This window comes from Cibotium barometz, chromosome 22 (genome assembly GCF_041138505.1).
Source record: "Cibotium barometz isolate CiBa-2024 chromosome 22, ASM4113850v1, whole genome shotgun sequence".
Lineage (NCBI taxonomy): Eukaryota > Viridiplantae > Streptophyta > Polypodiopsida > Cyatheales > Cibotiaceae > Cibotium > Cibotium barometz.
In genome coordinates this window covers 48,701,340-48,773,428 of record NC_141067.1, presented here as the reverse complement: position 1 = coordinate 48,773,428, position 72,089 = coordinate 48,701,340, and positions in this window count along the sequence as shown.

Genomic DNA, 72,089 nt, shown 5'->3' with positions numbered 1-72,089 from the left:
GACCTAGATTGAGTCTTTGTTCTCCATGTTACTGCACCTCGGCCTTAAGGCTCGAACTTGAGTTTGAGCTTTTGCTCTCCATGCTAGTGCACCCCGGCCTTAAGGCTCGAACTTGAGTTTGAGCCTTTGCTCCTTTGCTCTCCATGCTAGTGCACCCCGGCCTTAATGCTCGAACTTCAGATTGAGCCTTCGTTCTTCATGCTAGTGCACCCCGGCCTTAAGGCTCGAACTTGAGTTTGAGCCTTTGCTCTCCATGCTAGTGCACCCCGGCCTTAAGGCTCGAACCTCAGATTGAGCCTTCGTTCTCCATGCTAGTATACTCCGGCCTTAAGGCTTGACCTAGATTGAGTCTTTGTTCTCCATGTTAGTGCACCCCGGCCTTAAGGCTCGAGCTTGAGTTTGAGCCTTTGCTCTCCATGCTAGTGCACCCCGGTCTTAAGGCTCAAAATTGAGTTTGAGCCTTTGCTCTCCATGCTAGTGCATAAGGCTCGAACTTGAGATTGAGCCTTCGTTCTCCATGCTAGTGTACCCCGGCCTTAAGGCACATATTATCTACTTATTCATTTTTCCAATTTTTAACAGAGGATTAAAGAGAACCCTTATTTAATCATAAAGATTCTATATGCATCTAATTATGCATAAAATCCAATTCTGATGAAAGTCACACTTTTATCATCACATAAAAATCATTTATGATGAAAAATCACACTTTTAACATGAAAGAATTTCTTTTATGCATATGTTTATGCATACGAATCATTTATGATGAAAATCACTCTTTTAATAAAAAAATATCTTTTATGCATCCATTTATGCACAAAAATTATTTATGATGAAAATCACAATTTTAATATTAAAAAAATATTTTTTATGCATATGTTTATGCATAAAAATCATTTATGATGAAAATCACACTTTTAATAAAAAATAAATAAATTTTGTGCATAATTTTATGCATAAAAATTATTTATGATAAAAATCACACTTTTAATATAAAAATATATATTTTATGTATATGTTTATGCATAAAAATCATTTATGATGAAAATCACACTTTTAATATAAAAAAATATCTTTTATGCACCTATCTTTGCATAAAAATCATTTATGATGAAAATCATTCTTTTATGATCAGAATAAAATTTCAATAAGCTTCCTTCTATACATAGAATTTAATTCTAAAGAAAGTAACACTTTCTTTTTATAAAATATTTTTAGTAAGCATTTTTCTATACCTAGGATGAAAAATAACACTTTAAGAATACATGTACGATAGGGATTACTCTTTTTGAATAAAAAAGTAAAACTTACAATTTTAGAAAACTTTTGCCATAACCTCCTTTGTATGGCTGACCATTTTTTAATTTTTAACTCTTTACAATTAATTAGAAGTTCACCAAGAGTATTTAAATCATTCTAATGTAAACATTTTCTACTTTATCAAAGAGAAACATTATGAAAAACTTGATTTTACTCATTAATCATTCATCTAGGATAAAGAATGGTTGGATTTACTAGAGAAGAGAGGGGAATGCCTTTTTTCAATGAGGCATAACATCATTTTCAATTTAGACAAAAATCATAAAAAAAACCAGAAAATGAATAGAAAAGAAAAGAATCTCCAACTTACAAAGGAACTTGAGAGCTTTTCTTTGGCTTGATGGTTTGAGGGTTCTACTCTTGTTTGGAAACAAGAGTGGCCACCAGTCTTTAGAAGAGGGAAGGTCAAAAAACTAATGAATTATGAGTAAATTCATAATTTTTTGGCTCTTGGGAGAAGTAGGGTAACAGTGCAAAAACACTATTTAGCTTAAACAAAGGGAAAGGCTTCTATTCATAAGAAAAAGTGAGCTTCTAATGAAGCCAACTGATTCTAGAATTTTCCAGATCAGTTTGGTCAATTTTTGACCATTTTTGGGTCAGTTTAGTCCACTTTTTGGATCTAGTTGAAACAAGAGAGAGGAGATATAAAAATATCTCATTATTTGGGAGTTTAAAACTCTCCTACACATGTAAAATAGGCTCCTCCTTCATGAGGGGAATTCCCCCATACTGAGGTGTCAAAAATGTATCATTTTATCTAAATATCTCTCTTTTTTAACTATTAACCTTGTCCTTAGTCAACTCTTCATCGAAGCTTGATTTAAAATTTCAAAAAAATCTTGACCCCCAGGGTAATGCCTCTTGAACAGATTATACACTTAATTTCTAATGCACCTTCTGAAAATCTTCTTTGAGCTTCTATTTCAGGGAAACTTATTTTAATAAGATGAAGTATTTTTCTATCCAAAAATATTTAAGAACTGAATTACCACTCTCTAGAAAATTTTCTCTCTCTAGGTCAAAACTGGTAGAAACAAGATCTTTTATATTTCTGAAGAGGGATTTGATTACAGAGGAGGATGCTGGACATCTTGAGAGGCTGGGGAGGAATCTTATATTCTCTCCCACTTGAAAAACGCGAGATGCCCTCATCTCGCAAATTGGGGGTAATCCTGCAATAGATCGGCTTCATTCTCCCAGGTGGCATTTTCAAAAGGATAGAACTTCTATTTTACCAATAATTCTCTGAGAGTTCTATTCCTGAGAATCTTTTCTCAAACATCAAGAATTTCTTCAGGTTGGAGTTCCATCTGTCCTTGGGTTGAATTGGTTAGGATTTCGTCATCAAGTACATGATTTGGGCTTGGCACATATTTCTTTAGAAGGGTTACATGAAATACATTATGAACTTTGAGATGAGGAGGCAGAAGAAGCTCTTAGGCTAAGTCACCTACTTTCTTTGTAATCAGATATGGCCCACAATATCTGGGGGATAACTTCTTGTACTTCCCAAGAGATAAGGAACTTCTTTTGGGCCGTACTCTAATGAAGACCATATCTACTTCTTCAAACTTTCTGTCTGTCCTCTTCTTATTTGCATACTGCTTCTGTCAATCCTGGGCAACTTTAATATCTTTATGAATTGACTGCATCTGTTGCTCCATGTTGTCAAGCATCTGTCTGGACATCTCGACCCTAATAAATGGGTCAGACCAAGTTAATGGAGTTAAGCAGTCTTGTCCATACAGAGCTTTAAAAGGGATCATCCCGATACTTCGTGATAAGAAGCATTGTAGGCAAACTCGACTAAGTGCAGATAGCTTAGCCACTTCTTGGGTTCCCTGCCACAGCATGACCGAAGTATATCTTCCATTACTTGGTTTACCCTTTCAATTTGGCCATCGGTCTCAGGGTGATAAGCTATGCTGAGATCTTTGAAAGTTCCCACTGCTTCGAAAAATGCAGTCCACAACCTTGAAGTAAACTTGGGATCTCGATCACTTACTATTCTCCTAGGTAGGCCATGCAATCTGAAGATTTCTTTGAGGAACACTCTGGCCACATCCACTGCAGTGTAGGTTTCTTTTACTGGAATCAGATGTGCAACTTTGGTTAGTCTGTCAACTACCACAAAAATGGAGTTGTAACCTGATTGCACTGAAGGTAATCCAGTAATAAAGTCCATACTGATACATTCCCACTTCATCTGCTGGGGGATGTCCAATGGATGTAACTTCCCAGTCATTTTTACTCTTTTAGCTTTGACTTTCTGGCATGTCAGACATTGACGTACATGATTCAGTACATCCTTTTTCAGACCAGGTTGATGAAACCTGGATGGCCTGCTAAGGCTGTCATGGGCTTCATTCAAAATTTGACTCTTGGTTCCCTCATCATTGGGAATGCATAGCCTGCGATTATAATACATAATGCCATCATCTCGGCTGTACCCTTAAACTCTGTTCAACTCCTGAGGAGTTTTGCTTTCTTGCATAAGTAGGGTAGCAATAGGGCCAAAGAATCTATCCTGCATGATCTTCTCTCTTGCTTCAATAATCAAAGGATTTGATACTACAGTAATTGCAAGCAAGGAGGCTTTTCTATTGAGGGCATCTACTACCACATTTTCTTTGCCTGGGTGCTACTTGATTTCAAAATCAAACTCTTGTAAGGTCTGCATCCACCTTCTTTCACGCATGTTGAGGTCCTTCTGAGTAAAGATCCACTTTAAGCTCTGATGATCTGTCATCAAAGTGAATCTTTTTCCCAGTAGGTAATGTCTCCACAACTTTAAGGTATAGACCACTAAAAGTAATTCCAAGTCGTGGACAACATAATTCCTCTCATGCATTCTGATCTTTTGGGATTCATAGGCCACTGCATGAACTTCCTGCATGAGTGCACCTCCCAGGGCAAAACCACTTGCATCAGTTACTACCTCTCAAAGGGTAGAGAGAAATCTGTTCAGCTTCAGAACGGGACTACCAAGGCGGTCTTCAGCTTATCAAAAGCACTTTGGCACCTAGCAGACCACTCAAATGGGGTATTCTTTTTGAGAAGGTTAGTCAGGGGGGAAGCTATGAGAGCATACTTTGGTATAAAAATTCTATACCAACCAGTCAATCCCAAGAATCCTCTGACTTCTTTCACTGTCTTTGGTTCAGGCCAATCTATGACTGCTTGGACCTTTGTGGAATCTAGAGAAATTCCATCTTTGGATACCAGAAATCCAAGTATTCAACATGGTTGGCAGAGAAAGTGCATTTGCTCTTTTTTGCAAAGAGTTGGTGCTTTCTGAGCATATCAAGAACTTTTCTGACATGAGTCTCATGGGTCAGCTACATTCTTTGAGTAAATCAAAATGTCATCAAAGAAAACTAGAACAAAATCATCCAAGTATTCTCTGAGGATGTCTTGCATTAGGCGATTGAATGTAGCTGGGGCATTAGTCAATCCAAATGGCATGACAGTAAATTCATAATGCCCATAGCGAGTATTGATGGCTATTTTCGGTATGTCTTGATCATTGATCCTGATCTAGTAATACCTGGATTTGAGATCTATCTTTGTGAAGATTTGGGCTCCATTTAGCCTGTCCAAAATCTCATCAATTCTTGGGATAGGATACTTATTCTTAAATGTCAGCTGATTTAGACCTCTGTAGTCCACACAGAGTCTAAGCGTTCCATCTTTCTTTTTCTGAAAGAGAACTGGCGCACCCCAAGGTGAAACACTGAGTCTTACAAACCCTTGTTCTAATAGCTATCTAAGCTGTTCCTTGAGTTTGATGGCTTCAGGAATTGGCATTTTGTACGTGCGCAGGGCTATTGGCTGAGCTCCGAGGGTCAATTCAATCACATGATCTACTTCTTGAATTGGAGGCATTTGAGTTAGCTCTGCTGGGAATAGATCATCAAATTCATTTAACTATTCTGGTTCTTTATCCTTAAGCTTTGAGTCTACTGGGTTCATTTTGACAACATAAATTTGCTGCTTCTTTCTAAGTCCTTTCAGCAACCTAGAAGCTTTTACTAACTGAAGGTCTGGGGATCCGAAAACTCCAGTTCCTTGAACTTTGTTCCCGTGAGGTCATGGAAGGAAATGGTTCCATTGTGACAGTGTATGTCAGCTTAATTTCTGTGGAGCCAATCCATTCCAAGGATCCCGTCAAAAACTCCCAGAGGTAAGACTTTGAACTGATAGTCGGTTACATTACCATCTAGATTGAACTGGATAAGATCTGTCTCATGGTTACATTACCATCTAGATTGGACTGGGTAAGATCTGTCTCATGGTGAGTGAAAAGAATCTTCCCACTAGCCAATTCAACTTGCATAGGTTTCCCTGATTTCTGTTCTAAGACTAGCTTACGCAAGCAACCAGGGAAAATGAATGAATGAGAATATAAGTGAAGTACCAGGACACCTAAGGAGGATCTTGGAGGGTTCTGACTAGGCAATGCTCGGGCTCACGGTGCTTAGGACACCCATACGTATGTCGAGGAAGATTTATATATATGTATGTTAACGAAATGATTATTTGTAATCTGTTTACTGGATGAGTTATGAAATCTGTGATCATATCTATTTTGTCAATGGATTATTTTTTATATTAAAGTTTTAAAGAGGAGTTTGTGCGTATCTGTTTTCTAAAGCTAAAGTTAAGAAAGGCATTTCAATTATGGGTGGGTGAGTACTCGTTTGGTTCTACCGAATCCAGTGGTAGGGTCGTGGCTAACCCATTGGCCGGATGGGGTTAGGCTGGAATCAGTGGAGTTTTAAGGTGTCCAATAGTGGTAACTGTTTCCAATAGTAGCCACTTTAAGTTGTGAAGCTGAGTACAATGCAACATTCATAGCTATTATGGAATGTGTATGGATCCGCTATCTATCATCAGATCTTGGTATTGGATAGCTATGTTCTACCACCAATTTTGACTGACAATTAGAGCGCAATGTGTAGTCGTACAGACACAACACATTCAAGTGCATTATCATTATATCAAGAAAGGCTCTATGCAAGAGAGATTACCTTGACCTATGTGCCTACATAGGGCAATGCTGAAAAATCTTAGGATTACGCTAGGATTCGAGTAGCTAGTTAATTCCCTGAGAAATTTCTCAATTGAGTGGATCAACGGCTTTGCTTCCTAATCTTGATTAGGAAAAAAGCATTGAAATTACTCAAATGATCAAATTATATCAGCGATAGTTTCCTTCTATCTGGTCTATTCACGTGAAGGATAGTTTAGAATTGATTTCGTTAGAAAAAAAAAATTCGTTAAGAAAATTCAAAAAGGTGGTATCATCCCCTTTTCGGGCATGGGAAATTTTCCCAGTTTCGGTTTTCGGAGTGACCACTAGCCTAGTCTCGTGCCTGAACATTCATGGGCGAGGCCCTGAGTGAGAAACCCTGCCCCACGCATGAGGGGGCTGCTTTTGCTGTCAGCTACCGGGAGTCCGGTGCGCGGAGGGGACAGAGGGATCTCACAGTTGGTATCAGAGCAGAAATTGCCTTAATTTTTAATAGAAATCTAGGAAAGAAATGTTTTTCACTTGTTAATACTATGTGAATGAACTTCAAAAATTGAAAACTTATAAATTGAATTGGAAATTTATAGATGGATAGCCTGAATCTATCTGGAATTATTGGACTCTCTCAGAGTCAGGATATGATAGCTTTTGCATTTGATCACCTCATCAACTCTGCTGCTGCTGCGACCCAAATGAGCAAAGTGAGACTCGCTCGCCATTTTGAGAGTCTTTACTTTCCTGATCCTCTTGAACGACGTCGATATATGTGGTTATGTGGAGGATGGTGTATTAACATCAGTACCAGTCAGCATCAGAGGCTCAGGCAAAATATTTCCTTGGCCATGATTCTAATAAGACTAGGGCTTGTTCAGCACGTTCTACTATGTGATCATTCACCCAAGAACTTCAGAACTTCATGCCGATTTTTTAGACTTCTTAGCCTCTTTATCCCGAGAAATAGAATTAGAGCACCTCTTTGTGTAATGAATCGTGTGTACCATGGTATGTCTTCTTCACAGTTTTGCTTCTTTATATGATTATGACTTAGGCGGTGATTCTGGAGCCGAGCTGCTCTATGTACATATTGCAACTTTTATATAAATATAGAAATGTTTTCTAAAGAAAAATTCCCTGTTGTATAAGTGATTGTTTACGGATGATCTGATAAAGAAAAATCTGTTATCAGACATATGTCATAGATCTCTAATAAGATCATTGTCTTGTTTAAGAAATTGTTTTCCTAACCTCTTAAGTCTTAGGATCTTGTGGATGATATCAAAATAAAAATCTAATAATATATAAATTTTTGGCAGAATCATGAGACGAGAAACCATGGCCGTCAGCCAAACTTTCTCTCTGAAGATGACGAGCTTGACCTTGATGTTCGCAAGGCTCTTCATAGGACTTAGCCACCAGGACCCTTCAAAGAAGAAGGGGAGAACCTGGGCGAGGCTGTGGACAAATGGGTGGAAGCCATGGAAGAATATTTTGATGTCACAGGCTACAATGAGCAGAGCAAAATGGCTCTTGCCCAGCTGAAAATAGTGGAAACAGCTAGGGTAGCATGGAGGAACCACTGTGACACCAACCATCTGGATAGAAATACTCAGTCCTAGAATGACCTAAAAATCTATGTAAGAAAGAGATTTTGTCCCCTTGGATTTTTGGAAATCAAAATGAACGAATTCTTAGAGCTAAAGCAGGAGAGCAAAACCATAGAGGAATATCACCAAGCCTTTGCTCTTCTACTCAAATATTCACCACCTCTAGATGGAGAACAACTCCTGGCCAGGTTCATTCGGGGAATGAACGAACCCTTGGACACACTGGTCAAATGCCAAGCCACTGTCCATGGCTGAAGCTATAAGAATGGCAAAAGATTTTGCCAAAGCCTTTGTAGTAAAGGTCCCGCCAAAGCCTGCACCCTCTAACTTTAAAAGATTCCAAGCCTAGCGAAGTACTTCAAACTTTCCACCCCCGAAGAGGCAGCAAGGCTCGAATCAGAATCAAGATGCAGGAAGACTCCAAAGTGAAAGAAGACCCTTCCCCCAGAATACTTTCTCAGGAGCCCCACCTCTTTCAAGAAATCAGAGGGATGAACTCAGAAGTGAAAACGGATGTTTTGGATGCCAAGGTTTCGGTCACCAACTGAAAGACTGCTCAACTCCTGCCATGTCAAGGGGACAGGGAAGTCAAGGACCCCGAGTTCAGAGACCAACCCCTTCATACGAGTCTAATCAGGGTCCGTCTCTCCCAAGCCAGGGAAACCCCAGAAGAACTCCAGCTCAGCCATCTGCCTCTATCCAGAGTAACCTCAGAACTCCTTCCCAGAATTGGGGCACCTATTTATGCATAAAAATCATTTATGATGAAAATCATTCTTTTATGTGATCAAAATAAAATTTCAATAAGCTTCCTTCTATACATAGAATTTAATTCTAAAGAAAGTAACACTTTCTTTTTATAAAATATTTTTTTAGTAAGCATTTTTCTATACCTAGGATGAAAAATAACACTTTAAGAATACATATACGATAGGGATCACTCTTTTTGAATAAAAAAGTAAAACTTATTTTTCACAATTTTAGAAAAATTTTGCCATAACCTCCTTTGTATTGCTGACCATTTTTTCAATTTTTAACTCTTTACAATTAATTAGAAGTTCACCAAGAGTATTTAAATCATTCTAATGTAAACATTTTCTACTTTATCAAAGAGAAACATTATGAAAAACTTGATTTTATCCATTAATCATTCATCTAGGATAAAGAATGGTTGGATTTACTAGAGAAGAGAGGGGAATGCCTTTTTTCAATGAGGTATAATATCATTTTCAAGTTAGAGAAGACAAAAAACATAAAAAACCATAAAAAATCATAAAATGAATAGAAAAGAGAAGAATCTCCAATTACAAAGGAATTTGAGAGATTTCCTTTGGCTTGATGGTTTGAGGGTTCTGCTTTGGAAACAAGAGTGGCCACCAGTCTTTAGAAGAGGGAAGGTCAAAAAACTAATGAATTATGAGTAAATTCACAGTTTTTTGGCTCTTGGAAGAAGTAGGGTAATAGTGCAAAAACACTATTAAGCTTCAACAAAGGGGAAGGCTTCTATTTATAGGAAAAAGTGAGCTTCTAACCAAGCCAACTGATTCTAGACTTTTCCAGATCAGTTTGGTCAATTTTTGACCATTTCTGGGTCAGTCTAGTCCACTTTTTGGATCTAGTTGAGATAGGAGAGATAAAAATATCTCATTATTTGGGAGAGAGGAGAGAGGAGAGATAAAAATATCTCATTATTTGAGAGTTTAAAACTCTCCCACACATGTGAAATAGGCGCCTCCTTCATGAGGGGAATTCCCCCATACTGAGGTGTCAAAAATGCATCATTTCATCTAAATATCTCTCTTTTTTAACTATTAACCTTGTCCTTAGTCAACTCTTCATCTTATGTGAGTATTTACTCATTTTTGGGGGATTTTCCTTTTATTCTTCTATTTATCTCCTCCCTACATTTGGATGAATCTTATTGGTCCATAGGAACCTTAATTTAAAATTTCGAAAAAAATTTGACTCCCAGGGTAATGCCTCTTGAACAGATTATACTTTATTTCTAATGCACCGTCTGAAAATATTTTTGAACTTCTGTTTCAAGGAAAATTATTTTAATAAGATGAGGTATTTTTCTATCCAAAAATATTTAGAAACTGAATTACCACTCTCTAGAAGATTTTCTTTCTCTAGGCCAAAACTGGTAGGGCCTTTGATATCCTTACAATTCCTCCCAAGAGGTCCCGCAAAGCTGAAGGGCCTACTATTGAAGATATTACATGAGTATGAAACAAGAAAAGCACTTGACCAAAGAGAGATGCTTTTTGAGATGGAGGATAATTTTTATAAAGAGGAAGTTAAGAGACTTGGTGGTATGAATTATGATAGAATGGGCAAGGTATATGGTCAAATGAATATCAATGTCTCCTCCATCCTTGAGATTGAATATTACTTGAGCATTTCACCTAAGGACAAAGTGATGTTAGAGAAGACATATATTGAAATATCTGACGCTGTAATATTTTGTTACATGAGGTTAGCATCATTCTTTAGCCACAATTTTGTCATTTTCTCTCCTTTTTCCATACTTTAATACTGTCTTTGATTACAGGGCATACATTTCTACAATTCCCACAGAGATTTCAAGTAGCATATTTGTGGTTTTTCCTCTAATATCAAGTAATATCTTTTCAAAGACAGGATCAAATATTGAAGTTTATTTTAGGGCATATGATAGCTTGAGAAACTATTATATATTCATCCCATATAATAAAAGGTAGTATTTTTTATTAGTTTTAAGGTAGTGTTTTTTAATAGTTTTAAATTCATAACTCATGTGAGTAGATATTTTCTTACTATTGTTTTATTTGCAGTCACCATTGGAGTCTTATACTCATTGATGTTTTCGATAGAGAGGTTACTTTCATGAACTCCTTAGCTGGTATACATGGTCAATGCAAAATGTAAGTATCTCTTTTTATCAACTACTACCATATTATCTCTTTTCATCAACTATCACAATTTCGTTACAAACATTGCATCTATTTGATATGCTCTTTATTGTAGTGCTGCTTGCAAAATTGTATTAGCATATTTAGAGAAAAATTATAAAGACCTTGCAGATCCAGAGAAGCCATTCAAGTATCTTCAGCAAGAGGTATTAAGAATTTAGGTTGGATGTTTCTTTGTTTGAAGATGGATTTCTTCTAATTACACTATTATTTTAGGTTCCAATTCAGTCTGACATTACTAGTTGTGGATGGAGGGTGATTGCAAATGCCTGCAGGACAATAGATTTTAAGTTGTTAAAACAACAAGTCAATGTAAGAAAACTAGAGAATCCTTTGCATTACTCTTAATGTATTTGTACATTATTTGTCGTAGAACTCCACTCTTTTTGGCAGTGCAATAAATACCTTAAATCTTATATTTGGTGGATAAGAGAGAGATGTATTGAGATAATGTTGGACAAAGCAATTGCACCTGTAGATCTTGACTCCCCTCCTCCAGGAGATCAAGCTCAAAGAAAAGGGAAGGAGAAGATGCTGAAAAGACATAAAGGCAAAGGCAAGGGTTTGCGAATGCATTCTCCTTTAAAATTTGAGAAGATGCAAAAAGACTCAAAGAAAACCATTGCAAAGAAGTCCTCTGCAAAGAAGACATCTCAGCCAAAGAGGACATCACAAAAGAAATCTCATGCAAAGAAGCCCTCTGCTCAGAAGCCCCTCAACTTCGGTGCTGTTCCTGCTCAAGGACAAGAGGAAGCAAAGTCTGGGAGTCCAAAAATACCAAGTGAAGCCCAAGAGCAAGCAAAGTCTGGGACCCCAAATAAGCAAAGTGAAGATCAAGAGTAGGCAATGTTTGGGAGCCCAAATAAGCAAAGTGAAGATCAAGAGCAAGCCAAGTCTAGGAGCCCAAATAAACAAAGATAAGATCAAGAGCATTAGAATATTTTGTAACTTCACACATACGCAGTGACATTTTGTAACTTGGAAGATGTATTTGTACCATTTATTGTATATAAATCACAATATGAAAGATGTAGTTATCTATTAAATGTTTGTTCACAAATGGCAATGGTCAAGAAAATGTTCAATTTTCTATTGATTCATGGTTCAAAAATTATAACAATTGGAGGTAAACAACTCATACAATATATAGAGCATTCATTTCTTCTTCCAATTGTAGTACCATTGACCTTGAATTTATAACTAGGGGTGGTGTTGTTAAGAAACTCCAAGGTTTCCCTAACGTCTTTTAACGTCCACTAAGAGGTAACATTAACCTCCTTTCTTTTAGCATGTGGAATAACCTGCAACTCAAACCTAAATGACATGCAATCTATATCAGAATCCAAAAAGATTCCCAGATACCTAACTTAAGTTTGTATCTCCTATAATCATAACCCATAGTGATTGTCGAGAGATATTGTAAGACAAAGCCAAGGATTGAGGGCATGCATTGCACCTTATGTAGTCACCCTTATGATCATACTCTCTAGATTTCCAAAAGAGTCCTATAATGTAATCCAAATAATCTGCTGGAAAGTTTCTACTTAGCCATGATGCCTTTGTTCTCTATAACTCTACGTCTTTGAAGCAAGGTACAGAGACATGTATAGGCACGAACCATGATAACCGTATCCGCCTCGAGATCCTTCCCGAAGTCATGGCCTTTTGAATATCATGGGATATTTAATGTTTGAAGCTTTGCACCATCGCTTCATCTGGAATGTCCCAATTAAGAGAAGAAAGGCTTGGCACTGCTAAATCCTCAATTTTCCCATACACACTTGTTTTTGGGGGAACAACATACTGTGTGTAGTATACAAAAAGATTACCTGTATTAAACAAGGCTGCATTCTGGTCACCATACATGAGCTCTGCAAATTCTTTGTGAATGGCTTGGAAAGTACCACTGAAGCTCTCCACAAGCTGCCACTCAAAACTTGTTGAGGGAAAGATATCTAAAGAAATCGAAAGTTAAAACTTGTATTAAAAGAAAAAATATATTTGTAAAATTGAACAACTTACAATGTGCTTGCATAGGAATATGTTGAGTTGGAGGTACGTATATATCCTTTGCCATCATGTAAACATGTTGGACCTGAGCAAACTAGCCTTCAATTTGTAACCTTGAAAGCAGCAATGCATCCCTTCCAATGGCACTTTGTATCCTCTCTTTTCATTTTTTTCACCTTATGAGATCCCTTGCATGAGGGCAACATAGTAACCCAATCGTCTACATTGAAACTCTTGGGTTTCCAAGTTCCATCATCCCTTTTGTTGTGTGTGACACAAGAGTTTATTGAACGAGAAGGACGTCTTGTGGATTCCATAGAAGCAAGAGAATGAAATAATGGAACTCAATGAGGTCGAAAAAGAGATGAGAGAGAGCTAGAAGATGCAATGAAGCTCGGTGAGGTCGAAAAAGAGATGAGAGAGAGCTATAAGATGAGCTTCTAAACGTTGAGAAGAAGAATGAAAATGGTATGGACACCAAAAGGAATATTGGAGGTAGTTTGTCCAAACTTCAAAAATTTTGGCATTAACTACATGCCATCTTTTTTCAAATCTTTTGATAGATTTTGTCAGTATAACAGATCCTAGGGACCACCACAATCGGTTTGAATATAGAGAATTTGGCTAAATTAGAGGAAAAAACTCGAAATGGACTCTACTACCTCCAAAGTAGAGGAGACAAGAATACCATATTCTTATGCACGTGGCGCACTCTCTTTGGCTCTTTTCTTAATCATGAGCTAAGTAAAGGTCCCTTTTTAAGACATTTCTGGCCCTAATGGATTAAACTCCCCACAATCTTCGTGTACATAGTGGGATCCTCCAACACATAACCTACATCTGCACTAAGCTTGTCATTTTGATCTAATGGCACCGAGATTGACTTACAATTAACCATCCCATACTTGGCCAACATGTCCAATACATACTGTCTTTGTGCAGCCAAATACCCTTAGGTGTGCAAATGATGTGAGACCCCTTGCCCCCTCCGCGCACCAGATTCCTAGTTGCTAGCAGCGAAAGTAGTTCCCTCTTGCACAGGGCAGGGTTTCCCACTCGGGGCCTTGCCCTTGAATGTTCGGACACGAGACTAATTTGGTGGTCATTCCAAAACCGAAACCGAGAAAATTTCCCTTGCCCCAAAAACGGGGACGATTCCATCTTTTTTATTTTCTTAACGAATTTGCTAACAAGCTCAAGAGATTAAACTATCTTTCACCTGATTAAACTAGATAGAAGGAAAACTATCACTGACTTAATTTGAAGAAATCAATGCTTTTTCCTAACCAAAATTAGGCACAGCCATTGATCTAATCATCCGAGGAAATCAACGCTTTTTTCCTAACTGAAATCAGGCAGCACAACCGTTGATCTACTCATTTGAGAAATTCTTCAGGGTTTTATTTAACTACTCAAATTCTAAGCGTATTCCTATTATTTTCATTTAATTTATTAAAACTCCACAGATCCCAGTCTAACCCCATCCGACCCATGGGTTAGCCACCACCCAAACACTGGAATTGGTAGAACCTGACAATTACTCACCCACCCATAATTGAATGCCTTTCTTAACTTTTGGTTTCAAATACAGATATGCACACACTCCTCTTCAAAACTTTAACATATAAAATAATCCATTGACAAACAGTTATTAGTTACAGATATCATAACTCAAAATTTCCATCCAGTCCCTTGTTTCTCAAAAAAACAGTATCACTCTGGACTCTCCGTTAAGACCCACTAGTCAGCAACAACAAGATCCAGTAAAAATAGATTACGATAATTATTTTGTCCATCATACATATCTTCCTATTGATATACGCATGGGTGCCCTAGGCACTGTGAGCTCGTGCATCACCTGGGCAGAACCCTCGAGGATCCTTCTTAGGTGTCGTGGCACTTCACTTAGGGACTGCTTCGTCAACCCTCGTTCATCGTACTAGAAGCGCACCATTTTTCAACCAGACCGAGGATGGTCAAGACTTAGGCAGACTTTGCCACGTGAGCTGTCCTTTGAACACTTCCCGCCAGGTGTTGCAACCAAGCTTCCCTTAGAAAAACATATACCAAATGCTCCCTCCAAGCATTCTGGCATAAGACAGTCCTTTAAGAAAACAGGGTTTCTATGCAAGATTTCAGTTTGATTTTCTTTTGAATACAATGAGTATTTATTGAATCAGTATCCCCAGAACTTCTTGATCAGAATTCTAAATTTCATACCTGATTTCCTCGAGTTCTATAACCTTGATCCACAGATCAATTTGAAGGGTCTCAAACTTAGTTTTAGATTTGGCGGGAGTTTTGAGAGTATTTTTCTAAACTCGTCACACCTACTTTCCTCGAAACTGACAAAAGAGTTTGTTCTTGGTCATAGTCTGATTCACGGCTCGAGTCTGATAAGATTTTTCTTGAACTATCTTTCTCGAAAAGGTTTGATAATTCAATTACTATTTTACCAAATTTCTTTCTTTGAATATACACTTAACTGATTTCTAAATTAGTTACGAATTCCAATGAGGAATAAAATAATCATCTGAATATTTTGATCTCCATAGATTTCAGAAATTTTCTTTTTACAGTCCGTGTGAATATAAAACGATAGAAATTTCTCTATTCATAAAATGTAAAGATAGAATTTAAGAGAATTCTAATTTTGATATAAAAATTCTTTATGCATCTATTTATGCATAAAAATCAACTTCAATGGAAATAACACTTTTATATAAAAGAAATTCCTTTTATGCATCTATTTATGCATAAAATCAATTTAATAGGAATAACACTTTTAAAATAAAAAATTTCCTTTATGCATCTTTCTATGCATAGAAATTAAATTTAATGAGAATAACACTAAAATTTTTTCCTTTGTGCATCTTTCTATGCATAAAAATCAAATTTAATGAGAATAACACTTTTATAATTAAAAAAATTCCTTTATGCATCTTTCTATGCAAAGAAATCAAATTTACTGAGAATAACACTTTTATAATCAAAAAATTCCTTTATGCATCTTTCTATGCATAAAAATCAAATTTAATGAGAATACCATTTTTATAATTAAAAAAATTCCTTTATGCATCTTTCTATGCATAAAAATCAAGTTTAATGAGAATAACACTTTTAAAATAAAAAAATTTCCTTTATACATCTTTCTATGCAGAAAAATAAAATTTAATAATTAATTTCAGTGATATCCATGCATATTCATTGGTGAATGTGTACATGGAGTAATTAGAATATTTCTTTTAGATGCAAAAATGATGGGAATTACTCTTTTGGAATAACATAAGAACAAACTTTCTTTTCCACAAAATTCTCAAAAATTTTGCCATAACCTCCTTTATATGATTGACAATTTCTCATTTTTATCATTCCTTATTTGACTTAAATTAACCCAAATTAGATTTATAGAACTCTAATCTACACAATTTTCTAAATTCAAGAGAGTAAACAATAAGAAGAGCTTAATTAATCCCTTAGTTAATCTTTCTAGGATTAAGAAAGGTTGGAATGTAAAGAAGAGAAGGGGGTGGCCTTTTCCTCAAAGGCATAGCATTTGAATTTAATTCAATCAATTGTAAGACATAAAAATCAAGAAAACCATAGATTTAAAAATTGTAAATAAGTAAGAAAATTAGCTTACATGGAGCTTGTAAGTGATGAAAAACAGGTAGAGGGAGAGGAGACACACACACAGGAGCAAACCCTAACCATAGAGGGAAGCCATCTCCCTTCTCACACCATGCATAAAGCCATAATCCATAATCTACAACACACACTATGTGTTGTGTCCACACACACTACTAACCCTAGCTAATGTCCACACAACTATGACCAGCCTGGAGGCGGTCATTTATGTCTCACACATGTTACTACCTAACATGCCAGCACATAGTGCAACTGGCACAAGCTGACATTGACCTTGAATCTCAATAGCCCCTCTCAAGCTCATGATGTACTGCCATAGATGAAGATGTAGATGAGCTTGGGCTATCAAATCTCTCAACACTCCCCCTCAAGATCATCCCATGTACTCCCAACTCAAACTTCTCCCTGCTAAGTGGCTTTGTAAAGATGTCGGCCACCTGCTCTTCAGTCTGCACATACTGAAAATCCACTGTACTATCCCAACACTTTCTCTCTGACAAAATGATAGTGGACCTCTATGTGTTTGGTCCGCGCATGAAAAACTGGATTCTGGGCCAACTGTATACTGCTCATGTTGTCACAATGAATGACAACCTTGCCATCAATAGGTTCACCCAAATCAACCAAGAGACTCTTTAACCATACTCCTTCACATGTAGCAATGGCTGCACCCCTGTATTCAGCCTCTGTGTAGTACTAGATAAAACAACAGTAGGTTGCTTTTCTTGCCAACTCACCACTGCACTTCCAAATGTAAAGGCATAACCACTAGTAGACCTCCTGTCATATGAGTTACTTGCCCAATTTGCGTCTGTGTAGCTGTGTAAATCTAAGCATTTACCATGCTCATAAAGAAGACCATAATGTGCAGTGGTCTTTACATAGCACATAATGTGCAGTGGTCTTTACATAGCACATAATGCGTTCACTACATCCAAGTGAGGTTTTCTGGGGCTCTACATAAATTGGCTTACTAGCCCCACAGCATAATTGAGATCCGGGCATGTGATAGTCATGTAAATAAGACTGCCAACCATCTTTCTATACATAGATGGATCATCCAACTCTTCACCAAGATCAGCTTGACATGCTGCTCCAAAGGTGTACTCATTGGCTTACACCTTGTCATCCCATATTTTGCCAACATATCCAATGCATATTGGCGTTGCACTAACCATGTCCCTGCATGGTCTTTGATCACTTCATTCCCAATAAAATATCTCAATTCACCGAAGTCTTTCATGTCAAACTGCCCACTCAATGCCTTCTTGACATGCATAACATCTGTAGCATGATCTCCTGTGATAATCAAGTCATCCACATAGATGACAAGCAAGACAATCCCATGATCTGTTTTCTTCACATAGAGTGAAGAATCTGCTGAAGAAACCTGAAATCCAAGGGAGATAAGATATCAACTTATCTTATCACTCTAAGCACGAGGTGTTTGCTTCAAACCATATTATTCTTTCTTTAACCTGCGTATATGAGTGGGATACCTCGGGTGCACATATCCTTCTGGCTGTGCCATATAAACTTTCTCTTGTAAATCACCATTTAGAAATGCATTTTTCACATCCATTTGATGCCTTTCCCAACCATTTGCTACAGCCATAGCAATGACTGCACTCACTATTCCCATCTTTGCAACTAGACTAAATGTTTCATCATAGTCCAAGCCTTGGGTTTGTGCATAACCCTTAGCTACCAACCACGCTTTTTATGGTGCTCAATGGAACCATCTGATTTGCATTTCACCTTATAAACCCATTTGCAACCAATGACATTTTTGCCTTGTGGTAAGGCAACCAAATCCCATGTTTCATTATGAACCAATGCATCCATCTCAAGATCCATTGCCTTCTCCCATACATGCTTCCCAATAGCTCATGTATAGCATACATGCAGGTTCCACATGCTTCACCAAAGAGGTCATATATGCGTAATGCATAGCAAAGTCACAATATGTCAACCTATCAATTGGATACCTAACCCTTTGGGACCTCCGCAATGCATGCGGATCACTGTGAACACTTGTCACTCTAGCATGTGGGGGAACATATCTATCCTGCTGCCTGCACTTGGTGTGCGTAAAACTGGTATGCCAAGTTCCTCATCCAAACTTTCTGAACTTGATGACTCATAACCTCTAATGCCAATTCCTTCAACCTTCTTTTTCCCTTTATCCACAGCAGTGCTCACACTCTCATGTCTCAAGCATCCTGACCATGGACGTATAGTGCTACTCTCAGACTCTGCTCACCCAGACATAGAAAAAGAACTTGCTTGTGGCAAGTTCACATGCACATCAACATCAACGGATTCAATGACACCCTCATCCTTTGCCTTGTACCAACTAGCAAGTTCATCAAACACCACATCTCATGAGATAACCACTTGCCTAGTATGCAGATTGTGACATTTATATGCCTTGCGATCTTGTGCATACCCAACAAAAATGCACTTTTTTGCCTTAGGATCCAACTTCCTCCTTCTCTCGTCAGGCACATGCACATAAGCTATGCAACCAAACACTTTAAGGTGTCCAATGTCTGGCCTAAAACCTCTAAGCCGCATCTCTAGCATACTTCCATGTATGGCTGCTGTGGGTGTCTTATAAAAAAGTACATACACTACTGTGGAACACGCTTTTGCCCAATAATAATCTGGCATGCTCTTTTCATTGAGCATCGCCCTAGTCACATCACAAATGACTCTATTTTTTCTCTCAGCAACACCATTTTGCTGAGGTGTATAAGTGCAGGTTAACTGCCTTCTTATGCCATGCTTTCTCAAGAAATTCTCAAAAGCATGTGAGGTGTATTCACCACCTCCATTTGTCCTCAAACATTTTATCCAAGAGCCATATTGCTTCTCTGTAAAAGCTTTAAAGTCCATAAACGTTCCCAACACTTCACTTTTCTCTTTGAGAAAGTAAATCCAAGTCATTCTGCTGAAATCATCAATGAATGTCACATAATACAAGCTGTCTTTAATAGATGGGTTTTGTGCAGGACCCCATACATCACTATGAACTATCTCAAGTGGCCTACTACTCATGTTGCCTTCTTTAGGAAACGGCAACCTTGCTTGCTTTCCAAACTGGCAAGCATCATAGACATGCATATTCCCATCATACTTGAATCTAGGCAACCCACTAACAATGCCTCTTGCTTGCATGTTCTTTAACCTTTGTATATTCACATGTCCAATCCTTTTATGCCACATGTCAATGTCCTGTACCACATTTTGGCTTTTAGAGAACATGACTGATTTCAACTCAGGAATCCTAGCATCCAACTTAAATAACCTGCCTCCATTTTTGAAATCCTCAACAAAGCAACCATGCTCGTTGAAACGAACCTGTAAACCTTGTTCCATCATTTGACCAACTGAGGCCAAACTTTTTGTAATAGAAGTCACATACAAGACATCTTCCATACACTTTGTTTCACCATTGTGTATAACCAATGGTACACTTCCAACATGTGTGATAGCATGTTGGGTATCATCTCCTGTCTCCACATAGCCTTTCACATCCATAGGCTTCATATGTTCAAACCATTTGCCATGACACAAGTCATATGGTTTGATGCTCCAGAGTCCATATACCAAGTTGTTGAGATATCGAGCTCGTCTAGTGAGGCGGTGGCCACTGATGACCCGCCTGGGGGATAGGCCCCACACTTACACCACTGGCATGGTTGGTGAGATCTTAGGTGATATGCGGCCAGTGGGATGACAGGCTGTGTGACAGCCATTCTAGAGACTGGCATAGTTATAGCGCCAGCTCATTTAGTCGGGTTCACACTATAGAGAACCCGTGTATGTATTTGGTTGAGTACCTTTCATATTGTGTGTTCTCTATTAAGGATTTGTGAGTGTGTGTGTGTGCTTGCAAGAGCTCAAGCTCTCTTCCCCCCTGCATCTTTTCATGGTATCAGAGCCTGGTTCATGCTAAGGGCTGAGCTGCAAGCAAGAGAATCACAGAAAGCGGTACGAGGGTAAGAGCTTCAACTACTCTTTCCTATTTGTGTTGGTGACTACACCCTTGTCGGGAGCTCTATGGGAGGCACCGGCAACGATCTCTGATTGAGGAGCTTTCTTCGCGGGAGTAAAGCTATAGGGCAACTATATTGTCCTATCGGACTGTCCTATCCTATCGGACATAATTTTCTGAGCCGAAAACGCGTTTCGGGCGCGTCTGGACTTCCGTTTTTCAGAAAGCAGGCGATTTTGAGCACTGCGGGTAAGTCATCGATTCTCTGCAGAACTCTGTTTTAAGAACTGCAGGAAGACAGATTGACTGTGCAGACACTGTGGGTGCTGCAAAGAGGTCTACAGTTGCCATTGGGTGTATGTATGCACATTGAAGTCACTGGTTGTGACATTTGAGAGTACTACAGTACCGCTGCAAAAAATACAGCAGTTGTGCAGGAAAAACCAGAGTGCAGAATTTGGTAAAATTGTGTGTTTGGCAAGATGTCTAATGATGGCATAACACAGATTGTGGCTGAGAAACTGGATAAGAATAACTTCCATGCTTGGAGGTTCAGGTTAACGAATTTCCTAATGGGAAAAGGCTATTGGGACTACATAGAAGGTGAGCATGAAGAGGCACCGGAGATACCAGATATAAATCCGACTGCTGTAGATGTGAAAGAGTTTAAAGACTGGAACCAAGGAGCCAGGAAGGTTATGTATTGGCTATCCATTAGTATACAAGACACCATGATTGGGCACATTCAGGATGCCAAGTCTCCTAAGGAGGCATGGGACACCTTGGTAAAGCTTTATGAAACAAATACCAAGGCACGCAAGATACAGTTGAAGAATGAACTTCATACTGTGGAGAAAAAGAGCATGTCTGTGAATGACTATGCGCTGAAGATAAAGGGTATTGTGGAATCCCTTGCATCTATTGGTGTGTCAGTAGATGATGATGATAAGGTGGAAGTCTGTCTACGTCGTCTCGGGCCACAATACAAAGCATTCAAGACATCTATTCAGACTCGGGAAAACATTCCCAACTTTACAGATTTGGTGTCTATGCTGATTATCGCGAAGAGAAGAGCTTGGGTGAAGACCAACAGTCTTCACAAAGAAAAAACAGTTCAGAGCAACAGGCCTTCTACACAAGTTCAGGAAGAGGACGAGGTAGAGGAGGCCGTGGACGTGGACGTGGTCAAGGACGTGGACGTGGTCAAGGAGGTGGCCGAACAGGTAATCAGAATTATAGCCAGCAGCAACAACAACAACAGTCCCAGAATCAACAACAACAACAACAACACGCAGGTGGAAGAGGCAAATTCAGAGGCAGGGGGAGTCAAAGAGGCCGTGGAAATTGGCAAAGGCAGTATAATGATGCACGTGAATGCTATTATTGTGGTAAGTCTGGACATGTGCAGGCAGAATGTTATTAGAAGCAGGCTAACATGCAAAATGGGAAAGTGTAGCAAAACAACTATGCATCCTCAAGCAGAAATAATGAGGATAATGAAAGGTTGTTTGTTATGTATGCATGTCGTGAAAGGTTGTTTGTTATGTATGCATGTCGTGAATGCCATGTCTTATCACATCTCATACACCTCTTATCACATCCTAACTCATCTTATCTAATCCTAACTCATCTCATATACATCTTATCTCATCACATACACTTCTTACCTCATCCCATACACATCTTATCACATCTTAACTCATACACTTCTTATCACATCTCATACACTTCTTATCACATCTCATACACCTCTTATCACATCCTAACTCATCTTATCTAATCCTAACTCATCTCATATACATCTTATCTCATCACATACACTTCTTACCTCATCCCCTACACATCTTATCACATCTTAACTCATCCTATCACATCCTAACTCATCCCATAGGTCTCTTATCACATCTAACTCATCTTATCACATCCTAACTCATCCCATAGGTCTCTTATCACATCTTAACTCATCTTATCACATCCTAACTCATCTTATCACATCCTAACTCTTCTCATAGGTCTCTTATCACATCTTAACTCATCTTATCACATCCTAACTCATCTTATCACATCCTAGCTCTTCTCCTATACATCTTATCACATCTCATACATCTCTTATCACATCCTATCCCTTCCCATATCTATTTATAGAATACAAAGGAATTCTTATATTTGATATAAAATTTCTTTACGCATCTAATTATGCATAAATTCCGTTTAAGGAGACTAACATTTTCGAAATAAAAATCAATCTTTTATGCAACTTCCTATGTATAAATTCATTTTAAATGAGAATGACACTTTGAATTAAAGTTCAATCTTTTATGCATCTTCCTATGCATAAATTCATTTTAGATGAGAATGACACTTTTGAATTAAAATCAATCTTTTATGCATCTTCTTATGCATAAATTCAATTTAGTAGGAATTACACTTTTAGAATAAAAGAATTTCTCTTATGCATCTAATTTATGCATAAAATCTATTTATGATGAAAATCACACTTTTAGTATAAAAATATCTTTTATGCATAACTCTATGCATGAAATCCAATTATGATAAAAGTAACATTTTTACAATATAATAAACATCTTTTATGCATACCTCTATGCAAGAACTTCAAATGTGATAAAAGTAACACTTTTACAATAAAATAATCATTTTTTAAAAAAACATTTTTATAATAAAATAATAATTTATTATTTTTTTCACCTCTATACACGAAATTCAATATGATAAAAATAACATTTTTATAATAAAATAATCATTTTTTTTTCTTTACAATTTTACAATAAAACAATCATTTTTTTTTCATACCCCTATGCATGAAATTCAATATGCGAAAAGTAACACTTTTGATATAAAAATTTATCCATTATGCATACTTCTATGCATGAAAATAAAAATGATAAAAGTAACACTTTTGATATAAAAATTTATCCATTATGCATACTCCTATGCATGAAAATAAAAATGATAAAAGTAACACTTGATATAAAAATTTATCCATTATGCATACTCCTATGCATGAAAAAAAAATGATAAAAGTAACACTTTTGATATAAAAATTTATCCGTTACGCATACTCCTATGCATGAAAATAAAAATGATAAAAGTAACACTTTTGATATAAAAATTTATCCGTTATGCATACTCCTATGCATGAAAATAAAAATGATAAAAGTAACACTTTTGATATAAAAATTTATCCATTATGCATACTCCTATGCATGAAAATAAAAATGATAAAAGTAACACTTTTGATATAAATATTTATCCTTTATGCATAATATAAAAATTTAATTTCTCCATGATTACAATGAAATTCTTCCAATTAATCTAGGATGATAATTCCTAGAATATGGTAGGAAGTCCTCTTTTTATGCTTTGAATGAAATTATTTTATGCATAATTTTTATAAAAATTTTGCCATAGCTCCGCTGTTATGACTGATAAATCTCAATTTTTCTAAGGGATAAAGCTTATCATTAATGAAATAATTAGAATAAACTCTAATTGGATCATTAATCCATAATGGATTGAATCATCAATATACATAAACTAAAAGCATAGAAAAAAGCCATTAATCTGGCCTCAAGCATAGCTTAATCTTGGATTAAGGAAAAGCTTTATGAAAAGCTTCATTTGGATTGAGAATGGGTCATGAGTATGACCATTTCTTGAGTGAGAGAGAGCATTTACATAAAAACCATTTGAATTAAGCATAAATGGAAATTTATATAATTCTTAACTATCATTAATCAATTAACTTCAATAGCATTCATCAATTTTATGTAATTCCTAACTATCATTAATCAATTAACCTCAATAGCATTCAAAAACCTTTCTAATTAAGCTTCTCAAGCTTGAGAGGGGTTGAGAAGAGAGAAGCATTAAGAAATTATAGAAAAGATCAAAATTCACCATTTACCTTACAATTTGCTTGATTCTTTGTTCACGGTAGAGGCCCCCAACCAATCAATTGGTTTAGTATGTTGATGGAGCCACCAATGGGGATTGAAGAAAGAGGGAAGTGCCAAAAACTAATGAATTCACAGTTCTTAGCTTAGGTGGAGTAGAGTAACAATGCATAAACACTATATATTTTTCAACAAGGGGGAGGCTTCTATTTATAGGAAAAATTGAGCTCCTAACCAAACAAACTGATTCTAGAATTTTCTAATCAGTTTGGTCAATTTTTGACCATTTTTAGGTCAGTTAAGCTAACTTTTTGGAACTAGACTTGAATGAGGAGAGATGAAATATCTCAATTTTTATGAGTTTAAAACTCATTCATGCATGTGAAATATGCACCTCCTTTAAAGAACTCCCCTTCCTTACATATGTGTCAAAATGGAATCATTATACCCAAAATATCTCATATTTTTAATATTGCTCATAGTTTTTTACTAATAAACCTTGTATATTTTCAACTCTTCATCTTGTGTGAGCATTTACTCTTTTTTGGATACCCAAAATATCTCATATTTTTAATATTGCTCATAGTTTTTTACTAATAAACCTTGTACATTTTCAACTCTTCATCTTATGTGAAATATGAACCTCCTTTAAAGAACTCCCCTTCCTTACATATGTGTCAAAATGGGATCATTATACCCAAAATATCTCATATTTTTAATATTGCTCATAGTTTCTTACTAATAAACCTTGTACATAGTCAACTCTTCATCTTATGTGAGCATTTACTCATTTTTGGGTATCTTCTTTTACAAAATTGGATTTATCTCCTCCCTACACATGGATTGATCCAATTGGCCCATAGGAACCTTAATTGGACCATAATCTAAAATTTTTGAAAATCTAGACCCTTAGGCTAAGGTCCTTTATACCCATTTCCAATTAATTCCAATTGCACATTGGAAAGTTCTTTTTGAATTTCTGTTTCAGGGGAATTCATCTTAATTATATGAGATATTTTTCTATCCAGAAATATTAAAAATTTGAATATTCTCTCTCTAGAATATTTACTCTCTCTATGCCAAAACAGTCAGAGACAAGATCTCTTATATTTCTGAAGAGGGAATTGATTACAGGGGAATATGCTGGACATTTTGAGAGGCTGGGGAGGAATCTTACACCCAAGCCCCCTCGGAGCCGGATATTCATGCAAACATAAAACTAGTCACACCACTTACACACCCAATATGAACTTGCCTTTTTCATAGATTCAACAATCTTTAAAACAATCATTTAATGAAACCATAGTGTTATTGAGATCATAATCCTCTAATTATCCAATTGAATAATTATTATCCAATTCAATCCTAGCTTCCAATTCCTTCCTTCATCGCTGTACCTAGGGCATCATTGGCAGCCAGAACGCTCACCACCTCTTTACTCAAGGGCCTTTTCAATAGTTCCTAACTCATAGTACCCGGCAATATAATCACATAAAAATATCCAGATGGAATCTCCGTTGAAGATCAGCAAGATCAACCAACAGATCCATATAAAAGAGCCATGGACTCATCCGTTGAGGAGCAGCAAGGTCAATCAACCAGATCCATGCCCGAATTCAGAAAACAACTCTTACTCCTTGTTCCAATATCTTCCTCGACGTACTTGTGGGTATCTTCGGTGACCCAGAGCCCGAGCACCGTATGGTCAGCACCCTCTAGGATCCTTTGCACGTCACCTAGCACTTCACTCATAGGTCGCTTCCTTGGTCCCTCATCCACTGTACTGGAAGCTCACCATTTAAATCAAACCGAGGTTGGTCAAGACCTCGACCGACCTTGCTATGCGTGACGTCCTCCGTTGACTCTCCGTCTCAGCAGTTGCAACTTTAATAGATAGGTCTCCACGACCTCATTCAAAAGACGGTCAAAATGCTTCCCCAGCATTCTTGACATAAACACAGTCATTTAAAAATACGTTTCTTATATAAATACAGTTTCGACAATATTTCCATCGTTTGTCATTACTCCGCATCCTTTTACATTAGTCCCCATCTTTTCTCATCTTACCACAATTTCATTTTCTTCATCGATTCCTATCACATCACATCAGTCCCACATCAAATCACATCCAATCGCATCATCCACACATCATCCATACATCCATCCACATCAATCCACATTATCCACACATCCATTCACATCAATCCAAATTATCCACACATCAATCCACATCAACCATACGTCCATCCACATCATCCACATCAATCCACATCATTCACTCATCATATACACACCAACCCACATCCACATCAATTTATATCATCCACTCATCAATCCACATCATTCACATCAATTTATATCATCCACTCATCATTCACATCAATTTATATCAATCCACATCAATCCACATCAATTGATATCATCCACTCATCAATCCACATCAATTTATATCATCCACTTATCAATCCACATCATTCACATCAATTTATATCATCCACCTTTCAATCCACATCATTCTCATCAATCCACATCATTCATACATCCATCCACATCAATCCACATCATCCACACAATTTCATAAGTATTCCCATTCTCATCTAATCACATCTTTTTCTACCTCAACACTTATTCCTCGTTTATCTCATCAGATCTCATCCACTTACATCTACCCATATATCTCATCACTTCACATACATTAGCATCTATCCAGTTTACATCGCATCTTATCATATCCATTCACATCATATCACATCCATTTCACATCATATCACATTCACTCACATCCTATATCATCCATTCACATCCTATATCATTTATTCACATCGTGATTCACAGGTTATCACATTCATTCACATCTCTTATCATTCCTTCACTTCCTGATTCACATGCTAACACATTTATTCACATCCCATATCATTCATTCACATCCTTTATCATTCATATCCATCCAATTTACTTCCATATCATCGCTTCTATCCTCGTTCATACCATCACATTCACATCCACATATATTCTTCCACATACATCCACATCCATACTTATCACATACACATCCACATCTATCCTTTCACAAACATCCACATCCATTCTTTAATATACTTTCACATCCATCCTTTCACATACATACATCCACATCCATTCTTTCACATACATCCACATCCACCCTTCACATACATCCACATCCATTCTTTAACATACTTCCACATCCATCCTTTCACATACATACATCCACATCCATTCTTTCTCATACATGCACTTCCATTCTTCACATACATCCACTTCTATTCTTCACATAAATCCACATCCATCCATCCATTCATTCCCATTTATCTGATTCACATTACTTCTCATCACATCTATTCACCTCACATTCTCGTCACTCCTATTCTCATCGCATCCATCCATTCATTCCCATCTATCTGATTTGCATACTATCTCATCACATCTATTTACCTTTCATTCTCATCACATCTATCCATCCATTCATTCTCATCTATTTGATTCGCATCACATCTATTTACCTCTCATTCTCATCACTTCTATTCTCATCACATCTATCCACCATCGATTCATTCCCATCTATCTGATTCGCATCACATCTATTTACCTCTCATTCTTATCACTTCTATTCTCATCACATCTATCCATCCATTCATTCCCATCTATCTGATTTGCATCACATCTCATCACATCTATTTACACATAATTTCAATTTTAAGGAGAATAACACTTTCGAAATAAAAATAAATCTTTTATGCTTCTTTCTATGCATAAATTCAATTTTAATGAGAATAACTCTTTTGAATAAAAAATATATTTCTTTATGCATCTTTCTATGCATAAAATCAAAATTAATGAGAATAACTCTTTTGGAAGAAAAATAAATTCTTTATGCATCTATTTATGCATAAAATCAGAATTGATGCGAATAACTCTTTTGGAATAAGAATAAATTCTTTTTGCATCTATTTATGCATAAAATCAAAATTGATGAGAATAACTCTTTTGGAATTAAAATAAATTCTTTATGCATCTATTTATGCATAAAATCAAAATTGATGAGAATAACTCTTTTGGAATAAAAATAAATTCCTAATGCATCTATTTATGCATAAAATCAAGATCTAATGAAAATCACTCTTTTATAATAAAAAAATAACCAATATGCATCTTTCTATATGCATAGAATTTAATTTCAATAAAAATAACACTTTTATAATAAAATTATTTCTACTATGCATTTTTCTATGCACAGAATGAAAATAACACTTTTAGAATACACAAACGATGGGGATAACTCTTTTTGAATAATAAAAGATAAAACTTATTTCATAAAATTTAAGAAAATTTTGCCATAACCTCCTTTGTATGGCTGGCCATTTTTCTATCCTAAAATTACTTAAAAAGTGTCCCCAATCTAAAGCATTCCAAACTAATCAAATTCTACTTTTAAAAAAGAAACAATATAAAAAGTTTATTTCCAATAACTAGATTACTTAACTAGGATAAAGAAGGGTTGAATTTAGGAAGAAGAGAGGGGAAGAGCCTTTCCAACAAGGCATTGCATTTGTTTATCATTGTAAACATAACAAAAAATCAAAAAACCATGAAAAGAATAAAGAAAAAGTAAGATTTCTTACTTACATGAATTTCTGGGAGCTTTCCTTTGGCTTGATGGTTTGAGGGATCTACTCTTGTTTGCAAAAACAAGAGTGGCCACCAATTCTTTAGAAGAGAGAATGGTCAAAAACTAATGAATTATTAACAAATTCATAGTTTTTGGCTCTAGGGAGAGGAGCAGAGTAATAGTGCATAAAACACTATTAAGCTTTAACAAAGGGGGGGGGGCTTCTATTTATAGGAAAAAGTGAGCCTCTAGCCAAGCAAACTGATTCTAGAATTTTTCAGATCAGTTTGGTCAATTTTTTACCATTTTTAGGTCAGTTTAGCTTACTTTTTGGATCTAGTTGAAGCAGGAGAGAGGAGAGATGAAAATATCTCATTATTTGTGAGTTTAAAACTGAGGTCCACACATGTGAAATAGGCACCTCCTTCATGAGGGGAATTCCCCCACACTAAGGTGTCAAAAATGCATCATTTCACTAAATATCTCCTCTTTTTTAACTAATATCCTTGTCCTTAGTCAACTCTTCATCTTATGTGAGTATTTACTCATTTTTGGGGGGATTTTCTTTATTTCTTCATTTATCTCCTCCATACATTTAGATGAATCTGATTGGCCCCTCAGAACCTTAATTTAATTTTTTTTGAAAATCTGGACCCCCAGGATAAGGCCTTTTGAACAAATTATAATTGATTTCTAATGCACCTTCTGAAAATCTTTTTGAATTTCTATTTTGGGAGAATTTATTTTAATAGGAAGAGATATTTTTCCATCCAAAAATATCCGAAATCTAAATAACCTCTCTCTAGAATATTTTCTCTCTCTAAGCCAAAACAGGTAGAAACAAGATCTTTTTTTTTAAAGAGGGATTTGATTAGAGGGAAAGATACTGGACATCCTGAGAGACTGGGGAGGAATCTTACATTCTACCACTTAAAAAACGTGAGATGTCCTCATCTCGCAAAACTAGAGGAGAATTCTTCTCCTTATGATCCAACTGATTATGGGTTCCTTATAGTCTGGAGAACCCAACAGAATCCCGAGATAAAGATCCTTTAAATAAAACTCATCATTAGATAACATTTCACTCAGATCATAACATTCAAATCCTTATCACAATAATGGTCCATTAGACCGAGATTTCTATCTGAACAGTCCGCCATGGAAATTTTTAATTTTATAGATTTTGGTTTTTACCTCCTTAACTTGATCCGCTGGGTTAAGTGTTACAGCAGCAATCTGCCAGCACAATCCACTAATCTCATATTGATTTGCTAGTTTATTTAAGTTATTCTAGCTACGAACATTATCACAGGGACTCGTCCCATTCATCCTCATTGTGGTTTTGCTTAGTTATTAAACTTCAGCCAAAATTCAATCTTCATTTTTCAATCAGAATCCAAATCAACTCATAATTTCTGAATCAGAATTTAAAATCATATCAACCACATTCGAATTCATATTGTGGATAGTATTAATGCTTATAATTTCAAGTCTTAGATTTACTCGTATATACTGCCAGTAAAGAGCTGCATTTATACCCTCAGTATATACGGGTAGTCACGGTCCTTGGAACTATAAGTTAGATACCATCATGTCTAGGCCTCAAGCAAGTCAGGGATTCCATACAATTGTGGTACTTCCATTTGAAGACCTAATGACCAATTTACAAATTTCAGTTTGAATATCAATTTGTATGAATTTTATCACACTATTACAATCCTTTACTATTGCTTTATAAATTTTTGACATTCTTGGCTTCTCGGTTGATCCTCATTAGCCAATTTGCTCTAATACAGGCTGTAAGATCCCTGACCCCACCGAGCAACAAATTTTGGGGTGCTAGTAGCTGAAGTAGCACTTCTTGCGCGCAGAGCAAGGTCCCACACTCGGGGCCTCGCCCATGGATATCCGGACAAGAGACTAATCCATTGGTTCTTCCAAAACCGAACTTGGAAAAACTTCCCTTGCTCGGAAAGCACGGACAATTCCTCGAGAATAACTTTTCACTAACGTAGTCAAAAGCCTTAACTAACAAAATTGATCTGATCGAACCCATAAGTCCCATAGTCAGATCAGGGAAAAGATTGTACTTGGATCACAGAGACCAATGCTTTTTTCCTCATTAAGAGGCACAGCCATTGATTCTTTTCCATAGAACAATTTTTTGTCTGGGATTTATTTCATCTATCGTACTATAAAGAAATTGAGTCTCGATTTAGGGATCCATCGGTCTAGCCTAGCCCCATCCAGTTCCATGGGTTAGCCAACTAACCAACCACTGTAGTGATGGGATCCAATTAGGAATTTTGGTTAGATTTTGTTCTGGGTACCAGGGAAAAGAGTTCCCAAGCCCCCTAGATGGATATTCATGCAAACATAAAACTAGTCACACCACGTACACACCCAATGTGAACTTGCCTTTTTCACAGATTTAACAATCTTTAAAATAATCATTTAATGAAACCATAGTGTTACTGATCATAATCCTCAAATCATCTAGTTAAATCCTAATTTCCAAATCCTTCCTTCATTGGTGTACCTAGGGAATCATTGGCAACCAGAATGCTCACCACCTGTTTACTCAGGGGCCTTTTCAATAGTTCCTAGCTCATAGTACCCGGCAATATAATCACATAAAAATATCCAGATGGAATCTCCGTTGAAGATCAACAAGATCAACCAACAGATCCATATAAAAGAGCCATGGACTCATTCGTTGAGGACCAGCAAGGTCAATCAACCAGATCCATGCCCGAATTCAGAAAACAACTCTTACTCCTTGTTCCAATATCTTCCTCGACGTACTTGTTGTGGGAATCTTCGGCGACCCAGAGCCCGAGCACCGTATGGTCAGCACCCTCTAGGATCCTTCGCAGGTCACCTAGCGCTTCACTCATAGGCCGCTTCCTTGGTCCCTCATCCGCTGGACCGCAAGCTCACCATTTAAAGCCGAGGCTGGTCAAGACCTCAATCGACCTTGCTACGCGAGACGTCCTCCGTTGACTCTCCGCCGTCAACTTTAATAGATAGGTCTCCACGACCTCATTCACAAGACGATCAAAATGCTTCCCCAGCATTCTTGAAATAGGTTTCTCATATAAATACAGTTCCGACAATATTTCCATATTTTCTCATCTTACCACAATTTTATTTTCTTCATCGATTCCTATCACATCACATCATTTCCACATCAAATCACATCCAATCGCATCATCCACACATCAATCCACATCATCCATACATCCATCCACATCAATCCACATTATCCACACATCTATTCACATCAATCCAAATTATGCACACCTCAATCCACATCATCCATACGTCCATCCATATCAATCCACATCATTCACTCATCATACACACACCAATCCACATCATCCACATCAATTTATATCATCCACTCATCAATCCACATCATTCACATCAATTTATATCATCCACTCATCAATCCACATCATTTTCATCAATCCACATCATTCATACATCCATCCACAACATCCACACAATTTCTTAATGCATCTATTTATGCATAAAATCAAAATCAAAATCTAATGAAAATCACTCTTTTATAATAAAAAATAACCAATATGCATCTTTCTATGCATAGAATTTAATTTTAATAGAAATAACACTTTTATAATAAAATTATTTCTACTATGCATTTTCTATGCATAGAATGAAAATAACACTTTTAGAATACACAAACGATGGGGATTACTCTTTTTGAATAATAAAATATAAAACTTATTTCATAAAATTTAAGAAAATTTTGCCATAACCTCCTTTGTATGTGGCTGACCATTTTTCAAATTTTCTATCCTAAAATTACTTAAAAAGCATCCCCAATCGGTCTAAAGCATTCCAAACTAATCAAATTCTACTTTTAAAAGAGAAACAATATAAAAAGTTTAATTCCAACAGTTTGATTACCTAACTAGGATAAAGAAGGGCTGAATTTAAGAAGAAGAGAGGGGGAAAGCCTTTCCAACAACAAGGCATAGCATCTATTTATCATTTTAAAGATAACAAAAAATCAGAAAACCATTAAAAGAATAAAGAAAAAGTAAGATTTCTTACTTACATGAATTTCTCGGAGCTTTCCTTTGGCTTGATGGTTTGAGGGATCTACTCTTGTTTGCAAAAACAAGAGTGGCCACCAATTCTTTAGAAGAGGGAATGGTCAAAAACTAATGAATTATTAACAAATTCATAGTTTTTGGCTCTAGGGAGAGGAGCAGAGTAATAGTGCATAAAACACTATTAAGCTTTAACAAAGGGGGGGGCTTCTATTTATAAGAAAAAGTGAGCCTCTAACCAAGCAAACTGATTCTAGAATTTTTGAGATCAGTTTGGTCAAATTTTTACCATTTTTAGGTCAGTTTAGCTTACTTTTTGGATCTAGTTGAAGCAGGAGAGAGGAGAGATGAAAATATCTCATTATTTGTGAGTTTAAAACTGAGGTCCACACATGTGAAATAGGCACCTCCTTCATGAGGGGAATTCCCCCACACTAAGGTGTCAAAAATGCATCATTTCACTAAATATCTCCTCTTTTTTAACTAATATCCTTGTCCTTAGTCAACTCTTCATCTTATGTGAGTATTTACTCATTTTTTGGGGGGATTTTCTTTATTTCTTCATTTATCTCCTCCATACATTTGGATGAATCTGATTGGCCCCTTAGAACCTTAATTTAATTTTTTTTGAAAATCTGGACCCCCAGGATAAGGCCTTTTGAACAAATTATAATTGATTTCTAATGCACCTTCTGAAAATCTTTTTGAATTTCTATTTTGGGGGAATTTATTTTAATAAGAAGAGATATTTTTCCATCCAAAAATATCCGAAATCTAAATAACCTCTCTCTAGAATATTTTCTCTCTCTAAGCCAAAACAGGTAGAAACAAGATCTTTTTTTTTAAAGAGGGATTTGATTGGAGGGAAAGATACTGGACATCCTGAGAGACTGGGGAGGAATCTTACATTCTACCACTTAAAAAACGTGAGATGTCCTCATCTCGCAAAACTAGAGGAGAATTCTTCTCCTTATGATCCAACTGATTATGGGTTCCTTATAGTCTGGAGAACCCAACAGAATCCCGAGATAAAGATCCTTTATATAAAACTCATCATTAGATAACATTTCACTCAGATCATAACATTCAAATCCTTATCACAATAATGGTCCATTAGACCGAGATTTCTATCTGAACAGTCCGCCATGGAAATTTTTAATTTTATAGATTTTGGTTTTTACCTCCTTAACTTGATCCGCTGGGTTAAGTGTTACAGCAGCAATCTGCCAGCACAATCCACTAATCTCATATTGATTTGCTAGTTTATTTAAGTCATTCTAGCTACGAACATTATCATAGGGACTCGTCCCATTCATCCTCATTGTGGTTTTGCTTAGTTATTAAACTTCAGCCAAAATTCAATCTTCATTTTTCAATCAAAATCCAAATCAACTCATAATTTCTGAATCAGAATTTAAAATCATATCAACCACATTCGAATTCATATTGTGGATAGTATTAATGCTTATGATTTCAAGTCTTAGATTTACTCGTATATACTGCCAGTAAAGAGCTGCATTTATACCCTCAGTATATACGGGTAGTCACGGTCCTTGGAACTATAAGTTAAATACCATCATGTCTAGGCCTCAAGCAAGTCAGGGATTCCATACAATTGTGGTACTTCCATTTGAAGACCTAATGACCAATTTACAAATTTCAGTTTGAATATCAATTTGTATGAATTTTATCACACTATTACAATCCTTTACTATTGCTTCATAAATTTTTGACATTCTTGGCTTCTCGGTTGATCCTCATTAGCCAATTTGCTCTAATACAAGCTGTAAGATCCCTGACCCCACCGAGCAACAAATTTTGGGGTGCTAGTAGCTGAAGTAGCACTTCTTGCGTGCAGAGCAAGGTCCCACACGCGGGGCCTCGCCCATGGATATCCGGACAAGAAACTAATCCATTGGTTCTTCCAAAACCGAACTTGGAAAAACTTCCCTTGCTCGGAAAGCACGGACAATTCCTCGAGAATAACTTTTCACTAACGTAGTCAAAAGCCTTAACTAACAAAACTGATCTGATCGAACCCATAAGTCCCATAGTCAGATCAGAGAAAAGATTGTACTTAGATCATAGAGACCAATGCTTTTTTCCTCATCAAGAGGCACAGCCGTTGATTCTTTTCCATAGAACAATTTTTTGTCTGGGATTTACTTCATCTATCGTACTATAAAGAAATTGAGTCTCGATTTAGGGATCCATCGGTCTAGCCTAACCCCATCCAGTTCCATGGGTTAGCCAACTACCCAACCACTGTAGTGATGGGATCCAATTAGGAATTTTGGTTAGATTTTGTTCCGGGTACCAGGGAAAAGAGTTCCCAAGCCCCCTAGATGGATATTCATGCAAACATAAAACTAGTCACACCACTTACACACCCAATGTGAACTTGCCTTTTTCACAGATTTAACAATCTTTAAAATAATCATTTAATGAAACCATAGTGTTACTGATCATAATCCTCAAATCATCTAGTTAAATCCTAATTTCCAAATCCTTCCTTCATTGGTGTACCTAGGGAATCATTGGCAACGAGAACGCTCACCACCTGTTTACTCAGGGGCCTTTTCAATAGTTCCTAGCTCATAGTACCCGACAATATAATCACATAAAAATATCCAGATGGAATCTCCGTTGAAGATCAACAAGATCAACCAATAGATCCATATAAAAGAGCCATGGACTCATCCGTTGAGGACCAGCAAGGTCAATCAACCAGATCCATGCCCGAATTCAGAAAACAACTCTTACTCCTTGTTCCAATATCTTCCTCGACGTACTTGTGGGAATCTTCGTCGACCCAGAGCCCGAGCACCGTATGGTCAGCACCCTCTAGGATCCTTCGCAGGTCACCTAGCGCTTCACTCATAGGCCGCTTCCTTGGTCCCTCATCCACTGGACCGCAAGCTCACCATTTAAAGTCGAGGCTGGTCAAGACCTTGGTCGACCTTGCTACGCGAGACGTCCTCCGTTGACTCTCCGCCGTCAACTTTAATAGATAGGTCTCCATGACCTCATTCACAAGACGATCAAAATGCTTCCCCAGCATTCTTGAAATAGGTTTTCTCATATAAATACAGTTCCGACAATATTTCCATATTTTCTCATCTTACCACAATTTTATTTTCTTCATCGATTCCAATCACATCATATCATTTCCACATCAAATCACATCCAATCGCATCATCCACACATCAATCCACATCATCCATACATCCATCCACATCAATCCACATTATCCACACATCCATTCGCATCAATCCAAATTATCCACACCTCAATCCACATCATCCATACGTCCATCCACATCAATCCACATCATTCACTCATCATACACACACCAATCCACATCATCCACATCAATTTATATCATCCACTCATCAATCCACATCATTCACATCAATTTATATCATCCACTCATCAATCCACATCATTTTCATCAATCCACATCATTCATACATCCATCCACATCATCCACATAATTTCTTAATGCATCTATTTATGCATAAAATCAAAATCAAAATCTAATGAAAATCACTCTTTTATAATAAAAAAATAACCAATATGCATCTTTCTATGCATAGAATTTAATTTGAATAGAAATAACACTTTTATAATAAAATTATTTCTACTGTGCATTTTCTATGCATAGAATGAAAATAACACTTTTAGAATACACAAATGATGGGGATTACTCTTTTTAAATAATAAAATATAAAACTTATTTCATAAAATTTAAGAAAATTTTGCCATAACCTCCTTTGTATGTGGCTGACCATTTTTCAAATTTTCTATCCTAAAATTACTTAAAAAGCATCCCCAATCGGTCTAAAGCATTCCAAACTAATCAAATTCTACTTTTAAAAGAGAAACAATATAAAAAGTTTAATTCCAACAGTTTGATTACTTAACTAGGATAAAGAAGGGCTGAATTTAAGAAGAAGAGAGGGGGAAAGCCTTTCCAACAACAAGGCATAGCATCTATTTATCATTTTAAAGATAACAAAACATCAGAAAACCATTAAAAGAATAAAGAAAAAGTAAGATTTCTTACTTACATGAATTTCTCGGAGCTTTCCTTTGGCTTGATGGTTTGAGGGATCTACTCTTGTTTGCAAAAACAAGAGTGGCCACCAATTCTTTAGAAGAGGGAATGGTCAAAAACTAATGAATTATTAACAAATTCATAGTTTTTGGCTCTAGGGAGAGGAGCAGAGTAATAGTGCATAAAACACTATTAAGCTTTAACAAAGGGGGGGGCTTCTATTTATAGGAAAAAGTGAGCCTCTAACCAAGCAAACTGATTCTAGAATTTTTGAGATCAGTTTGGTCAAATTTTTACCATTTTTAGGTCAGTTTAGCTTACTTTTTGGATCTAGTTGAAGCAGGAGAGAGGAGAGATGAAAATATCTCATTATTTGTGAGTTTAAAACTGAGGTCCACACATGTGAAATAGGCACCTCCTTCATGAGGGGAATTCCCCCACACTAAGGTGTCAAAAATGCATCATTTCACTAAATATCTCCTCTTTTTTAACTAATATCCTTGTCCTTAGTCAACTCTTCATCTTATGTGAGTATTTACTCATTTTTTGGGGGGATTTTCTTTATTTCTTCATTTATCTCCTCCATACATTTGGATGAATCTGATTGGCCCCTCAGAACCTTAATTTAATTTTTTTTGAAAATCTGGACCCCCAGGATAAGGCCTTTTGAACAAATTATAATTGATTTCTAATGCACCTTCTGAAAATCTTTTTGAATTTCTATTTTGGGGGAATTTATTTTAATAAGAAGAGATATTTTTCCATCCAAAAATATCCGAAATCTAAATAACCTCTCTCTAGAATATTTTCTCTCTCTAAGCCAAAATAGGTAGAAACAAGATCTTTTTTTTTTAAAGAGGGATTTGATTAGAGGGGAAGATACTGGACATCCTGAGAGACTGGGGAGGAATCTTACATTCTACCACTTAAAAAACGTGAGATGTCCTCATCTCGCAAAACTAGAGGAGAATTCTTTTCCTTATGATCCAACTGATTCTGGGTTCCTTATAGTCTGGAGAACCCAACAGAATCCCGAGATAAAGATCCTTTATATAAAACTCATCATTAGATAACATTTCACTCAGATCATAACATTCAAATCCTTATCACAATAATGGTCCATTAGACCGAGATTTCTATCTGAACAGTCCGCCGATGGAAACTTTTAATTTTATAGATTTTGGTTTTTACCTCCTTAACTTGATCCGCTGGGTTAAGTGTTACAGCAGCAATCTGCCAGCACAATCCACTAATCTCATATTGATTTGCTAGTTTATTTAGGTCATTCTAGCTACGACCATTATCATAGGGACTCGTCCCATTCATCCTCATTGTGGTTTTGCTTAGTTATTAAACTTCAGCCAAAATTCAATCTTCATTTTTCAATCAGAATCCAAATCAACTCATAATTTCTAAATCAGAATTTTAAATCATATCAACCACATTCGAATTCATATTGTGGATAGTATTAATGCTTATAATTTCAAGTCTTAGATTTACTCGTATATACTGCCAGTAAAGAGCTGCATTTATACCCTCGGTATATACGGGTATGTTGAGATATCGAGCTCTAGTGAGGCGGTGGACACTGATGACCCGCCTGGGGGATAGGCCCCGCACTTACACCACTGGCATGGTTGGTGAGATCTTGGGTGATATGCGGCCAATGGGATGACAGGCTGTGTGACAGCCACTCTAGAGACTGGCATAGTTATAGCGCCAGCTCATTTAGTCGGGTTCACACTATAGAGAACCCGTGTATGTATTTGGTTGAGTACCTTTCATATTGTGTGTACTCTTATTCTTGTATATGGTGTGTTGAGTGTTGAGTAGAGGAGAAGAAGATTTTCAGCCTCTCACCTTGTGTGTTCTCTATTAGGGTTTTGTGAGTGTGTGTGTGCTTGCAAGAGCTCAAGCTCTCTTCTCCCCTGCATCTTTTCATGGTATCAGAGCCTGGTTCGTGCTAAGGGCTGAGCTGCAAGCAAGAGAACCACAGGAAGCGGTACGAGGGTAAGAGCATCAACTACTCTTCCCTATTGTGTTGGTGACTACACCCTTGTCGGGAGCTCTACGGGAGGCACCGGCAAACGATCTCCGATTGAGGAGCTTTCTTCGCGGGACCTCCGTTTTTCAGAAAGCAGGCGATTTCGAGCACTGCGGGTAAGTCATCGATTCACTGCAGAACTCTGTTTTAAGAACTGCAGGAAGACAGATTGACTGTGCAGACACTGTGGGTGCTGCAAAGAGGTCTACAGTTGCCATTGGGTGTATGTATGTGCATTGAAGTCACTGGTTGTGACATTTGAGAGTACTGCAGTACCGCTGTGCAGAAAATACAGCATTTGTGCAGAAAAACCAGAGTGCAGTTTCTGGTAAAGTTGTGTGTTTGGCAAGATGTCAAATGATGGGATAACTCAGATTGTGGCTGAGAAGCTGGATAAGAATAACTTCCATGCTTGGAGGTTCAGGTTAACGAATTTCCTGATGGGAAAAGGCTATTGGGACTACATAGAAGGTGAGCATGAAGAGGCACCGGAGATACCGGATATAAATCCGACTGCTGCAGATGTGAAAGAGTTTAAAGACTGGAACCAAGGAGCCAGGAAGGTTATGTATTGGCTTTCCATTAGTATACAGGACACCATGATTGGGCACATTCAGGATGCCAAGTCCCCCAAGGAGGCGTGGGACACCTTGGTAAAGCTTTATGAAACAAATACCAAGGCACGTAAGATACAGTTGAAGAATGAACTTCATACTGTGGAGAAAAAGAGCATGTCTGTGAATGACTATGCGCTGAAGATAAAGGGTATTGTGGAATCCCTTGCATCTATTGGTGTGTCAGTAGATGATGATGACAAGGTGGAAGTCTGTCTACGTGGTCTCGGGCCACAATACAAGGCGTTCAAGACGTCCATTCAGACTCGGGAAAACATTCCCAACTTTACAGATTTGGTGTCTATGCTGATTATCGAAGAGAAGAGCTTGGGTGAAGACCAACAGTCTTCACAAAGTAAAAACAGTTCAGAGCAACAGGCTTTCTACACGAGTTTAGGAAGAGGACGAGGTAGAGAAGGCCGTGGACGCGGTCAAGGAGGTGGCCGAACAGGTAATCAGAATTATGGCCAGCAGCAGCAGCAACAACAACAGTCCCAGAATCAACAACAACAACAACACGCAGGTGGAAGAGGCAAATTCAGAGGCAGGGGGAGTCAAAGAGGCCGTGGAAATTGGCAAAGGCAATATAATGATGCACGTGAATGCTACTATTGTGGTAAGCCTGGACATGTGCAGTCAGAATGTTATAAGAAGCAGGCTGACATGCAAAATGGGAAAGTGCAGCAAAACAACTATGCATCCTCAAGCAGAAATAATGAGGATAATGAAAGGTTGTTTGTTATGCAGCATGTTGTGAATGCCATGTCTGAAAATGTTGATGCAGCACAAAAAGATAATGTATGGTATGTGGATTCAGTCGCTTCGAACCACATGACGAGTCATGGGGAGTGGTTCAAGGAGATGAAAAACCCGGAAAGACCAGGTTTTGTGGAAACAGGGGATGACACTGCTCATCCAATTGCCCACGTTGGAGATGTGCCATTGTCTATGCAGGATGGCAAAGTGAAGTACCTTGCAGATGTACTTCATGTACCGAACATAACAAAGAATCTGGTTTCAGTTGGCCAGATGATTGAGCAGGGTTTGCAGGTTCGGTTTAACCCTGATGGGTGTTATGTTGAAGATTTGAAAGACAAGTGCAGGTTGGTTGCAAAAGGCAACAGAGTGGGCAGAATGTTTACGTTGGATGTAGACATGCCTGAAATGAGTGCTGCAATGTTTGCAAATGGTTCAGGAGTTGTTGCAGACACAGACATATGGCATAAAAGGATTGGTCATGTGAATGTGCAGAGATTGAAGTCTATGCAGACAAAAGGAATTGTGACAGGGCTGCCAAAATTTAAAGTGGAAGGTATGCAGAAAATATGTGAAGCATGCCAATTTGGGAAGCAAACAAAGCATGTGTTTCCACGCAACAGATATGTGAGCAGAAATGCACTAGATGTTGTGCATTCAGATGTATGGGGTCCTACGAAGACCATATCTATGGGAGGCTGCAGGTACTATGTGACTTTCATTGATGACCACACAAGGAAAGTGTGGGTATATTTCATGAAGGAGAAGAGTGAGGTGTTCACTCACTTTCAGAATTTCAGAGTTTTGGTTGAAAAGCAAACAGGAAAATATGTCAAGTGCCTAAGGTCAGATGGAGGGGGAGAGTACTTCTCCAATGAGTTCTCTGAATATTTGAAGAAGAATGGTATTCGGAGACAGTATACATGCAGATACACTCCGCAGCAAAATGGAGTTGCTGAGCGGAAAAACAGGCACATTGCTGAGATTGCGCGAGCATTGATGGAAGAGAAGAATATGCCGCATTGCTATTGGGCTGAGGCTGTTTCTACAGCAGTATATATCATGAACAGGACTCCAACTGCAGCCATACATGATGTAACTCCAGAGGAGAGGTTTACTGGCAGAAAACCAGATTTGTCTCATCTGAAAGTTTTTGGATGCATTGCATATGTGCATGTGCCAGATGAGCTGAGAACTAAGCTGGACCCGAAAGCTGAAAAATGTGTGTTTATTGGATATTCCCTTGAGCAAAAGGGATACAGGTGTTATAACCCTACTACACGTGAGTTGAGGGTAAGCAGGGATGTTGTCTTTGATGAGATGAGCAGCTGGTATGCTGCTGAAAAAGAAGCTGTTGGGGCTGATGTGAGTGGAAGTGTGGTTGCACAGAATGCAAGTCAGCAATCACAGTCTTTGAGTGGACCAAGAGAGTCCTCATCTAGTGGGTCTGTTGATAGACCATGGAGTGGTAGGCTGCGTCATAATACCAGTCCTGCAAATGTGATTAGTACATCACGTAAAGGAAAAGAGAAAGTGGTTGAGCCCCTTGGTATGCCTGACATTTTTGCAGGGCATTCTCATGTTGATGGAGAATCTAGTGGCTCAGATATGAGCCTTGATGAGGAGCTTGGGATCCCAGCTATGAGAACACCTGGTGTAAAGAAGGCTATGGAAGCCATGAATGAAAAGCTGCGAAGATCAGGGAGAGTGAAGAACCCTGTGCAGAGATTTACATATGATGGTTATGTGGCACATCACTATGCATATATGGCAAAGGTTGTGCAGGTTGTTGAACCCACATGCATTGATGAGGCTGTTGGAAATGTGTGTTGGGAGAAAGCTATGGATGAGGAGATGGATGCACTATATGGAAATGAAACTTGGGATTTAGTGCAATTGCCTGAAGGCAAGAAAGCCATTGGATGCAAGTGGGTGTACAAAGTTAAACATAACAGTGATGGAAGCATAAACAGGTACAAGGTTAGATTGGTAGCCAAAGGATATGCGCAGACATATGGGATTGATTATGAGGAAACTTTCAGTCCAGTTGCCAAGATGGCAACGGTGAGAGTTGTGATAGCAGTGGCTGCGTCAAAGCAATGGTCTTTACATCAGATGGATGTAAAGAATGCATTCTTGCATGGGGATTTGCAAGAAGAGGTGTATATGTTGCAGCCACCTGGTTATGAGGATGTGGGTCACCCCGAGCATGTTTGCAGGTTGAAGAAAGCCTTGTATGGCTTAAAGCAAGCACCAAGAGCATGGTCTGACAAGATTTCTGAATATCTTGTCACTATTGGCTTTCATGTAGCCAATGCAGATTTCTCATTGTATGTGAGACATGGTGATAGAGGGGTTGTGCTTGTTGTCATCTATGTAGATGACTTGATCATTACGGGGGACCATGATGCAGAGATCTTTGATGTAAAGATCTTGCTTAGACAGAAGTTCGAGATGAAGGATCTGGGGGAGCTCAGATATTTCTTGGGCATTGAGGTGATTAGGTCACCACATGGTATTGGATTACTGCAGAGACAGTATGGCTTGGACATGTTGTCCAAGTATGGTATGACAGGCTGTAAGCCTATTTCTGTGCCATTGGATCAGAATGGCAAGTTGAGTGCAGATTCAGGAGAGATCTTGGAGGATCCTACTATGTACAGGAGCATAGTAGGAAGTTTGATCTACATGACGATCACCAGACTAGATTTGAGCTATGCTGTTGGGTTGGTGAGTCAGTTTATGCAGGTTCCACGGAAACCGCATTTGGATGCTGTGAGACGCATACTGAGGTATGTGAGGTCTACTTTGCATTGTGGACTATTCTATGAGACTGGGACAGAGATATGTGTACATGGGTACACAGATGCTGATTGGGCTGGTAGTATCTCAGACAGAAGATCTACCAGTGGATTCATGTTTTCTTTGGGGAGTGCTGCTGTGACTTGGAGCAGCAAGAAGCAGCCTACGGTTGCTCTATCGAGTACAGAGGCCGAGTACAGAGGAGCTGCTATGGCAGCATGTGAGGTAGCTTGGTTGAGGAAGCTACTTGCAGATTTAGGTCTATCAGTGGATAGACAGGTTGTCATTTTCTGTGACAACATTAGCAGTATACAGTTGGCCAGGAACCCAGTCTTTCATGCTCGTACGAAGCACATAGAGGTCCACTACCACTTCGTCAGAGAGAGGGTCTTGGCAGGAGACCTTGACCTTGTTTATGTCAGCACAGAGGATCAGGTAGCTGACATCTTCACCAAAGCATTGGGAACAGAGAAGCTCCGCAGATTCAGGGCTTCGCTTGGTGTACATGAGATGGAGTTGAGCTCGAGGGGGAGTGTTGAGATATCGAGCTCTAGTGAGGCGGTGGACACTGATGACCCGCCTGGGGGATAGGCCCCGCACTTACACCACTGGCATGGTTGGTGAGATCTTGGGTGATATGCGGCCAGTGGGATGACAGGCTGTGTGACAGCCACTCTAGAGACTGGCATAGTTATAGCGCCAGCTCATTTAGTCGGGTTCACACTATAGAGAACCCGTGTATGTATTTGGTTGAGTACCTTTCATATTGTGTGTACTCTTATTCTTGTATATGGTGTGTTGAGTGTTGAGTAGAGGAGAAGAAGATTTTCAGCCTCTCACCTTGTGTGTTCTCTATTAGGGTTTTGTGAGTGTGTGTGTGCTTGCAAGAGCTCAAGCTCTCTTCTCCCCTGCATCTTTTCAGGGTAGTCACGGTCCTTGGAACTATAAGTTAAATACCATCATGTCTAGGCCTGAAGCAAGTCAGGGATTCCATACAATTGTGGTACTTCCATTTGAAGACCTAATGACCAATTTACAAATTCTAGTTTGAATATCAATTTGTATGAATTTTATCACACTAATAGAATCCTTTACTATTGCTTCATAAATTTTTGACATTCTTGGCTTCTCGGTTGATCCTCATTAGCCAATTTGCTCTAATACAAGCTGTAAGATCCCTGACCCCACCGAGCAACAAATTTTGGGGTGCTAGTAGCTGAAGTAGCACTTCTTGCGCAGGGTAGGGTCCCACACTCGGGGCTTCGCCTATGGATATCGGGACAAGAGACTAATCCATTGGTTCTTCCAAAACCGAACTTGGAAAAACTTCCCTTGCTCAGAAAGCACGGACGATTCCTCGAGAATAACTTTTCACTAACGTAGTCAAAAGCCTTAACTAATAAAACTGATCTGATCGAACCCATAAGTCCCATAGTCAGATCAGGGAAAAGATTGTACTTCGATCATAGAGACCAATGCTTTTTTCCTCATCAAGAGGCACAGCCGCCGTTGATTCTTTTCCATAGAACAATTTTTTGTCTGGGATTTACTTCATCTATCGTACTATAAAGAAATTGAGTCTCGATTTAGGGATCCATCGGTCTAGCCTAACCCCATCCAGTTCCATGGGTTAGCCAACTACCCAACCACTGTAGTGATGGGATCCAATTAGGAATTTTGGTTAGATTTTGTCCCGGGTACCAGGGAAAAGAGTTCCCAAGCCCCCTAGATGGATATTCATGCAAACATAAAACTAGTCACACCACTTACACACCCAATGTGAACTTGCCTTTTTCACAGATTTAACAATCTTTAAAATAATCATTTAATGAAACCATAGTGTTACTGATCATAATCCTCAAATCATCTAGTTAAATCCTAATTTCCAAATCCTTCCTTCATTGGTGTACCTAGGGAATCATTGGCAACGAGAACGCTCACCACCTGTTTACTCAGGGGCCTTTTCAATAGTTCCTAGCTCATAGTACCCGGCAATATAATCACATAAAAATATCCAAATGGAATCTCCGTTGAAGATCAACAAGATCAACCAACAGATCCATATAAAAGAGCCATGGACTCATCCGTTTGAGGACCAGCAAGGTCAATCAACCAGATCCATGCCCGAATTCAGAAAACAACTCTTACTCCTTGTTCCAATATCTTCCTCGACGTACTTGTGGGAATCTTCGGTGACCCAGACCCCGAGCACCGTATGGTCAGCACCCTCTAGGATCCTTCGCAGGTCACCTAGCGCTTCACTCATAGGCCGCTTCCTTGGTCTCTCATCCACTGGACCGCAAGCTCACCATTTAAAGCCGAGGCTGGTCAAGACCTCGGTCGACCTTGCTACGCGAGACGTCCTCCGTTGACTCTCCGCCATCAACTTTAATAGATAGGTCTCCACGACCTCATTCACAAGACGATCAAAATGCTTCCCCAGCATTCTTGAAATAGGTTTCTCATATAAATACAGTTCCGACAATATTTCCATATTTTCTCATCTTACCACAATTTTATTTTCTTCATCGATTCCTATCACATCACATCATTTCCAGATCAAATCACATCCAATCGCATCATCCACACATCAATCCACATCATCCATACATCCATCCACATCAATCCACATTATCCACACATCCATTCACATCAATCCAAATTATGCACACCTCAATCCACATCATCCATACGTCCATCCACATCAATCCACATCATTCACTCATCATACACACACCAATCCACATCATCCACATCAATTTATATCATCCACTCATCAATCCACATCATTCACATCAATTTATATCATCCACTCATCAATCCACATCATTTTCATCAATCCACATCATTCATACATCCATCCACATCATCCACACAATTTCTTAATGCATCTATTTATGCATAAAATCAAAATCAAAATCTAATGAAAATCATTCTTTTATAATAAAAAAATAACCAATATGCATCTTTCTATGCATAGAATTTAATTTGAATAGAAATAACATTTTTATAATAAAATTATTTCTACTATGCATTTTCTATGCATAGAATGAAAATAACACTTTTAGAATACACAAACGATGGGGATTACTCTTTTTGAATAATAAAATATAAAACCTATTTCATAAAATTTAAGAAAATTTTGCCATAACCTCCTTTGCATGGCTGACCATTTTTCAAATTTTCTATCCTAAAATTACTTAAAAAGTATCCCCAAATTGGTCTAAAGCATTCCAAACTAATCAAATTCTAGTTTTAAAAGAGAAACAATATAAAAAGTTTAATTCCAACAGTTTGATTACTTAACTAGGATAAAGAAGAGCTGAATTTAAGAAGAAGAGAGGGGGAAAGCCTTTCCAACAACAAGGCATAGCATCTGTTTATCATTTTAAAGATAACAAAAAATCAGAAAACCATTAAAAGAATAAAGAAAAAGTAAGATTTCTTACTTACTTGAATTTCTGGGAGCTTTCCTTTGGCTTGATGGTTTGAGGGATCTACTCTTGTTTACAACAAGAGTGGCCACCAATTCTTTAGAAGAGGGAATGGTCAAAAACTAATGAATTATTAACAAATTCACAGTTTTTGGCTCTCGGGAGGAGCAGAGTAACATTGCATAAAACACTATTAAGTTTTAACAAAGGGGGAGGCTTCTATTTATAGTAAAAAGTGAGCCTCGAACCAAGCAAATTGATTCTAGAATTTTCCAGATCAGTTTGGTCAATTTTTGACCATTTTCAGGTCAATTTAGCTTACTTTTTGGATCTAGTTGAAGCAGGAGAGAGGAGAGATGAAAATATCTCATTATTTGTGAGTTTAAAACTCACCCACAAATGTGAAATAGGCGCCTCCTTCATGAGGGGAATTCCCCCACACTGAGGTGCCAAAAATGCATCATTTCACTAAATATCTCGTCTTTTTCAACTAATATCCTTGTCCTTAGTCAACTCTTCATCTTATGTGAGTATTTACTCATTTTTGGGGGGATTTTATTTATTTCATCATTTATCTCCTCCATACATTTGGATGAATCTGATTGGCCTGTCAGAACCTTAATTTAATTTTTTTTGAAAATCTGGACCCACGAGGATAAGGCTTTTTGAATAGATTATAATTGATTTATAATGCACTTTTTGAACTTCTGTTTTGGGGGAGTTTATTTTAATAAGAAGAGATATTTTTTCCATCTAAAATTATCCAAAATCTAAATAACCTCTCTCTAGAACATTTTCTCTCTCTAAGCCAAAACAGGTAGAAACAAGATCTTTCTTTTCTCTGAAGAGGGATTTGATTAGAGGGGAAGATACTGGACATCCTGAGAGACTGGGGAAGAATCTTACATTCTACCCCACTTAAAAAACGCGAGATTTCCTCATCTCGCAAAACTAGAGGAGAATTCTTTTCTTTATGATCCAACTGATTCTAGGTTCCTTATAGTCTCGAAAACCCAACAAAATCCCAGGATAAAGATCCCTTATATAAAACTCATCATTAGATAACAATTCACTCAGATCATAACACTCAAATCCTTATCACAATAATTGTCCATTAGACCGAGATTTCTATCTGAACAGTCCGCCCATGGAAAATTTTTAATTTTACAGATTTTTAATTTGACACCCCCTTAACTTGATCCGCTGGGTTAAGTGTTACAGCAGCAATCTGCCAGCACAATCCACTATTGTGGTTTTGCTTAGTTATTAAAATTCATCCAAGATTTAGAAATCTTCATTTTTCAATCAGAATCCAAATCAACTCATCATTTCTCAATCAAAATTTAAAATCATATCAACCACATTCGAATTCATCGTCTGGATAGTATAAATGCTTATAATTTCAAGTTTTAGATTTACTTGTAAAGAGCTACACTTATACCCTCGGTATATACGGGCGCCTCAAGCAAGTGAAGGATTCCATACAATTGTGGTACTTCTATCTATCTTAAGACCCAATGACCAATTTACGAATTTCAGTTTGAATATCAATTTGTATGAATTTTATCACACAATTACAACCCTTTACTGCTTCTTTATAAATTTTTAACATTCTTGGCTTCTCGGTTGATCCTCATTAGCCAATTTGCTCTAATACCAGCTGTAAGATCCCTGCCCCCACCGCACAACGAATTCAGGAGTGCTAGCAGCTAAAGTAGCACTTCTTGCGCACGGGGCAAGGTCCCACACTCGGAGCCTCGCCCACGGATATCCATACAAGAGACTAATCCATCGGTTCTTCCAAAACCGAACCCAGAAAAACTTCCCTTGCTTGAAAAGCACGGGCGATTACTCAAGGGAGAACTTTTCTCTAACGTAGTCAAAAGCCTTAACTAACAAAACTGATGTGACCGAACCCATAAGTCCTATAATCAGATCAGGGAAAAGATTGTACTTGGATCATAGAGACCAACCCCTTTTTTTCTCATCGAGAGGCACAATCGTTGATTCTTTTCCATAGAACAATTTTTTATCCAGGATTTACTTCATCTATCATACAATTCTTTTCCATAGAGTCTCGATTTAGGGCTCCATCAGTCTAGCCTAACCCCATCATGTCCCATGGGTTAGCCAACTGCCCAACCACTGTAGTGATGGGATCCAATTAAGAATTTTGGTTAGGTTTTGTCCCGGGTACCAGGGAAAAGAGTTCCCAGGGCCCCTAGCCGGATATTCATGCTAACATAAAACTAGTTACACCACTTACACACCCAATATGAACTTGCCTTTTTCACAGATTCAACAATCTTTAAAACAATCATTTAATGAAACCATAGTGTTACTGATCATAATCCTCTAATTAAAACAATATTTTTCACAGATTCAACAATCTTTAAAACAATCATTTAATGAAACCATAGTGTTACTTATCATAATCCTCTAATTATCCAGTTGAATCCTATTTTACAATTCCTTCCTTCATCCGTGTACCTAGGGCATCATTGGCAACCAAAACGCTCACCACCTGTTCACTCAGGGGCCTTTTCAATAGTTCCTAACTCATAGTACCCGGCAATATAATCACATAAAATATCCAGATAAAATCTCCGTTGAAGATCAGCAAGATCAACCAACAGATCCATATAAAAGAGCCATGGACTCATCTGTTGAGGACCAGCAAGGTCAATCAACCAAATCCATGCCCGAATTCAGAAAACAACTCTTACTCCTTGTTCCAATATCTTTCCCGACGTACTTGTGGGTATCTTCGGCGACCCAGAGCCCGAGCACCATATGGTCAGCACCCTCTAGGATCCTTCTCGAAGGTCACCTAGCGCTTCACTCATAGGCCGCTTCCTTGGTCCCTCATCCACTGTACTGCAAGCTCACCATTTAAATCAAATCGAGGCTGGTCAAGACCTCGACGGCCGACCTTGCTACGTGAGACATCCTCCGTTGACTCTCCATTTAGCAGTTGCAACTTTAATAGATAGGTCTCCATGACCTCATTCACAAGACGGTCAAAATGCTTCCCCAGCATTCTTGACATAAAACAGTCATTTAAAAATAGGTTTCTCATATAAATACAATTTCGATAATATTTACATCTTTTCTCATTACTCCGCATCCTTTTACATTAGTCCCCATCTTTTCTCATCTTACCACAATTTTATTTTCTTCATCGATTCCTATCACATCACATCAGTCCCACATCAAATCACATCCAATCGCATCATCCACACATCATCCATACATCCATCCACATCAATCCACATTATCCACACATCCATTCACATCAATCCAAAATATCCACACATCAATCCACATCATCCATACGTCCATCCACATCATCCACATCAATCCACATCATTCACTCATCATACACACACCAATCCACATTAATTTATATCATCCACTCATCAATCCACATCATTCACACCAATTTATATCATCCACTCATCAATCCACATCATTCATACATCCATCCACATCAATCTACATCATCCACACAATTTCATAAGTATTCTCATTCTCATCTAATCACATCTTTTTCTACCTCAACACTTAATTCCTCATTTATCCTCATCAGATCTCATCCACTTGCATCTACCCATACATTTCATCACTTCACATACATTAACATCTATCCAGTTTACATCGCATCTTATCACATCCATTTCACATCATATCACATTCATTCACATCCTATATCATTCATTCACATCCTGATTCAGAGGTTATCACATTCATTCACTTCATGATTCACATGCTAACACATTCATTCACATCCTTTATCATTCATATCTATCCAATTTACTTCCATCTCATCACCTCTATCCTCGTTCATATCCATCACATTCACATCCAGATATATTCTTCCACATCCATTCTTTAACATACTTCCACATCCATCCTTTCACATACATACATCCACATCCATTCTTTCACATACATGCACATCCATCCTTCACATACATCCACATCCATTCTTTAACATACTTCCATATCCATACTTTCACATACATACATCCACATCCATTCTTTCTCATACATCCACTTCTATTCTTCACATACATCCACTTCTATTCTTCACATACATCCACATCCATCCATCCATTCATTCCCATCTATCTGATTCACATTACTTCTTATCACATCTATTCACCTCACATTCTCGTCACTCCTATTATCATATCGCATCCATCCATCCATTCATTCCATCTATCTGATTCGCATCCCACCTTATCACATCTATTTACCTCTCATTCTCATCACATCTATCCATCCATTCATTCTCATCTATTTGATTCGCATCACATCTCATCACATCTATTTACCTCTGATTCTCATCACTTCTATTCTCATCACATCTATCCATCCATTCATTTCCATCTATCTGATTCTCATCACATCTATCCATCCATTCATTCCCATCTATCTGATTTGCATCACATCTCATCACATCTATTTACCTCTCATTCTCATCACTTCTATTCTCATCACATCTATCCATCCATTCATTCCCATCTATCTGATTCGCATCACTTCTCATCACATCTATTTACGCATGATTTCAATTTTAAGGAGAATAACACTTTCGACATCAAAATAATTTTTTTTGCAAAAAATCAATTTTAATGAGAATAACTCTTTTGAATTTTAAAAAAAATTCTTTATGCATCTTTCTATGCATAAAATCAAAATTGATGAGAATAACTCTTTTGGAATAAAAATAAATTCTTTATGCATCTATTTATGCATAAAATCAAAATTGATGAGAATAATTCTTTTGGATTTAAAAAAAAATCTTTATGCATCTATTTATGCATAAAATCAAAATTGATGAGAATAACTCTTTTGGAATAAAAATAAATTCTTTATGCATAAAATCAAAATTGATGAGAATAACTCTTTTAGAATAAAAATAAATTCTTAATGCATCTATTTATGCATAAAATCAAAATCTAATGAAAATCACTCTTTCATAATTAAAAAATAACCAATATGCATCTTTCTATGCATAGAATTTAATTTCAATAAAAATAACACTTTTATAATAAAATTATTTCTACTATGCATTTTTCTTTGCATAGAATAAAAATAACACTTTTAGAATACACAAACGATAGGGATTACTCTTTTTGAATAATAAAAGATAAAACTTATTTCATAAAATTTAAGAAAATTTTGCCATAACCTCCTTTGTATGGCTGACCATTTTTTAAATTTTCTATCCTGAATTACTTAAAAAGTATCCCCAATTGGTCTTAAGCATTCCAAACTAATCAAATTCTACTTTTAAAAGAGAAACAATATGAAAGTTTAATCTCAACAATTATATTACTTAACTAGGATAAAGAAGGGCTGAATTTAAGAAGAAGAGAGGGGAAAGCCTTTCCAACAAGGCATAGCATCTGTTTATCATTTTAAAGATAAAAAAAATCAGAAAACCATTAAAGGAATAAAGAAAAAGTAAGATTTCTTACTTACATGAATTTTTGGGAGCTTTCCTTTGGCTTGATGGTTTGAGGGATCTACTCTTGTTTGAAACAAGAGTGGCCACCAATTCTTTAGAAGAGGGAATGGTCAAAAACTAATGAATTATTAACAAATTCACCATTTTTGGCTCTAGGGAGGAGCAGAGTAATAGTGCATAAAACACTATTAAGATTTAACAAAAGGGGGGGCTTCTATTTATAGGAAAAAGTGAGCCTCTAACCAAGCAAAGTGATTCTAGAATTTTCCAGATCAGTTTGGTCAATTTTTGACCATTTTCAGGTCAATTTAGCTTACTTTTTGGATCTAGTTGAAGCAGGAGAGAGGAGAGATGAAAATATCTCATTATTTGTGAGTTTAAAACTCACCCACACATGTGAAATAGGCGCCTCCTTCATGAGGGGAATTCCCCCACACTGAGGTGTTAAAAATGCATCATTTCACTAAATATCTCTTCTTTTTTAACTAATATCCTTGTTCTTTGTCAACTCTTCATCTTATGTGAGTATTTATTCATTTTTGGGAGGATTTTCTTTATTTCTTCATTTATCTCCTTCATACATTTGGATGAATATGATTGGCCCCTCAGAATCTTAATTGTAAATTTTTCGAAAATCTCGACCCCCCAGGATAAGGCCTTTTGAACAGATTATAATTGATTTCTAATGCATATTCTAAAAATCTTTTTGAACTTCTATTTTAGGGGAATTTATTTTAATAAGAAGAGATATTGTTCCATCCAAAAATATCCAAAACCTAAATAACCTGTCTCTAGAACATTTTCTCTCTATAAGCCAAAATAGGTAGAAACAAGATCTTTCTTTTCTCTGAAGAGGGATTTGATTACAGGGAAAGATACTGGACATCCTGAAGGACTGGGGAGGAATCTTACATTCTACCGCACTTAAAAAACGTGAGATGTCCTCATCTTGCAAAACTAGAGGAGAATTCTTTTCCTTGTGATCCAACTAATTCTGGGCTCCTTATAGTCTGGAGAACCCAACAGAATCCCAGGATAAAGATCCCTTATATAAAACTCATCATTAGATAACAATTCACTCAGATCATAACCTTCAAATCCTTATCACAATAATGGTCTATTAGACCGAGATTTCTATCTGAACAGTCCGCCCATGGAAATTTTTAATTTTACAGATTTTTAATTTGACACCCCCTTAACTTGATCTGCTGGGTTAAGTGTTACAGCAGCAATCTGCCAGCACAATCCACTAATCTCATAGTGATTTGCTAAAGTCATTAACATCATTCCAGCTACGAACATTATCACAGGGATTCGTCCCATTCATCCTCATTGTGGTTTTGTTTAGTTATTAAAATTCAGCCAAAATTCAAAAATCTTCATTTTTCAATCAAAATCCAAATGAACTCATCATTTCTCAATCAGAATTTAAAATCATACCAACCACATTTGAATTCATTGTCTGGATAGTATTAATGCTTATAATTTCAAGTCTTAGATTTACTCGTATATACTGCGTGTAAAGAGCTACAGTTATACCCTCGTTATATACGGGTAGTCACAGTCCTTGGAACTATAAGGTAAATACCATCATGTCTAGGCCTCAAGCAAATTAGGGATTCCATACAATTGTGGTACTTCCATCTGAAGACCCAATGACCAATTTACGAATTTCAGTTTGAATATCAATTTACATGAATTTTATCACACAATTACAACCCTTTACTACTTCTTCATAAATCTTTGACATTCTTGGCTTCTCGGTTGATCCTCATTAGCCAATTTGCTCTGATACCAGCTGTAAGATCCCTGATCCCACCGCGCAATGAATTCAGGGGTGCTAGCAGCTGAAGTAGCACTTCTTGCACAGGGAAGGGTCCCACACTCGTCGGGGCCTCGCCCACGGATATCCGGACAAGAGACTAATCCATCGGCTCTTCCAAAACTGAACCCCAAAAAAACTTTCCTTGCCCGAAAAGCATGGGTGATTCCTCCAGGATAACTTTTCTCTAACGTAGTCAAAAGCCTTAACTAACAAAACTGATCTGACCGAACCCATAAGTCCCATAGTCAGATCAGGGAAAAGATTATACTTGGATCATAGACACCAATGCTTTTTTCCTCATCGAGAGGCATAGCCCTTGATTCTTTTCCATAGAATAATTTTTTGTCTGGGATTTACTTCATCTATCATACTATAAAGAAATTGAGTCTCGATTTAGAGATCCATCAGTCCAGCCTAACCCCATCCAATCCCATGGGTTAGCCAACCATCCAACCACTATAGTAATGGGATCCAATTAGGAATTTTGGTTAGGTTTTGTCTCGGGTACTAGGGAAAAGAGTTCCCAGGCCCCCTAGCCAGATATTCATGCAAGCATAAAACTAGTCACACCATTTACACACCCAATATGAACTTGCCTTTTTCACAAATTCAACAATCTTTAAAACAGTCATTTAATGAAACCATAGTGGTACTGATCATAATCCTTTAATTATCCAGTTGAATCCTAATTTCCAATTCCTTCCTTCATTGATGTACCTAGGGCGTCATTGGCAACCAGAACGCTCACCACCTATTTATCAGGGGCCTTTTCAATAGTTCCTAGCTCATAGTACCCGGCAATATAATCACATAAAAATATCCATATGGAATCTCCATTGAAGATCAGCAAGACCAACCAACAGATCCATATAAAAGAGCTATGGACTCATTCGTTGAGGACCAGCAAGGTCAACCAACCAGATCCATGCCCGAATTCAGAAAACAACTCTTACTCCTTGTTTCTATATCTTCCTTGACATACTTGTGGGTATCTTCGGTGACCCAGAGCCTGAGCATCGTATGGTCAGCACCCTCTAGGATCCTTCGCAGGAGGTCACCTAGCGCTTCACTCATAGGCCGCTTCCTTGGTCCCTCATCCACTGTACTGGAAGCTCACTATTTAAATCAAACCAAGGCTGGTCAAGACCTTGGCCGAACCTTGCTATGCGCGATGTCCTCTGTTGACTCTCCGTCAGCAGTTGCAACTTCAATAGATAGGTCTCCACGACCTCATTCACAAGATGGTCAAAATGCTTCCCCAGCATTCTTGACATAAAACAATCATTTAAAAATAGGTTTCTCATATAAATATAGTTTCGACAATATTTCCATCTTTTTTCATTACTCCGCATCCTTTTACATTAGTCCCCATCTTTTCTCATCTTACCACAATTTTATTTTCTTCACGATTCCTATCACATCACATCATTCCCACATCAAATCACATCCAATCGCATCATCCACACATCAATCCACATCATTCATACATCCATGCACATCAATCCACATTATCCACACATCCATTCACATCAATCCAAATTATCCACACATCAATCCACATCATCTATACGTCCATCCACATCATCCACATCAATCCACATCATTCACTCATCATACACACACCAATCCTCATCATCCACATCAATTTATATCATCCACTCAATCATCAATCCACATCATTCATATCAAATTATATAATCCACTCATCAATCCACATCGTTCTCATCCATCCACATCATTCATACATCCATCCACATCATCCACACAATTTCATAAGTATTCCCATTCTCATCTAATCACATCTTTTTCTACCTCAACACTCAATTCCTCATTTATCCTCACCAGATCTCATCCACTTGCATCATCAGATCTCATCCACTTGCATCTACCCATACATCTCATCACTTCACATACATTAACATTTATCCAGTTTACATCGCATCTTATCACATCCATTTCACATCATATCACATTCATTCGCATCCTATATCATTCATTCACATCTTGATTCATAGGTTATCACATTCATTCACATCCCTTATCATTCATTCACTTCTTGATTCAGATGCTAACACATTCATTCGCATCCCATATCATTCATTCACATCCTTTATCATTCATATCTATCCAATTTACTTTCATCTCATCACCTCTATCCTCTTTCATATCCATCACATTCACATCCACATATATTCTTCCACATACATCCACATTCATACTTATCACATACACATCCACATCTATCCTTTCACATACATCCACATCCATCTTTTCACATACATCCACATCCATTCTTTCATATACATCCACATCCATTCTTTAACATATTTCCACATCCATCCTTTCACATACATACATCCACATCCATTCTTTCACATACTGTCACGTCCATCCGTCACATACATCCACATCCATTCTTTAACATACTTACACATCCATCCTTTCACATACATACATCCACATCCATTCTTTCTCATACATCCACTTCCATTCTTTACATACATCCACTTCTATTATTTACATACATCCACTTCTATTCTTTATATACATCCACATCCATCCACTTCTATTCTTTACATACATCCACTTCTATTCTTCACATACATCCACATCCATCCATCCATTCATTCCCATCTATCTGATTTACATTACTTTTCATCACATCTATTCACCTCACATTCTCGTCACTCTTATTCTCATTGCATCCATCCATCCATTCATTCCCATCTATCTGATTCGCATCCCATTTTATCACATCTATTTACCTCTCATTCTCATCACATCTATCCATCCATTCATTCTCATCTATTTGATTCGCATCACATCTCATCACATCTATTTACCTCTCATTCTCATCACTTCTATTCTCATCACATCTATCCATCCATTCATTCCCATCTATCTGATTCGCATCACATCTCATCACATCTATTTACGTCTCATTCTCATCACTTCTATTCTCATAACATCTATCCATCCATTCATTCCCATCTATCTGATTCGCATCACATCTCATCATATCTATTTATGCATAATTTCAATTTTAAGTAGAATAAGACTTTCGAAATAAAAAAAAATCTTTTATGCATCTTTCTATGCATAAATTTAATTTTCATGACAATAACTATTTTGAAATAAAAATAAATTTCTTTATGCATCTTTCTATGCATAAAATCAAAATTTTCATGAGAATAACTATTTTGAAATAAAAATAAATTTTGCTATGCATTTATTTATGCATAAAATCAAAATTGAGAGAATAACTCTTTTGGAATTAAAAAAAAATTCTTTATGCATCTATTTATGCATAAAATCAAAATTGATGAGAATAACTCTTTTGGAGTAAAAATAAATTCTTAATGTATCTATTTATGCATAAAATCAAAATCTAATGAAAATCACTCTTTTATAATAAAAAAATAACCAATATGCATCTTTCTATGCATAGAATTTAATTTTAATAGAAATAACACTTTGATAATAAAATTATTTCTACTATGCATTTTTCTATGCATAGAATTAAAATAACACTTTTAGAATACACAAACGATGGGGATTACTCTTTTTGAATAATAAAAGATAAAACTTATTTTATAAAATTTAAGAAAATTTTGCCATAACCTCCTTTATATGGCTGACCATTTTTTAAATTTTCTATCCTAAAGTTACTTAAAAATTATCCCCAATTGGTCTAAAGCATTCCAAACTAATCAAATTCTACTTTGAACAGAGAAACAATATGAAAAGTTTAATTCCAACAATTAGATTATTAATTAGGACAAAGAAGGGCTGAATTTAAGAAGAAGAGAGGGGGAAAGCCTTTCCAACAAGGCATAGCATCTGTTTATCGTTTTCAAGATAACAAAAAATCAGAAAACCATTAAAAGAATAAAGAAAAAGTAAGATTTCTTACTTACATGAATTTCTGGGAGATTTCCTTTGGCTTGATGGTTTGAGGGATCTACTCTTGTTTGCAACAAGAGTGGCCACCAATTCTTTAGAAGAGGGAATGGTCAAAAACTAATGAATTATTAACAAATTCACAGTTTTTGGCTCTAGGGAGGAGCAGAGTAATAGTGCATAAAACACTATTAAGCTTTAACAAAGGGGGAGGCTTCTATTTATAGGAAAAAGTGAGCATCTAACCAAGCAAACTGATTCTAGAATTTTCCAAATTAGTTTGGTCAATTTTTGACCATTTTTGGTCAATTTAGCTTGTTTTTTGGATCTAGTTGAAGCAAGATTCTCGCACACACCCTATTCACTTGTATATTTCAACACCTCTTGCTAAGGGCTTGTTCTCTCACACACCCTATTCACTTGTGTATTTTAACATAACTCGGTGTGGCTTGGCGGTTGTCCAACCCACGAGCCCACCAGCACCTTGCATGCCTGCTGGTGAGTCGGATTCCCCATCCAATGACTCCAACCTTAAATCTTTCAATCTTCCTTTATGTTAGATGCTCCTTAGCATGTTAGTAGAGTTAATCACCCGGAGATAGGGACCATGTGAAGAGCTAAGGACACGCACAAGGTGGCTGCTTCACACAAGAAGAGAAATTGCATGCAAATAGATATATTTAAAAAAATTAATTGCATTGTGTGATAACCTAAAAATAATTACCATGCGATGTAGTGTGCATGATTGCCAGTTAACTTTGTTGTCAATGTTATTAAAGGGAGATGCCAAAAGGTGGCTATAGACTTGGAGAACTCAACTCAAAATGGCCTTGGTGCAGCATTAGAAATAGGGGAATTCCTAGATGCTCTGCAGCAAGAAATCCAGAAGTTGAAGCATAATCTGTCTCGAATGTGTTTAACAGATTTGTGCACCATTTTGAGGACCCTTAGGTAAGATGGGATATGCCATAAGAAAATAGCATCCACCTATAATTCTGAAGAAAGATATGTTTATCCACTAGTACCTCCATGCTGATTTGAAGGAGAAGTTATAGTTGAAGAGACCTGGAAATTTGAAGAGGCTTTGAGGATATCTAGAGAAAAGGAGTGGAAGCATTAGAGGTTGGTTCAAAACTAGAGGGCAGTTTAGATTGATGGAAGGTCAGCTGTGCATCAAGAGAGAAGAACAGAAAGAGCTGCTCCATGTACCCTAATGGTTTTTGATCAGTTGATGCAAGGAACTAACCATGTGGCTGAGCAGATGGAAAACTTGAATTTGAACTTGTTGCAAGGAGGCAGAAATTCCCCTAGGGTAGTAGATAGAGATGTTATGAGGGGGAGGGTGATAAAAAACAGGTAGACCCAACCATGACAGAAGAAGAACATCTCTTTCCAAGAAGAGGATCCATACCGAGAAGCAGATCTAGAGGAAGCATTGAAGGAAGACATGGACACAAGAAGAGAAGCTGCCACAACAAGAAGACTGAAAGAAGAGGAAGACATGGACGCATGAAGAGAAGCTGCCACGACAAGAAGACTGAAGACAAGAGAAGATGTGAGGCTCCAAAGAGTGAGAAGCCATGTGAAAATCTCTGAGAGAGAGAGAGAGAGAGAGACCCAACAACCCAATGTAACCTGCCCAACAAAGTAAAACCACCTCTGAGCCACTGATGATGTAGGCCACGTGGTGGTAGATGTATGTGTGAGCACTTTAGTCAAAGTCGTGGGCACTTGTAGTAGCCTTGGACAGATAGAGAGAGAGAGAGTGTCAAGGACTATGAGTTTAGGGACTTGAGGCACTGGTCTCACGGACTATCAAGTAAGAGAGAAACTTGGTACAGGGTCCAGGTGTGATAAGTTCACTTGAGGGGAGGTGTGCTAGGCACTGGTCACGCAGACTATCAAGTAAGAGGGAAACTTGGTATAGGGTCCAGGTGTGCTAGGATTATTCACTTGAGGGGAGGTGTTGAAATATACAAGTGAATAGGGTGTGTGCGCGAACAAGCCCATGGCTAGAGGCTGTAAAAGGGAATCTATAAATGTAAGAGAACCTGTGAAAAGGTGAGAAGAATCTACTGGGAGAGAATAAAGGGTAGCATGAGAAGATTTAGGAGGTGTGGAGATATTCTGGGAGAGGTGGAGAGAATCAAGCAAAGAATCAAGCAAAAGAGGTGGAGTGAATCAAGGAGAAATCAATGGGATTTGATGCTTGGATGTAAACACTATAAATTGATGCATTGGCCTAATGAGAATTTGCTGGTTTTTGATTATCCATGCCCACATTAAGCTATAAGTTAATTTCTCACTAATTATGTCTTAATTATCATCTAATGTGGTAAGGCAACCAAATCCCATGTTTCATTATGAACCAATGCGTCTATCTCAACATCCATTGCCTTCTCCCATACGTGCTTCCCAATAGCTTTTGTATAGCATGTAGGTTCCACATGCTTCACCAAAGAGGTCATATATGCGTAATGCATAGCAAAGTAACGATATGTCAACCTATCAACTAGATACCTGACCCTTTGGGATCTTTGAAATGCACACGGATCACTTTTTACACGTGTCACTCTAGCATGTTGAAGCACATATCTATCCTACCTTGCACTTGGTGTGCGTAAAATTAGTATGCCAAGTTCCTCATCCAAACTTTCTCAACTTGAAGACTCATAACCTGTAATTCCAATTCCTTCAACCTTCTTTTTTCCTTTATCCACAGCACTACTCCCAGTGCTCACACTCTTATGTCTCAAGCATCTTGACCATGGACGTATAGTGCTACTCTCATACTCTGCTGGCCCCCTAGACATAGAAATAGAACTTGCTTGTGGTTGGTAAGTTCACATGCACATCAGCAGTAAAGAAATCAATGATATCATACTTTGTTTTGTACCAACTAGTAAGTTCATCAAACACCACATCTCGTGAGATAACCACTTGCCTAGTTTGTGGATTGTAACATTAGCATTAACGGAATCAATGACACCCTCGTCCTTTGCTTTGTACCAACTAGTAAGTTCATCAAACACCACATTTTGTGAGATAACCACTTGCCTAGCTTGTGGATTGTAACATTTATATGCCTTGCGATCCTGTGCATACCCAACAAAAACACACTTTTCTACCTTAGGATTCAACTTCCTCCTTCTCTCATTAGGCACATGCACATAAGCTATGCAACCAAACACTTTGAGGTGTCCAATGTCTGGCCTAAAAGCTGTAAGCCGCATCTCTGGTGTACTTCCATGTATGGCTGCTATGGGTGTCTTATTAAGTACATACACCGCTGTGGCACATGCTTCTATCCAATAATAGTCTGGCATGCTCTTTTCATTGAGCATCGCCCTGGCCACATCACAAATGACTCTATTCTTCCTCTCAATCAGTAACACCATTTTCCTGAGGTGTGTACCTACAAGTTATTTGCCTTCTTATGCCATGCTTTCTCAAGAAATTCTCAAAAACATGTGAGGTGTATTCACCACCTCCATCTGTCCTCATTATCCAAGAGCCATATTGCTTCTCTACAAAAGCTTTGAAGTCCATAAACTTTTCCAACACTTCACTTTTCTCTCTGAGAAAGTAAATCCAAGTCATTCTACTGAAATCATCAATGAATGTCACATAATACAAGCTACCTTTAATGGATGGGTTTTGTGCAGGACCCCATACATCGCTATGAACTATCTCAAGTGGCCTGATACTCATGTTGCCTTCTTTAGGAAACAGCAACCTTGCTTGCTTTCCAAATTGGCAAGCATCACAGACATGCATATTCCCATCGTACTTGAATCTAGGCAGTCCACTAACAATGCCTCTTGCCTGCATGTTCTTTAACCTTTGTATGTTCACATGTCCAATCCTTTTATGCCACATGTCAATGTCTTGTACCACCTTTCGGCTTTTAGAGAATATGGCTGATTTCAACTCAGGAATCCCAGCATCCAACTTAAATAACCTGCCTTCTTTCTTGCCTTTGGTAATGACTCTACATCCATTTTTGAAATCCTCAACGAAGCAACCATGTTCGTTGAAATGAGCCTGTAAACCCTATTCGACCATTTGACCAACTGAGGCACATACAAGACATCTCTGCCATAGACTTTGTTTCACAAACCTTTTGTGATAGAAGGCACATACAAGACATCTGCCATAGACTTTGTTTCACCATTGTGCATAACCAATGGTACACGTCCAACATGTGTGATAGCATGTTGGGTATCATCTCCTATCTCCACATAGCCTTTCACATCCATGGGCTTCATATGTTCAAACCATTTGCCATGACAAGTCATATGGTTTGATGCTCTAGAGTCCATATACCAAGTGTCATCACTTTTACCATTTGTCATCATAGATCCCACAACATGTTTCATGGCAAACAAGTGATTTGTGCTGCCATCATTACTGCTTGATGCATAATCTCCACCATGTTGTGCATAATGTCCATCATGTTGTGCTCTACCCCCTCTCAAATCATTTTGTTTGTGGAAACAATCACGTCCCATATGACCAAATTTTCCACAGTAATGGCATTCCACATTTTGCATAGATGTTTGTTGGCCTTGCCAACGTCCTCTACCACGAGGATTACCTCTGCCTCTCTAAGGTGTATATCCACGACCACCTCTAGCACCATATTTAGGTTGAAAATTCTATTGTGGTGACCTACCTGCCATCCACGACCATTACCACAACCACATGATGCAAATCTCCCCCTGCCTCTAAATCTGCTTTGTGAATAGAAAGCTTGATTTCTGCCATTATCATCATGGCTAGTAGATGCATCATGAAAAGAGTCACTGAGTTTGATTTCCTCAATAAGCAAGAGTGAAACCAACTCATCAAAATCTCGTAAACCTGTACTCCGAATAGAAATAAATGTATCAAAGGACTTGTACTCCTTGCCAAGACCACGCAAGGCAATGTCTACCATTATCAGGCATGGGGGCATTGACTGTTGCTAATGCATGTGCATACTTCTTTATCTGTGAGGTCCCTATCCCCATCGCACAACAAATTCAGGGGTTCTAGGAGCGGAAGTAGCACTTCTTGCGTGGGGCAGGGTCTCACACTCGGGGCCTCACCCCACGGATATCCAGACAAGAGACTAATCCATCGGTTCTTCCAAAACCGATCTTGAAAAAACTTCCCTTGCCCAGAAAGCACCAACGATTCCTCCAGGATAACTTTTCTCTAACGTAGTCAAAAGCCTTAACTAACTGAAGTGATCTGACTAAACCCGTAAGTCCCAAGTGAGATCAGGGAAAAGATTGCACTTGGATCATAGAGACCAACGCTTTTTTCCTCATTGAGAGAGGCAGAGCCGTTGATTCTTTTCCATAGAACAATTTTTGTCTGGGATTTACTTCATCTATCGTAACATAACATAATTGAGTCTCAATTTAAGGATCCATCAGTCCAGCCTAACCCCATCCAGCTCCGTGGGTTATGAAAAGATGCAGGGGAGAAGAGATCTTGAGCTCTTGCAAGCACACACACACTCACAAAACCCTAAAAGAGAACACACAAGGTGAGAGGCTGAAAATCTTCTTCTTCTTCACACAACACTCAACACACCATATACAAAGATAAGAGTACACACAATATGAAAGGTACTTAACCAAATACATACTAGGGTTCTCTATAGTGTGAACCCAACTAAATGAGCTGGCGCTATAACTATGCCAATCTCTAGAATGGCTGTCACACAGCCTGTCATCCCACTAGCCGCATATCACCCATGAATCACCCATCATCTCACCAACCATGCGAGTGGTGTAGCTGTGGGGCCTATCCCCCAGGCGGGTCATCAGTGTCCACCGCCTCACTAGATGAGCTCGATATCTTAACACTCCCCCTCGAGCTCAACTCCATCTCATGTACACCAAGAAAAGCCCTGAATCTGCGGAGCTTCTCTGTACCCAATGCTTTGGTGATAATGTCAGCAACTTGATCCTGTGTGTGCTGACATAAACAAGGTCAATGTCTCCTGCCAAAACCTTCTCTCTGACAAAATGATAGTGGACTTCTATATGCTTCGTGCGAGCATGAAAAACTAGGTTCCTGGCCAACTGTATACTACTAATGTTGTCACAAAAAATGATAGCTTGTCTATCCACTGATAGATCCAAATCTGCAAGTAGCTTTCTCAACCAAGCTACCTACATGCTGCCATAGCAGCACCTTTGTACTCGGCCTCTATAGTACTAGATAGAGCAACCGTAGGCTGCTTCTTGTTGCTCCAAGTCATAGCAGCACTCCCCAAAGAAAACATGAAGCCACTAGTAGATCTTGTATCTGAGATACTACCAGCCCAATCAGTATCTGTGTACCCATGTACCCATGTACCCATGTTGCTCCAAGTCATAGAAGCACTCCCCAAAGAAAACATGAAGCCACTAGTAGATCTTCTATCTGAGATACTACCAGCCCAATCAGCATCTGTGTACCCATGTACATATATCTCTGTCCCAGTTTCATAAAATAGTCCACAATGCAAAGTAGACCTCACATACCTCAGTATGCATCTCAATGCATCCAAATGTGGCTTCTGAGGAACCTGCATAAACTGACTCACCAACCCAATAGCATATCTCAAATCTGGCCTAGTGATCGTCATGTAGATCAAGATTTCTACTATGCGCCTATACATAGTAGGATCCTCCAAAATCTCTCATGAATCTGCACTCGACTTGCCATTTTGATCCAATGGCACTGAGATAGGCTTACAGCCCATCATACCATACTTGGACAACATGTATAAGCCATACTGTCTCTGCAGTAATCCAATACCATGTGGTGACCTAATCACCTCAATGCCCAAGAAATATCTGAGCTCCCTCAGATCCTTCATCTCAAACTTCTGTCTAAGCAAGATATTTACATAAAAGATCTCTGCATCATGGTCCCCCATAATGATCAGGTCATCTACATAGATGACAACAAGCACAACCCCTCTATCACTGTGTCTCACATACAGCGAGAAATCTGCATTGGCTACATGAACACCAATAGTGACAAGATATTCAAAAATCTTGTTAGACCATGCTCTTGGTGCTTGTTTTAAGCCATACAAGGCTTTCTTAAACCTGCAAACATGCTCGGGGGGGTGACTCAAATCCTCATAACCAGGTGGCTGCAATATATACACCTCTTCCTGCAAATCCCCATGCAAGAATGCATTCTTTACATCCATCTGATGTAAAGACCATTGCTTTGACGCAGCCACCACTGCTATCACAACTCTCACTGTTGCCATCTTGGCAACTGGGCTGAAAGTCTCCTCATAATCAATACCATATGTCTGCACATATCCTTTGGCTACCAATCTAGCCTTGTACCTCCTTATGCTTCCATCACTGTTATGTTTTACTTTGTACACCCACTTGCATCCAATGGCTTTCTTGCCTTCAGGCAATTGCACTAAATCCCAAGTCTTATTTCCATATATAGTGCATCCATCTCCTCATCCATAGCTTTCTCCCAACACACATTTCCAATAGCCTCATCAATGCATGTGGTCTCTACAACAACCTGCACAACTTTTGCCATGTATGCATAGTGATGTGCCACATAGCCATCATAGGTAAACCTCTACTACACAGGATTCTTCACTCTCCTAGATCTTCACAGCTTTGCATTCATGGCTTCCATAGCCTTCTTTATACCAGGTGTTCTTATAGCTGGTATCCCAAGATCCTCATCAAGACTCATCTCTGAGCCACTAGACTCACCATCAACATGAGAATGCCCTGCAAAAATGTCAGGCATACTAAGGGGCTCAACCACTTTCTCTTTCCCTTTATGTGATGTACTAATCACATTTGCATGTCTGGTATTATGACGCTGCTTTTAGTAGTATATTCACTTTCTCTCTCAACAGCCCCCAATCTTCTCAACCTCTGTGCATATGGCTTAGCCTTTGGCTTCAACTGGATCTCATGCTACACTGCAGATAATCCCCTAACCTATGTATAAGAGGAGATGAATAGGTTAGGAAACTGGCTAGAACATATTTATATACTCCTTTCTCTCTGCCTCAGTTAGATCCTTGGCTAGCATCTTTTGTAACACTTCCTCCCCACCTGACTAAACATCTTTAGACTTTAACTTTTCCACTTCCTCTATACATAATTGTACTGATGTGCACATCAAGGCAGAATTAGGTTCCATCTGGACTTCTTCTCCCTCATCCTTTGAACTGACCTCATCTATTTCACATTCTTCTGTAGAGCTACTCTCTTCTTATTCTTCTTCTTCTGATGTACTACTCTCTGGAATCAACTCCTTTCCTTTGCCCATGTCATATCTGACATGTCTTCTCATTGGTTGGCCCAAACCCAAAATTAGATGTCCTCTCCACCAGTCCTACCTTGCCCTCATGGCTATCAACCATAGCCTCCCAAGAATCAACAATGGATATTCCTCAAACCTTAGTGGCATCACATGAATATCTAATTCTACTTCAAATCCTAACACATTTACCTACAACTTCTTAACAATTCCCAAACACGTGACTTTAGCATTATTTGCCATTATAACCCTAAACTCTGATGGGGCTCCAACCTTGAGCCTTAAAGACTTCATTATCTGCTGGGTCATTACACAAACTTGTGCAACACCATCAATATATACCTTAGGGAGTTTGTGTTTGTTCACCCAAGCATCCGCAACTGGCAAATAGTCCTTGTCTCCCTTCACATGTACTATACTAATAACCTGACCCCCCTTCTTCTCTTTTCTGGGTCATCTTGTGCTGACCAACTTGCTCCATGTCCTTCTTGTGAGTTTGGGGCTCAACTACAATAGCTGGGGGCATGTTAGACTAGGACCCTTCTACTAAAGGTCTTTCATTAAATCATGATCTCCTCCTGGTCACCCAAATGAAAGTCTTGCATACCAATATGTTTTCTAGACCTAGTTTTCTTCTTTCCTTCCTTAGGTTGACCCTCTACTTGCTTCCCTTTCTTCCTCCTAGATAGACCTGGTTCATCCTCCATCTCTACCCCTCTAGTTCTTTTGTTGGCTAAAATTTATGCCTCTTCATCAACTTCAATCAGATTCACTTCTCCTTGTCTTTAGTCCATTTAATGGTATGCTGTTGAACTTGTGGTCCAAGCTAGTTGGGCATCTCCTCTACTCTTTTGACATCCTGCCTTTCCTCCCTCCTAGGTGCCACATGATACACATCACCTCCGATTCTTTTGGGATATGGACACTAAGGTGATATATGCGCCCTTTCCATATAGTTAAAGCACTACACATTCATGTTTAGGACTCCTCTTTCCCTCTGTTGAGATTCAAGCTCGATGTGAGCTTGTGCCAGTTGCACTATGTGCTGGCATGTTAGGTAGTAACATGTGTGAGACATAAATGACCGCGTCCAGCTGGTCATAGTTGTGTGGACATTAGCTAGGGTTAGCAATGTGTAGACACAACACATATAGTGTGTTGTAGATTATGGATAATGGCTTTATGCATTGGGTGTGTAGGGAGATGGCTTCCCTCTTTGGTTAGGGTTTGTAATATATGTTAGGGTTTGCTCCTGTGTGTGCATCTCCTCTCCCTCTACCTGTTTTTCATCATGGTATCAGAGCCTAGTGCTCTCTATTAGGGTTTATGAGTGAGTGAGAGAAGAGTGAGAAGAAGCTGTGAAGAAACGATGTGAAGCTTGCCATTGGAGCTCTGAAGCTTGGAGCACACCGATCTCTATTAGGGTTTATGAGTGAGTGAGAGAAGAGTGAGAAGAAGCTGTGAAGAAACGATGTGAAGCTTGCCATTGGAGCTGTGAAGCTTGGAGCACACCGATTTTCATCAAATCTGAGAGCTTGGCCTACCGGGTAAGGACTACTAAACATCCTTGAGCAGATTGCAGGTGCAAAAACACAAACAACACCAGATTTGAGCAGCAAAGAGAAATTTCTGTTTTGCAAGCTGTCCATTGAAGCTTGAGTGTGGTGAATGTATGATGCAAATAGTTGCAAACTTGACAAAGAATCATGTATCTGGCAAACGTGAATGTATTGGCAACTCATGTGCAAGCCATACATTGAATTTAGAGCAAAGTTGATGCATTTATGTGAGAGGAAAATCACTAGTTTGAAGCCCTCACAAAAACAGAGAAGTGATGCTCATTGTGGATGAAATTAAAGCCATTTTTTTGTAAAAAAACACTCAATTGATGGATAATGTACATGCCTAAGAGTGTTTGGAACTCACCTATGCTCTCAATAGCCACTACAATCTTGTCAAATCATCTCAAGAGCAGGCGACGCAGCCTGTAGGGAGGAAACAGAGCAGATTTCACATATTTTTGAGAAGTGGAGGTCAAATTCTACTTGGTTGATTGATTAAATTCAGAATTTTCTTAGCAATAGTGTGAAGCGGTCCCTGAGTGAAGTGCCAGGATACCTAAGGAGGATCCTGGAGGGTTCTGACCAAGCGATGCATGGGCTCGCGGTGCTTAGGATACCCATGCATATGTTGTGGAAGATATATATTATATGATGGAACAATGTTTATTGTAATCTGTTTATTGGATCTCGTTGTTAACCGGTTGGTCCCAACGGAGAGTCCAGAGTGATACTGTTTTTTTTGTGAGAAATAAGGATTGAATGGAAATTTTGAGTTATGACATCTGTAATCAATAATTGTTTGTCAATGGATTGTTGTATAAGTTAAAGTTTAAAGAGGAGTGTGTGCGTATTTGTATTCTAAGAAAACAAGATATATGGAGGAGATCTAATGCAAGTATTAAGCATGCAGAATGGCGAGTAACAAAACAAAGAAATGGGAAGATTTGGAAACCCATAGATCCATGATTAACATTTCAAATTCAAAAAAGATCATATGCAAAATTGTCATGACATTACACGAGAGAGAATATTATTACAAGAGATAGGCATATACTACTACTCCTTAACCTGCTCACTAACATCCTTGGGTGCATGAAGCCTTGCTCTTTTTGAAGATGGCTTTGCAACATCCTGTAACTAGCAAACTGGAGGAACCCTCGATTTTGTGAATCTTAGAAGCTCCCTTTTGCCATAATCACTTAGCATATTGGGATCCTTAATCCCACGCGCCAATCCATAAGCAGTATAGGCTAAGTAATATTTACTCTTTAGTGCATAGACTCTAGGGCCCTGCCCAAAGATTTGCAATGCTAACTTCTTCTCCAAAAGCATGACTTTGTCTGCATTCCACCTAGCGGGATATGCCCCAAGGTATCTAGATAATGTCTTGATTGCAAAAACAAAGGAAATTCTGCTTTGTCTTTCAAGAATTTCTTGTGGAATATAATGAATTGTGGAAACTTCAAGTGGTTTATGTACTCTCCCAGTGTTGAGTCCATTCCGAGTCCTCCCACGTGTTTGCCTGCTCTCCGCGACCGAGAAACTCATCCTTAAACACAACTAGCTGCAAAACAATATTGTCGATGAGCCAATACAACAAATAGAATAAGCTACTCAGCACGATAAAAAGTAATTAACAAGGAAACACACCTTCTAATTTTCATCATTAACAAGTAAATCATTTGTTCATATATTGATTGTTGAGTTAGTGTCTTGGACCGTCGATGAGGACACCCCTTCCCTTCCCATGTGTGAAATATTAAGTCTTTGGTGAATAGCCTGAAATTTCCCTTCAGTGGGAAGGTTGGATTCATAGCTTTTTGCATCCTTGTACATCACGGATAATGTGTCCACAGCAGAATGGAACTCACTGTCCTTGACATTTGAATCCAATAAGAGATACTCATCCAAATCTGGATCCACAAAATCTTCATCTTCCTCAAGATTCTGTGCAATGATGGCTAGACAGTAGTCTTCCCTTATGTCAAAGAGATCTTGAATATCTATAATTAACAAATATTCTTTGTTATTTACCAATAGGAAATGTGGGGAGTAGTGGAGTTGGAATGTCCCCTGCTTCCTCTATCATAGAGGGTTGCTCGTCACCTGTAACCACTAAGGTATCTTCTCTTCTGAGCGCATCAATATCCAACTGCTCACTTGAGTCCCTCTCTACAGCCAAGTTTATCTTCTCTTCTTCTGAGCGCATCAATATCCAACTGCTCATTTAAGTCCCTCTCTACAGCCAAGTTTATCTCCTCAGCAATCTCTTGAACTTCATCTTCTGCTCTTGGAGGTTCCTCTAGCTTCTCCTCAATTTTCTCATTTTCAACTTCTTCATCCTCAAGCAGCACATGCAGGTAGCAGATAGATCCATGTGGTAAGCAACGAGATGCACTTGCGATTGTGAATGGGGAACTTAATGTGTGTCTTCCTCTTATCATCTAGCACCTTTAAAACATCCCTGTTCAACTTTTTTCTCTAGGTTGTTGAAGGCACGATATCAATCACGTGCATGTTGTCGTGACGTGGGCGGTGTCGCTGGGGAAGTGCGAGACTTCTGGCTGTGAGAGTAGTTTTTAAATCCCACCAAAGAAACACAACATATAACTCTTCAAGGGGCACCACCAGCAGAAGCTGGTACCATCAAAGATCGAGTACCCAACTATACATGTGCATCCTCAAAGCCAATATTTGACACATGATACATATAAAAACTGACATTAACATGGCTTGTCTCATCTCATATGGCTTTGCACTCCAGAAAATCACCTCATGGTATTCACATGAAAGATACACATGGCTATCATGGAGCATCAGAGGCTCAACATCCAACAAAACTATAAAATCAAAGCCAACATAGACACCTCATATACATGACCAAACCAACCTTCTTATGGTTCCAAAACCCAAGAAAAACCATAACATTGTGACCTCATGATCAGCAGCAACTGCATAGTCATTCTTTTCCTCAGTCCATTCTCCTTGTTTCTGAATGATCTCTTGCACTTTAGCTTGAGACCTACTGTCTACAACATATGTTCTCTCTGCTAAGGCTTTTGCTTCATCAAACATATGCAGATCTGCAAGCATCTCCAAAGCCTTCTAAACCTGACCAGCCTGTTTCCCAGCTGCTACTCTGCCTCGATCACCCTTGCCAGCCACCTCCTTTAACGCCACCTCCCACACTTTATCTCGCAGCTGCGCCAGAACTTGCCCATAGGCGGCCTCTATACTACAGTCCACGAGTCGGCACCCACAGCTGGCGTCCTCTTCCGTGTATAGCTGCACAGCTGCGCTGCTCTTCAGAGTCGCCTTCCCTTAGGCCCTCCTTTTTTTTCCTCGTGCCCTTTGCGCCAGTCAGCTGCGGAGCTCTTCACACTGGAGGCCCCCCTCCGTCAGATCAACGCGGCTGGCTTAACCAGTTCATGCCCGTCAGCTGCTTGGCCTCCCCTACCTCTTGTGGCTGCTGACGCTGGAGAAGCTTCTCCCCGCCTCTACACGTACAAGGCCACAATCTTCTGCGCCAGCTCGTCGGCCCCTGATACACGAGGCGGCTCACCCACAGGGCGGCTGGCTTTTCTTTTTCTGTTATGCTGCGCTTCTGTGCGCCTTATGCCCTGCCCCTGCAGCCTCAGCTTGCAGCCCTCTTCCTCTTGCCTCTCTTCGCGTTTGCAGAATCTTCTTCCACACTCTACCCGGCCCTCATCTAGCATGCGGGTGACCTGTTCATGGACAATCTGCCTTCCCCACTCCTTCTAACCTTCTTGCTCTGTTATGGTCTGCTCCCAGAGAGCTTTCCCCGGCAACTTGATGTACCAAGCTTCAGTAGCCTCCTCCCCACACACAAGGCTACCTTCTTTTCTTCTGCAGCCCTGCAGCACCCCGTTCCCCCCCCGTGTATATCTGCCGCGTCCGAGAGCCTCCGGCCTTCTTCTGCCACACGGTGAACTCCCGACTTCTTCGTTTCTGCCACCTTCCTTCACGTGCTGGCCAGCACTGTGTAGAGCTCCCACGTGGCTAGGCCTTTTATGGCCACGTTTTATTATATTATTATTCTTTATTTTCCCTAAGGCCTAAAGATGGCCACCCTCAAGCCTTGATTTCACACCATTTCTCAAAGATACATC